Source organism: Thamnophis sirtalis, unplaced genomic scaffold, assembly GCF_051295495.1.
Source record: "Thamnophis sirtalis isolate CommonGarterSnake01/CBP01778 unplaced genomic scaffold, rThaSir2_p1.2 scaffold_2, whole genome shotgun sequence".
NCBI classification, from domain to species: Eukaryota; Metazoa; Chordata; class Lepidosauria; order Squamata; family Natricidae; genus Thamnophis; species Thamnophis sirtalis.
Window position 1 is genome coordinate 24,194,222 of NW_028261382.1, and position 69,236 is coordinate 24,263,457.

At 46.5% G+C, this 69,236-nt stretch overlaps 3 protein-coding genes across 9 annotated transcripts; 1 reads left to right on the top strand and 2 right to left on the bottom strand.

The window, feature by feature from the left end:
- Positions 1-615: 615 nt before the first annotated feature.
- UNC45A (unc-45 myosin chaperone A) lies at positions 616-18,363 on the top strand. 3 transcript variants are annotated; one of them, XM_087704463.1, is made up of 20 exons: positions 616-820; positions 915-951; positions 1,034-1,209; positions 1,356-1,445; positions 2,048-2,215; positions 2,859-3,027; positions 5,586-5,756; positions 5,832-6,003; positions 7,860-8,160; positions 8,556-8,650; positions 9,067-9,208; positions 10,318-10,458; positions 10,612-10,739; positions 11,572-11,638; positions 11,725-11,838; positions 11,950-12,065; positions 12,153-12,270; positions 12,346-12,501; positions 14,143-14,176; positions 18,049-18,363. In XM_087704463.1, the coding sequence occupies exons 1-20, from the start codon at positions 644-646 to the stop codon at positions 18,180-18,182; spliced, it is 2,706 nt and encodes a 901-aa protein (XP_087560589.1). In that variant the 5' UTR covers positions 616-643; the 3' UTR covers positions 18,183-18,363. The 3 variants fall into 3 exon arrangements, with proteins under 3 accessions (XP_087560589.1, XP_087560590.1, XP_087560588.1); XM_087704464.1 differs by lacking the exon at positions 18,049-18,363 and having other exon boundaries at positions 14,143-14,522; XM_087704462.1 differs by lacking the exons at positions 14,143-14,176; positions 18,049-18,363 and adding an exon at positions 12,741-13,305.
- On the bottom strand, positions 14,830-21,954 carry PRC1 (protein regulator of cytokinesis 1). 2 transcript variants are annotated; one of them, XM_087704466.1, is made up of 14 exons: positions 21,828-21,954; positions 21,619-21,751; positions 21,418-21,540; positions 21,113-21,349; positions 20,872-21,042; positions 20,638-20,787; positions 20,328-20,475; positions 20,105-20,241; positions 19,933-20,028; positions 19,710-19,856; positions 17,322-17,423; positions 16,292-16,393; positions 15,615-15,717; positions 14,830-15,107 (listed from the first exon to the last, which is right to left on the bottom strand). In XM_087704466.1, exons 1-14 carry the CDS (start codon positions 21,836-21,838, stop codon positions 15,079-15,081), a joined length of 1,689 nt encoding a protein of 562 aa, XP_087560592.1. In that variant the 5' UTR covers positions 21,839-21,954; the 3' UTR covers positions 14,830-15,078. The 2 variants fall into 2 exon arrangements, with proteins under 2 accessions (XP_087560592.1, XP_087560591.1); XM_087704465.1 differs by having other exon boundaries at positions 15,538-15,717; positions 21,828-21,952.
- Positions 21,955-23,120: 1,166 nt separating this feature from the next.
- VPS33B (VPS33B late endosome and lysosome associated) lies at positions 23,121-34,574 on the bottom strand. 4 transcript variants are annotated; one of them, XM_087704467.1, is made up of 25 exons: positions 34,422-34,574; positions 34,296-34,351; positions 34,134-34,225; positions 33,542-33,626; positions 32,093-32,154; positions 31,970-32,019; positions 31,825-31,892; positions 30,832-30,877; positions 30,547-30,641; positions 29,459-29,563; positions 29,015-29,111; positions 28,519-28,596; positions 28,281-28,354; positions 28,071-28,157; positions 27,897-27,987; positions 27,554-27,628; positions 26,346-26,410; positions 26,196-26,250; positions 26,065-26,111; positions 25,773-25,905; positions 25,595-25,668; positions 25,424-25,525; positions 25,254-25,326; positions 24,228-24,338; positions 23,121-23,748 (listed from the first exon to the last, which is right to left on the bottom strand). In XM_087704467.1, exons 1-25 carry the CDS (start codon positions 34,534-34,536, stop codon positions 23,669-23,671), a joined length of 2,016 nt encoding a protein of 671 aa, XP_087560593.1. In that variant the 5' UTR covers positions 34,537-34,574; the 3' UTR covers positions 23,121-23,668. The 4 variants fall into 4 exon arrangements, 3 of the variants coding, with proteins under 3 accessions (XP_087560593.1, XP_013929895.2, XP_013929896.2); XM_014074420.2 differs by lacking the exons at positions 34,134-34,225; positions 34,296-34,351; positions 34,422-34,574 and adding an exon at positions 33,694-33,901 and having other exon boundaries at positions 33,542-33,622; XR_015695453.1 differs by lacking the exons at positions 25,254-25,326; positions 34,134-34,225; positions 34,296-34,351; positions 34,422-34,574 and adding an exon at positions 33,694-33,904 and having other exon boundaries at positions 33,542-33,622.
- Between the last annotated feature and the right edge of the window lie 34,662 nt (positions 34,575-69,236).

Here is a 69,236-nt window from a genome sequence, read left to right on the forward strand (position 1 = left end):
CAGTCCGGGCTGTCTCCGCCTGGGAGCCGCGGGGAAGATGCTGCTCTGGCTCCTGCTGCTGCCGGCCTTCCTCCGGTCAGGCGCCGGCGACTTACAGGCACGGCTCGCTGCTTCTCGCCGGGGCTCGTCCGAGCTGAGCGCCGCCGCCTCGGGGCCTCTCCCGCTCGCGGCTGCCAACACGCATCTCTGCGAGGGGTACTGGGGCGCGGACGGGCGCCTCCACGCCGCCTTCTTCTGCCCGCGCCTTTCCGATGCGCCGGCCGACGCTTACTGCTGTCAGCCCGGCGGGAGCGGCGCCCTCAAGTCCTGCTGCCCGCGACCCGACGCCGACCGTCCCCGGGGCGCCAACGCCACCGCCGCGCTCCCGGCAGGACTCCGGTGAGGCTGGGAAGGCGGACCGAGGAGGGGGTCGCGGCGGGAGGCCTTGCCGCCGGGCTGACGCCGCTCCGTCCCGCTGCAGGAGTCCGTTGCTGCCATTGCTGGCCGTGGTGCTCTATAGCGGAGTCGTCCTGGCGTTGGCCGCGGCCGACCTCCTACACTTCCGCCGCCGCGCCGCCGGAAGGAGTGTCATCACGTGCCCCGTGCAGGGGCCGCCCCCGGAAGTGGTGGCCGTCGCTTCCGCGTGACGCCCACTCGACGTGCCATGGCGGCCTCGGCGATGGCAGAGCTGCGCCGGGAGGGGAACGAATATTTCCAGGCCGGCCGCTACGCGGAGGCGCTGGCCGCGTATGCGCGCGCGCTGGACCTGCCCGAGGCCGGGCCCGAGGCCTCACAGCGCGCCCTGCTGTACCGCAACCGCGCGGCCTGCCATCTGAAGCTGGTGAGCCAAGCCGCCGGGGACGAGGCGGTGGGGGGGTGAGCGGGGGGTGGGAACCGTCTTTTTCGGTTTCCCGTCTGCTGCCTTCCTTTCGCAGGAGGACTACGCGCAAGCCGAAGCGGACGCCTCCCGAGGTGAGCGCCCCCTCCCCCCGCTTCCCCGGCGATCTCGGCCTCGGCCTCGGCCCCAAAACGCCTCTCTTTTGCTCTCGCGCAGCTCTGGAGCTGGACGGGCATGACGTGAAGAGCCTCTTCCGCCGTAGCCAAGCCCTTCGGGGCCTGGGCCGCCTCGACCGGGCCGCCTCGGACCTGCAGCGGTGCGTGCACTTGGAGCCCAAGAACAAGGCCTTCCAGGAGGCACTGCGCGACCTTGGCAGCAGCGCCCAGGAGACGGTAGGCCCCGAGCCCCCTCCGCTCCCGTTGTACCGAGAGGCTTCGGGGATGGACCAATGCCGCGCGGAGCAGACGCTCTTGTCTTCCTCAAGATAAGGCTCTGAATTGGCCATAAGCAAGCCTCTGTCTCTTCCTCTTGATCCCAGATGAAAGCCATGACTTGCACTGACTCCAAAGTAGAAGCCATGTTTAAGTTGCTGCTGAGCAACGAGAAGGATCAAGACAAGAAGCAAAAGGTACTGGTCAGGGATTTAGGATGCCCCTCGTGATGGGCTGGGCAAAATGTGCTGCGTCTCATGAAGCCTGATGAACAAGTTATTCTGAAAGCAGAAGTTTGCTAGTGACAGGTGGGCTGGAAAGAGTGTAGAAGCAGTGCAGAACTTTAGATGTAGCATATTCTTGCTTTCAGTTTAGCAAATATTTTCTCACTCTAGCTGGTCTTTCACTTGTATATTGTATCAGAAATGGAAATAATAATGTGGGTATATAGAGTGTAGGGGCGGTCAGTGAGCATGCAGTCTCATGATAATGGGGCATAAGCTTTGAGGCTCATGCCCCATCTTCCTTTGCTCTCTCCCCAAAGAACCTATAGCAGCATCTCCTGATTTGAAGTAGTAGCAGACTTTAAATCTTGTTACTTAATGGTTTCTCTGGCTTGGATTTAGGGGGTGGGGTCTGTGTGAAGCCTAGGATAGGATTTAGGTTGGAAGGTCTGCTTCTGGTAGTGTATAGCAAGAGGTGGGCATATTATGGGTCAGTATTTCCCAATGCAATATAAATCAGTATGAACAGGGAAATCTTTTTCAGGTAGCTAAACACTGATTCTTTTTCTGACCAGGCAGCTCAGAACTTGATAGTTCTGGCTCGAGAGGAGCCTGGTGCCGAGAAAATTTTCCAAAATGATGGAGTGTGCTTACTGCTGCAGTTATTGGACACAGGCCGTTTGGATATGATGATAGCAGCCTTGCGGACCTTCACCGGCCTCTGCCGTGGCCACTGTTCTCGAGTAAGGGCTGCTGCAAGATGACATTTTTTCGGAGCTGGGGTGGTGGTCATTTGGTTTGCCTCCTGACTCTTTCAAGGATGATGCTTTGGTGCTAATAGCATTTTACTTTCTCTTGGAGTGGCTAACCAAATAATTAGCATACTGGGTGGGTGGGGGTGTCCTTCCTGAACCTACTGAAGCACCTATTGCACACAGCCAGGAACTAGTGAAAGCATCGCTGCTGATCAGACTCCTTTTTGCCTCTGATTTTGTGACCCAGCAAAGGGGCTTGGGAGAGAGCAAGCCAATCACATTGTTCTGTAGCTCAGTTCTGGAAATAGTTTTGGATTTGTGTTGCTCACAAAGTCATGATTCCTTGCCATATTGGAATAGACATCAGCGTGGTTGAACTCTGGTCTTTTTGTATAGTTCAGTGGGGACTAGATTTCACTGTGTTATTGAAAAATCAACCTCACCTCCTTCGGTTTACCGACTTGGATCCCAAAACATTCTGCTTCTCCAGGATTTTGAACAGCTGTGCTTGCTTCCTGAAGAGCAATTCTAGTTAGACTTGAATTTCAGAGTAGCTGGTTCTAAAGAAGATAGGTAAAATGGGTCTACTCTGGATCCTTCCTTTGTCTCAAAGCTGGGTATTTTCTTACAGACGGTGGTGATTCTGAGTGAACTGGGGCCCCAACGCCTCTTTACTGTCCTAGAGAGGGAGGATGAGCAGCTTTCACTGGCTGCCTATAACCTCTTGCAGGTCATGTTTGAGACTCTCAGGCAGGGGCTGCAGAAGGAAGTGGTGCATAAAGACAATGTTTTGGCATCAGGTGAGTCTCCAGCTGCCTTTCTGAAGTTGTGGGGATTACATCACTGTCTGTACTGCTTAGTGGAAGGATGGCCAGAGATACATTTTCTTAAGTCTGGATAGATTACAGGCTGTTCTAATTCAGGCTTGTCAGACTCAAGGCCTGATCCAACCAGATAGGGCCCGTCATGTAGCTAGATCTGGCCCAAGGGGCTGTCCTGGAGACAGCAGAGGCCTGGCGGCTCAGCTCAGGCTGGCCAGGCACTGGTCTATAACTTGATGGTGGCATCTGGGCCAGAACACGGTCAGCCTTTGATCTGCATGGCCATCTTAGAGCTGATATGGGGCTGCCCCCGCTCTACTCCGAGCACACACAGAGGAGGCGATGAGCGGGGCCTGGCGTCCCTGGGGACTGTTTTGCCCCACAGGCTGACTGCATTCTGAGCATTTCCCTTTCATTCAGGATGCCAACACTCGGTGTGTCTCTTTTGCACGCCCAGGGGGTAGAGGTGAGGCAGTGAGGCGGTTTCTTGCTGGCGCGAGGGAGGCTGTGTGGGTTGGCTCAAAGGCTGACTATGTTCTGGACCGGATGGCAGCACCAAATTGTAGAACAGCATCGTGCCCGCACCAATGTCTCTATATCCCATTCACAAGGCCTGGCCTCACAGCCCCCTTTCACTGGGACCAACCCGCCCTCATGTGGGAAAGCTACGGCCAGCAGCTGCAAGGCCTGCGACACTTCCCGAACCCGGAGAAAGGAAGGAGATGGAAATGAGACTTTAGAACCATTGTGCTTCTGCCTGCCAGTTATTTGCTGGGACAGAAGCAGAACTGCCCTTTTGGCATCAGTTTCAGGCATGGAGGAGCGGAAGGGATGGTAGACAAAAAGGGAAGCCGCTGCTCGGCAGCTTTTTTTTTTTTTAAAGCTGGCAGAGGCTTCCCATTTTGACCCCTTCCCCGTCGTTGCCTCTGTGCCTGACAGGCCTCTGTGTGGCTCTCAGCTCGCATCTCCAGACCCGCATACGTGCGTGCGTGTTTGTGTGAGTGTGTGTATGCAGTGGTCTTTCCCCTTGCAGCCCTGCATTGTGACATTGGGGAGGAAAAGAGTAGGAGAAGAGAAGCTAGGATGGGAGCTTCTTGCAGCCTTCTACCGAGCTGGGGGGTGGGGTGGGGGCAAAGCACGATGCGATTGGCAGCAGGTTGGAGGAGATCTGCAGTCCAAAGTACCTTGGGAACACAGCATTAAAATGGTAAAAGATGAGAAAGACAAGCGTTCCAAAAATGCAGCTTTCATTAGTTTGCAACTTTGCCATCGGAGAAGGTATCTGTTGAGGGCACAGGACTGCAAGACAAGACACATGCACAAATGTGCGCGTGATCTGAGCCATGCAACGATGGGGGAGTGGTCAGAATGGGAAGCCTATTGCCTCCTGAAGAAGCACCTTGGGGACTGGCCAAGGAGAGTGAGCACAGCAGCAGCAGCCTCAAGGAGGTAAGCGCAACCGGTTCCACCACAAAACCGCGGTAGACAAAAGCGCGCTCGACGAAAGCGCGTATGTGACGTCATCACAGCGCGACGAAAACATCGCGCTGTGAGCGGTAAATTTAAAATTAAAGCAAAAACCTTACCCTAACCCCCCCCAAACCTAACCCTAAACCTAACGCTAACCCTTAACCTAATGTTAAACCTAACCCTAACGCTTAACGTAACCCTAACCCTAAACCTAACCCTAAACCTAAACCTAACCCTTACCTTTATGTGAATCAGCTTGTTTTAATTTTATTTTAATTTATTTTTAAATTTTTTTCATCGCGCTGCTGATAACGTCAGATACATGCTTTTGTCGAGCGCGCTTTTGTCGACCACGGTTTTGACGGGTCACGAGCGCAACCGAGCGCCCTCTTGGAGAAGCAGGGCTGGGCTGGGCTGGGCTATGGGGTCCCGGTGCCCTGGGAGCTCAAGGGCCAGGCTGAGCACTTGTCTTCCAGGGCTCGGGGCAGCCTGCACAACCATCCAGTGGTCCTCTGTGGCCTGAGAGGGTGAGGTGAGGCTCCTCTGGTGGACAAGAGTTTGCCACTTGCCCTGGTCTCGCCTTCCTCTGCTGGAGTCAATGGATCCCCCAACCCTACCCAGGCCACCACAGGTGCCCCCCGCTGACACGAGTGATGTTGTGCTGCCCCCCAGCCCCCACCATAAGATTAACTACAACCCTGATGCAGCCCTCAGTGAAATCAAGTTTGACACCCCTGTTCTAGATCATGACTCCCATACCAGGAAGGGCCAGAAATGTAAGTTGCATATTTTCCAGTTTTGCAATAAAAAGGGAGCCTGGGCTGCCTTGTTTCAAATTGTGCTGCATGTTGGAGGGGGGGTATTCTGATAAATTACTGTGCTTTTAGACATCTCATATTCATGTTTTTATTTGCATTCACCTTGGATAAAGCATATTGGATGTTTGCAGGAGAACAGTTATACTAAGCGAAGTTATGCCTTTGTTCACTTGTGTGATGTAAGTGATGGTAACTCACAAATATCATTGGAGATGTTGCTTTCTCCTCTATCTGATGCCCTTGCTATAGATTCATCGAAAGAGCTGAGGTTGCTTCTTAGATGGCTATTAGAGGCTCTCACTCGAGTAGGCGTCTCTTCCTATGGTCGTGACAGTATCCTCAATCTGCTGATCAGCGTAATAGCTCCAAAGTCACTGCAAGCCTCCAACAACTCTTTGACTCTTTGGGTCATTGATCATGGTGAGCATGACTCTGTGCAGAAAGTTTTCTGTTCTTGGCCCCTTCTCTTCTTTAGTAAACAATGGTTCCTTGCAGGTCTCAAAGAGATCTTGGAGGTTGGGGGCACAGTGCCCCACAGTCCTGTAGGCCTGCGTGTGACAGAGAACACCCCCATGACTGTGGCCGTGCTGCTCAGTAAGCTTTATGAGGACTTGAAGTGTGATGGCGAGAGAGAGAATTTCCATCGACTTTGTGAGGATTATGTCAGGTAGGTCTGTGAGTGTGTAAATGCAACCCTTTGGAGAGAACTGCTGTTTGACAGAGGGAGCTGTCACTTCTTAGCAATGAAAGCTGGGCTGGTTGTCAGTTTTTTGGCTTTGCTGGCTTTTGTTGGTGAGCATTTCATTGCAGACTCTTCACGAATGAAAGAGGTATGAACTACCATGTTTCCCTGAAATAAGACTGGGTCATATTTGTTTGGGTTCCAAAATAAGCATTAAGGCTTATTTTTGGGAAATCACAGTATTAGGGTGATCAGCCTGGCTGGACGCAGGCACAAGGGGTGGAGAATATACAGGGGGCCAACAGTGTCTAGCAGCAGCTGCAGTCTGGTGGCCCTTTGGTCAGTGCACTCTGTGATTGCCCAGCCCATGCAGCGCAGGTGAGTTCATTACCTATCTGTTCTGACCCCCTTCTCTGTCCAGTAACTAATGCTGAGATAAGCTTAACTGGAATGTACTTTATTAGCAAGAAACCAAATCCTCGGTGGCTGAAAGCCAAGCATAACAACAGATAAGGACCTTGGCAGCAACTCAGACAAGCCTTGTCAGCAATCCAGCCTGCCAAGCTAGTTACAAAAGTTCTCCAACTTTTAGTCATTGCGTTGACTTCTGCAAGAGGGGCGTGTGCGCAAGCAGTCTTTTTATAGCCTGGAGAGAAGCCTAATGACCACCAGCTGAGTGCAATTACCTCCTGTACTTGCGCAACTGTTCCTGACGTCTATTATCTCTTCGGTGCCAGGCATCCAGGAACAACTCACTGCTGGATTCTGGATCACTCTCCCTTTTTTCCTCACCGCTAGTCCAAGGCTCAGGCGCTTCCTGGTGGCCAACCAGTCTCTCTGTGCCCTGCTCGGAGTCGGAACCCTGTCCAGGGTCCTCCACATCCTACCTCGCTGTCGGAGTCTGGTGGCAGCTCCAATGGCACCTGCTGGGCCACAACACCTATCCAAGCAACAGGCGGAGGCAGAGGCATGGTGGGACAAGGCAGATGACCCAGAAGCACTTTGGGAAAGCCGAGAGTCAAGTTGCAGTTGGCAGGTTGCCGCAGGAGGCTCATCTTCAAATGGCAGCACTGGCAGCAGATACAGGCAGAGGCACAGGGAGAGGGGAGGAAAATCAGGTGATCTGGGTCACAGGCAAGCCAAGAGATGAAGACAAGCCTCCCGTGGCCGGCTGCCCACTCCATCCCACTAACTTTGTTTTCCATGGCCAGTTCAGCACATCTGAATCAACTGTTTTCCTGTGCCCACCCCCCTCCATGACGACATTAACTGGGGCTTATTTTGGGGTAGGGCTTATATTAGGCTAAAATCAGGCTAGGGCTTATTTTCTGGTTAGGCCTTAATTTCAGGGAATCACAGTACTTTAGTAGTTGTGTCAGGCCTGGAAGTATCTTCTGCATTGGGCCTTCAGGCCTCCCACAATTAATGCTGTGGGAAAATAGGAGGGGGGATTATATGGAGTGTAGTCTAAGTAACATTCCTTTCTCAGAGACTCAAAAGACTTCCTGTCCTTCACCTGTAGGGGTGTGACTATGAGGCGTCTCCAGTTGGAAGGGGCCTGATTGGACCATGTGATGGACATGTGGGTGTAGGGCAGGGACTCAAATGTTCAATTGGGGAAAATCTGGAAGCTTTCAGATTCGGGTTTTCCCAGATGTGCCAATATGACATCTAATAAAATGGAACTTTGAGGAAACACAAACCTTGAACTCTTCTTCTGTTAGGGGTGTTACTTGGAACCCTGACATGTGGTTTCTTCCTATAACATATATTTAGTATTTACATAGTAGTTCTATATTTAGTCTCTTTGCTCATAGTGGTTCCTCTCTCTTCCTTTCCAGGGACTGGTTCCAGGATCATGGCATGCCTGGGAAACTCAGGGCCATCCAAACAGTGAGCTGTCTCCTGCAAGGCCCTTCAGAGGCTGGAAACCAGGTGCTGGAACTGAATGGCATCATGGAAAACATTCTGGCATTGTGTGCCTCATCTCAGGTGGCTCACCAGCTTGTGGCTGTGGAGGCCCTGATCCACGCAGCTGATAAGGCCAAACGTGCCTCCTTCATCACCGCAAATGGTGTGACACTGCTCAAGGAGATTTACAAGCACAGTGAGCGTGACAGCATTCGCATCCGGGCCCTGGTTGTGAGTAGAAGGAGCTTGTTTTGGATCAGGTTGGGTGACAGGGAGGGAGGGAGCTTATTCAGTGGCACTCCTTTCTCTCTGTCGCTTGTTTGCCTTTGGTAAATGACACCTGCCCGGTGCAGGCAGGTTGTATGAGCCAAGGTGGCGCAGTGGTTAAATGCAGCACTGCAGGCTACTGCTAGATCAGCAGGTCAGCGGTTCAAATCTCACCGGCTCAGGGTTGACTCAGCCTTCCATCCTTCCGAGGTGGGTAAAATGAGGACCCAGATTGTTGGGGGCAATATGCTGACTCTCTGTAAACCGCTTAGAGAGGCCTGAAAGGCCTATGAAGCGGTATATAAGTCTACTGCTATTGCTATTGCTATTGTATGATTGATTGTTGTCTGTGTTTTCAGGGCCTTTGTAAATTGGGCTCGGCAGGGGGCACAGATTTCAGCATGAAACAGTTTGCCGAAGGCTCCACCATGAAACTGGCCAAGCAGTGCTGCAAGTGAGTGTGGGCTTTCCTTGGCTGCAAGAGGTGCTCTGCCCTAAAGTAGTATAGCCTTTATTGTCGTACAAAATAAATACAACAAAAGCTTCCAACACCTTCAGTTCCACCTGTTCTTGCACCCTTTGGGGGAGAAGACATCAAGTATTGCTTGCTGCTTTCACATTTGTAAACGTGGTGAACATCCAAGGGTGAGTGTGATCTGGTTGCAGGTCGACATGTTTTATGCTGAATGGAAGCTAACAGCCTGAGCAGATCTGATGTAGTTGCAGTATGGACTGAATCTGATATTCTGTGATTGCTATCAACCTTGCATGTTTGAGCTCTTGTCCCTAATGGTTGAAGTGAAATTCTAATGCTCCCTACTGAATGGCTGGGGCCTTGGTAGATCTAATGTCCCCTTGTCCCACATCTAGATGGTTGTGCAATGAGACCCTTGATGCTGGCACCCGCCACTGGGCAGCAGAAGGTTTGGCATTCCTTACCTTGGACGCAGATGTCAAGGAAGAACTTGTGGATGACAAGGCAGCTCTCCAGGCTCTGTTCCAGCTGGCACAGGTAGAGCTTCTTTGGGAGTTGACATGATAGGGAGGAAACTATTCCATCATCCATATTCTAATAATGTCCAGTGGCAAAAATCAGCGTGCATCTTTTCTGATTAACAACTTTTAGAAGGGCTTTTATTAGTTCACTTCATCAGATGCAGAGTAGCTGCACAGATGTAGGAGTTAAATTGGGGTGAGATGGGGAAAAATGGCAGAGGAAGATGGTTGGTCTGATAGATTGAAGTGACATGTGAGACAGAGTACTTCATCAATTGTTTAGAACCCATTATATTTGTTGAAAGCAAGATTGTGAGAAGCCTTTTGATGTCTGCAGGTGCAGCTCCTCCTCAATTGGTGATCCTGTGAAAGTCCTTCTTTTCTAAAAGAGTCATTTTGAAGTCTGCTATGCAGGCTCCTGGGAGGTTGAAATGCTTAGACCTTGCTTGAGTTCTGATGTCAAACATGTCCCTTAATTCTTTTGCACAAAGTTGTTCTCTTGATTGTATGAAGAATCCAGAGGGGCATTGCTAGCAGATAATGGCATATCTCGCATTGGAGGAACAACGTGAAAGTGTCTCTAATCCTGTGTGCCTGTGATGGGCTCAGTGTAGATAGAGGCGTCTGGGTTTGAACAGTATCTATCTCCCATGTTGGCCTCTTTGTCCTGTTTTTTCTTGCTTCTTGTAAGAATATGCTTCAGGTTGGGTGGAGTCTGTGCTCAAGTCTGGGTCTGCCCCGTGCTTGAAAATGTCATGTCACCATCCAGTATGACTGCATTGCGTGTTTGTCTGTGATAAAATCAGTAACATTTTGAAAAAAAGATTCTTGTGCAGCCCACTGACTGGTAGCTCAGGGGAAGATAGACTATGCTTGAATGACGGAAGATATGTCCTAAGGATGATAAGACAAGTTGCCCCAAGAGGGATCCGCTGGCAGTGTCCAGTGGAAGAAGATAGCTGTCTCTGGAGATACTCAGTATTGATTTTTGGAACACTCTGGCTTAAGTGCTTGTTTATCCAATTCAGAATTCCAGGATATCTGCAAGTTATAGATGCTTATTGGTGAACTCAAAAGGGCTGCCAAATAAACTTCCCCTCTCCCTGCTCCTTGCTTCCATCCTAGTCAGAGAATCGGAACTGCTTATTTGCAGTGGCCTCTACACTGGTCAACTGTACCAACAGCTATGACTTTGAGGAACCTGACCCACAGATGGTGGAGCTTGCTAAATATGCCAAGCAGCATATCCCTGAGAAGCACCCCAAGGTGAGAGAGAAAAGTGCCCAGGGGGATGAGGAGTGGAGGCAAAAGCCCTGAGGGAGAGAAGGGATTGCGCATCTTAGGGAGGTGGCAGAGGTGCAATGGAGCTGCCTATAAATGGCAGTCCTTACTGGTGCCTTCACTCATCTCATCTTCTAGGATAAGCCAGAGTTCGTCCATAAGCGTGTGCAGAAGCTCTTGGCCGCAGGTGTGGTTTCGGCTCTTGTTTGCATGATCAAGAACGAGAGTCCTTCTTTAAGCCCTGCCTGCCGGGAGCTGATTTCCAGGTGAGGCTCTGTGACTTGACCTTGAATCCAGAGGTGAATAAACTGGGAATATTCAGGTGGGACTGGCAGTGGGGAGGGGTTCCTCAGTGTACAGCATGAGTTTCTGGGGGAGAGGTGGCCGCTCATCTTCCCTGCCAAAGATGACTTGCATCTCGAGACATTCAGACATTGGTTATTGCTCCATTGATTGAACATACCTGTGAGATACAGTTTCTCATTTTGCTGCTGACCTTGCTAGGCAGTGGTTCCTCTAAGACCTATACTTGGACAAGAGAAGGGAAAGGACTGCAGAAGACTCTTGAGAACCGGCAGTCCATGGGCTCCATGCATCTCCATAGTCCTTCCAAGAAAAGGGTTTGAAGCATCTTTTTCTCCCTGGGGCTTATTGGAGCAAACTAGCATTATGATTCCTGAGACAGGAGATCATTAGTTGAATGGTCTTGGTTTGGGGGGTGGGGGTGGGAGGTGTCAGGGCCCAGTAGAGACTCTAGGGATGAAAATTACAGCCCAGCCCTGCTTTCTGCAGCTGCTGTTTTTTGGCCCTTCCAGGGTCCTCAGTTAAAACCAGAGTCCCAAAAGTTGGAAAATGCCATTTGCCTGGTGCAGGAATCTAGCTGAAAGCATGCCAGTGGAGGCCATGTCACCTGCACCTGAAATTGCTCTCTGATGAGGCAGGGTTTCTGGTTCCTGTGTGTCTTAGCTCAGTGGTAGGGTGGAGATAAGGAGTCCTATTTGCTTGCCATCTCTACTCCCACATGGCTGGTGGGAAGGTATGTGCTTGAACCTGGCTCTGACACCCCCCCCCCCTTCTCCAAATCCTGCTGTGCTGCAGGGTTTTCCAGGCCATAGTGGATAACCCAGAGAACCGTGGAGCTGTGGTAGCTGCTGGAGGGGGGAAGGTCAGTATTGCCCCTTCCTCCTCTTTCTCTTCCCTGCAAGGCTCTCAGGGCTGAACAGTGTTTCCCCCTTCCCTGTCACCCAACAGGCGCTCATCCCTCTGGCTCTGGAGGGGACTGAAGTGGGGCAGAGCAAGGCCGCCCAGGCTCTGGCCAAGATTGCCATTACTACAGCTCCGGAGATGGCCTTTCCTGGAGAACGGGTCTGTGTGGGGCAGCACTGGTGGGAATGGGAGGCGGCTCTTCTTTGTTCCTCCTCTCCTGTGAGCAGGGCAGGGCTCCTCCCAGCTGAGCCTGGCACTTTTCTTCCACAGGTCTATGAGGTGGTCAGACCCCTGGTGAGTCTCCTGCATTTGACTCGTTCCGGTCTGCAGAATTTTGAGGGGTTGATGGCACTCACCAACCTGGCTGGGACCAGTGAGAGGCTAAGGTAAGGCCTGTTTTGGGTCTGGGAAGGCGAGGTCCTTTGGGGTCTCAGCATGGCTTCTGTGGCTACTTCTCCCCATGTCTCCTGCAGGCAGAAGATTGTGAAGGAAAAGGCCGTGCCCATAATCGAAGGCTACATGTTTGAGGAGCACGAGATGATTCGACTGGCAGCCACGGAGTGCATGTGCAACCTGGCCTTGAGCCCCCAGGTGGGCAGCTGAGAGCAGGCTGGGGAGGGCTGGGCACTACCCCACAGGCCTAACAGCTGTTTGTCTTTCATACAGGTGGCGGAGCTGTTTCTAGCCGAAGGCAGTGATCGGCTCAAATTGTTGGTTTTGTACAGTGGGGAAGAAGATGAGAGGCTTCGTCGGGCAGCTTCTGGGACGCTGGCGGTCTTGACCTCGCTGCTGCCACAGATCTGTGTCCGGATTTCCCAAGTGGTAAGTTTGTGTGAGCTAACACTCTCTCGCTCACAGAAACACACACTTCCTGAAGAGGGCACCTTGCTCTCTCTGTGAGCCTGGGAAGGCAAGAGGCACGATCTTCTGCCACAGACCTGCTTTTCCAGGGGCACTGCCAACTCTGGAAGCAGGGCTGTTGCTTGGTGGAGCATCCAGTGGGTTGCAAGGGCAGGGTCGGGCATGCCTGCCACCTGCCTCTTGTTGCTTCTCCTTCCAAGACAACAGACTGGCTGGAAATCCTGCAGTCTCTGCTGTTCAGCCCCTGCATAGAGCTTCAGCATCGTGGCGTGGTAGTGGTGAGAAACATGATGGCAGCCAACCGGGAGGTGGCCACGAAGCTGATGGAGAGCGAGATGCTGGAGATATTGTCCATGGCGACCAGAGCAGAGGACAAGCCCCAGGTGGCTCAGTTGGCCCAGGAGTGCCTGGCTCATGCAGTCTCCTATGGCTTGATTAAGCCCAATGCTGCTGCTAGGGAGTGAGGGCCCTCATTCCATCCCCCCCCCCCCGGGCTCAGAAGCACTTCTGCAGCACCTGGCCCACACACCAGGCTGGGCCTGGTGGGGCACTACTGGCTGCTGGGACTTGTCAAAGCGGAAATTCTTTGGGGTCCTGGGACAGACACGCAGACACACAAACTGAGAGACTGCCCTGGGGCAGGAGGGAAACATACACAACACTGGTTCTCTCTTGCACTTTTGGCATTTTGTACACTGGCAGACAACGCTGTAGGATTTAGGGAATAATGGGACACACTGTATAAATAAAAACAAAAAAACCCTTTTTGTGCATCTGGTATATTCAATGTTTGAAATTATAGCATTTGGAATAGTGAAAGGAGCTCTGTGTGGCCAAGGGAGAGGCAGGAGGAAAAAAAAATCAGAAATTGTCTCTAAGGGGGAATTGTGGTTTCCATTAGATTGACTCAGATCTCCAGCTGGGTGCCAGTGTTAAAGGCAATGCCCAGAAGGCCCCTTGGTTGAGTGCACAGGCCCCTCCCTGTCAGACCTGGAAGCCATCATTTACAAGCCTCAGAGTCTTTTTTTCGTTGGCGACATTACTTGGAACCCTGACAACCCAGCTTTATCCAGCAGCAACTGTCACCCGCCCCCTGGGCTGCTAGACTCTGCCTCGCAGGGTGATTGATGATCCAGGCCGCCTGGCTCTGCCAGGGCCAAGGCTGCACCATCCATGGCAGTTGCTTGCAGCAAAGCATCCTCCATGCAAGCCAATGGCGCTGGGGCCAGGCCAGGTGGGGAATAGCTGGTTCAGCTTCTGGTTTTTGCTGAAATGGTGGCACGGAGGGCAGGCCTGAGCCTCTGTCGGGGGGGGGGGGGGGCTGTGTGCTGCATGAGGCCAAGCCGGACCCTCTAAGACGCATGTGCTGTTGCGAGAGGCTGCACTGGAAGCCTGACCCACCACTATGGGGCTGGCTGCCCTCCTAGGCAGGCAGGCAGAGGTGTGGCCACGACCTCAACAACTCCAGATGACACACCCTTTCCCCCACAGGGCTGCAGCTGGTGGCCATTGGCTACATGGTCCCCCAGACCACCTTTCCCAGTGCTACCCGCTGTCCCCACTGCAGCCCTTGCTGCTTCACTCTGCTTGTTTCCTTTTCAGGTGCCAGCCATCTCTACACCTGGGGCTGCTGTAGGTAAGGCACTTGGGAGGCTTGACCAGGTTTTGTGGGGCCAACTGTTTTCCCAGGGAAATATGACCAGTTGGGGGAACCAGGATGTGGCCATGTCCAACAGGCATTTCTCTGGAGGTTGAGCAACTTCACAGAGTTCAATCTTGATCCCAGAACGTGAATGAGAATTTTGAGCGGGGATGGTGATGGTGGTCAGTGGTCACTGCAAATTTCCTCCGAAGTGAGCAGCACAGATGTTTCTTAAGGCAGCACAACAATGTTTACATATCAGAAGCACAACATTAAATGCAGAATAAAATTATCTTTTATGTAGAGCAAAGTCTGACATTAAAAAAAAGCTTTTTCAAAACAGTACAACTGATTTTTTGCTGCTCACCTACATCTTTGAACAAGCGAACAGCCACACAAATAAATAAGAGGCTGCTGTAGTGAGGAAGGTGCAAATCTAGCCATGATCATTAAATGTACAGTCGAAGTGCCAGGGGTGCCAGCCCAGCCAGGAGACGGGCCAGTCAGTGAAGAGGGAGGTGGTGCATCCTTGTAGAGGACTCCCTTCCTTTGCCCAAGGTGAGCAGGAGGCCACTGCTAAAGAGCAGGGCCTGGGTGGACAAGGTTGCCCAAGGAAAGGAGGAAGGCAAACCTCCACCTGCTGCTCCCCCCCTGCCCCCCGGCACCCCATGAACAAGGCAGCAGGCCACGGCCCAGAAGCTGCTGCATCTAAACCTTTATTCCCTGTAACATAAAACCTGGAAATCAATTCATTAAAAACAGTGGCAGCATAAACCGGGCCCCAGAAGGTCCAGTTCATGGTGGACCCTGGATGGTGAGTGGATCCAGGGCTGGTAACAGCCCCTCTTCAGGGGTCAGGATTGGAAGCCGTGGAGTTGAGGACATGGGATCGGTGCTCAGATTTGGAAGCCTCTGAAAGTGCGCGCTGGGGAGGGAAAAGAACAGTTGGTGTGAAGGTGGCAGAGGGAGCTGCGGGGAGGGGGGGGCAGGGGTTTGAAAGGCAATGGGGTAGGTATTTGGACAACATGGGGGGCTTTTGATAGGAGGGGAAGCAGCGGCAGGGAAGGAACTGGGTAAAGGGAGATAGAACTGTGGGCTGCCCTGCCCAAGCTTGCCTCCAGCCATGGAGCCCTCTTTCATGGAGGCCCCTCCCTCACCACTGCCATTTACAGGCAGGGGAAGCAGCAGCAAAAGGAGCCCCATCAGTAAGTAGGACCCACCCAGCCCTTGGTCTCCCTTTGGCCAGGGCTGACTGGCCAGAGGCCCAGAGGGGGAATGCAGCCAACTGGCGACTCTCGCTCCAGAGCCAGCCGGGACAGAAGGGCAGAGGGGAAGAAGAGGGAGAAGGGAATTACCGCAAATGCCGAATAGGTGCTGGCAACAGAGTAAATGCTGCCATTGTGCTGGGCAGGGGCTGTCAGGGTACACCCACCGCTCAGAGGTGTTCTGTTGAGCTGAGACACGTTCTCCTTGTTGCACTCCATCTGGCCTTTGGAAGGGGTCTTGGCAACCACACGGATGGGGGTCCGGACAAGCTGCAGGTAGAGAGGGGAGTGGCACTTTGGGCAAGGACAGCCAGAAGATTAAAGGAAGGAGCACAGGAAGGGCCATGTTTGACAAAGGCATTAAGCCATGGTGCAGCTCTTCTGGGAATTTAGGACTGCCACTCTCCATCCTCCTCAAACAATTGCTCTAAAGCCACTCAGTCCCTAGTGCCACAGGTATGTGCAATGTGGGCTCCATGAACTCTGGTGCTCTTGCCTGAGCACAGCTGACAGGGCAATGCAGGAACGGCCCAGCTGTCATGTGGCTTTTGCTTTCTGCGTAATTTTGTCTGCATTCCAAAACCTTGAGCTGCAGAAGGCCTGTGCCACAGCTAAAGGGCTAGATTTAGGCAGCAGCCCACCCAAGGAGGTTAAGCACCTCTATTGTGGCCAGGACTTCTTGCCAAGTGCCAGCTGCACCCGAAGCCAGTGCAGCACTTGGGCATTGCAATGGTGTTAGTTAGGCCAATTCCCACTGCTGAACTTCCTGTAGTTTCTGCAGCCTCTTGGCCTTTTGACAGAGCTGGAAATGGGATGGGAGGCTGCCTTCCTCCAGACTCTTTACCTTGCTTGCAGACAGGGGTGGGTGGCATCTGGGGGAGTTTAACACCGAACCTCTCAGGGCTGAGCGGATGGTGCTGTTGGGAGTTGTGGTGGTAACGTTGAGCTGCAAGAAAAGTCCAGGCGTTAGGGAAAAAAGGGGTCCCTGGTGCACAGCAAAAAACATCTGGTGGCCGTTTCCAGGGGAAAATACTGCTAATCAATTCTCACTTTCAGATCTACCACATGTCTTTACATCACAATACCTTCGGCTGCACAGAAAATGGATTAGAAACCTGATCAAGGACATAATTTTATTGTGTCTCACACTTCTTGCCCTGCCCTCAGATGCTGTGGGGAGTAGGATGATCCCCTCTTGGAACACTACTATCCTCTTACCCCTAGTCCTTTTCACTAGACTAAACATGCCCACTTCCTGCAACTGTTCTTCATGTTTTAACCTCCAGCCCTCTAATCGTCTCCGTTGCTCTTCTCAATTGTACATTGAAATGTGTCCCTGTGTAGGGATGATTGTATGCTTCTGGTGGAACCTGGTGCTGAGTTGCAAGAGGGTGGGGGCCTTTCCCATAAAGCTCAGGCAGATCAGCCTTAAATCACTGGTGTGCAGGGATCCTCCCCTAAATCTTTCCAAGGGGCTTTAGTCTGGTAAGATTTTCTTTATGGGTGAAAAGCAATAGTAACTACCCTGAGCAAACCAGGTTCTTGGTACCTTGCACCTGATAACACTGTTGGGAGGCATTTGTATCCTAGAGATGCCCTCCAACCTCTCCGGTTTTTTAAAACTACATTTGTTTAGAAAAAAGCTTCTAACTGGGATATGTAGCAAATAATAAAGCCACCACCCCACTTTCTGGGTTAGTCCTGGACCCGAGGTGTCTTCAGGCATTCAAAAGAGGCCAGGGGTGTCCAGAGCTCCAGCAAAAAAAGTCCACAAAGGGAAAAGATGACACTAAAGAGGAAAGGAAAAAAGCTGTCCTGCATTTATATATGCGAGGTAAAAAGGTAAACCCTGACTTCTGGGTGATCCCACTTACCTTCCGTGCTTTGCCAGGTGTAGTGATGCCCAAAGCCCGTCTCTTGGTGGGGGTGCTGCCATAGAGCATCTCCTCTTCCATCTGTCGGGACTTTTTGAGTTGCTGAAAGGCAGAACGGAATGGGAGTAGGCTAAACAGGAACTGGCGTATCTGAAATGGATCTCAAGCGAACTTTTTAGTTAAATCATCTCTTTGATTTAGTTCATCAAAGAGATGGACCAGCTGCTTAGCTATCACACTTGGAATCGGAGGGCAAGTCAGAAGTTGGGGGAGGAAGACTACGCAGGAGGGGCTGCAATTCGCCATCTCTGCCAAGTGCTTAGAGCACAACTGGAACCGGCTCTGCTTCCAAGTGGGGAAAGAAACCTTCTGACATCCAGTGGTGGACCCCTGCTCTGCATGTCCCAAAACCCACAAAAGACCCCCTAGGTCTTTGATGTGTTTAGAGCTCTGAGAGGCAAAGGAATAGCCATCTTAGAGCACAGAATCATAGGACTGGAAAGAACCTCGGTGGTCTGCACATGGCTGGCTCATACTTGGTCCACTAGGACATCTTGCGCTCTCTCACATTTGGTAGATGCCACCCACTCTGTACCTGGGCATTTGGTTATCCTTGCCTAAGTGTAGGACCTGACTTTTCTCACCCCTGAACTGCTTTTTGTCCCAGATGCTGTTGGCGCCTTTGAGACATCATTCCATTCACCTACTCCTTTTCTAATTGTTTTAGGAAATTACTTGTTAGCTGCTTTTCAGCTACCAAGAGCTTTGGGATTGAAAGACTTTGCAGCACCAGGTGTGTCTCCTTCAGCCTTAGTGAGAAATATAAATTTTAAGAACTTAACTTTATTTTTGGAGAATTAACAGCAAAAAGGTGAATAAAACATTGATTTTCAAATGGACAACAGGACAAGAAAAATTTGAAATAAAAATTTAGAATTATAAAGAATCTTTTCCATGAGAAAATGCTTTCATTCTGAATTCTTCCCAAAACAAATTATAAAAAATTGGATACCAGAAGGAATTAAAGATTAATTAAAGGAGAACATTCAAACTTGACTTACTAATATAGAATGAAGCAAAATATTTAAATATTAGATGTACTGAAGGGTATTTTTGAACAAAGGAAACAGAAATTAATATCTGCCTCTGTAGATAGACTGTGCTTCAAAGATGCCATGCAAGAGGAACAAACAGTTCTTGGCATGATTGAGACTGATCTGAAAGCGGCTTTAAAAATGAAAGGCTACAAGAATGACAAGGAAAAAGATGCTTCACAGGGCATACAAAAGAAATCGACTCATGCTTAATAATTCAAAGGATGACAAACCAAGAAAAGAACCTGGATAATTTTCCTATATTGGATTTAGAGAACAGGATTGTTAATGTTTTGAATAATTTTGTGAGAAGGGACAAAGAAATATGAAAAGAAATGTTGTAGGTATAGGCCACGCCCGGGTAGTGGGCCACAGGTTGAGGACCCCTGTTCCAAGATATTATTTGAAGGGATTAAAGGCCATGATTGTTAAAAGTGAAGGTTGAACTAGACCTGTTCTTCTCCCTTCAATGGATCTGGAGCCAAGGTGGCGCAGTGGTTAAATGCAGCACTGCAGGCTACTGCTAGATCAGCAGTTCAGCGGTTCAAATCTCACCGGCTCAGGGTTGACTCAGCCTTCCATCCTTCCGAGGTGGGTAAAATGAGGACCCAGATTGTTGGGGGCAATATGCTGACTCTCTGTAAACCGCTTAGAGAGGCCTGAAAGGCCTATGAAGCGGTATATAAGTCTACTGCTATTGCTATTGCTATCTTTGCTGGTTTCAGGACTGAAATAACAAGGCCTGATAGATTTGTTTATGTGTAACCAGTGGGATAAGGGGAGAAAATATTGTGTTTTTCCAACAGTTACTAAAGGGGAAAGTCATTTCTTTACATATTTATTCTTGTTTTGTATTTTTTATTCTTTTCCTTTTTTAGTTTATATTTGTTTTTAACTCTTTATGTTTTAGCTTACATCTAACTGTAAGATAGGCAGCCAATAAAATGTATATATAAAATATAATAAAATAAAAAGTTTTTATTGATATAAACTTTAATAAAATTACTATTAAAAACAAACAAACAAACAAACAAACAAACAAACATTGCTGGAGGGAGCCCAGAACTGCCTCCTTGGGAGAAGGGGGAAGCAACTGCTGGGTGGGCTTAGAGGCAAAATCGTTCCTCCTGGCTGCCCTCTGGCTAGAAGGGACTAAGCACAGCTACCAATCAACAGGCTTGCTACCCTTTTACCATTCTGGGAGTTGAAGTCCACAAGTCTTAAAGTTCCCAAGTTTGGACACCCCTGGGATAAACTAACAGCTATGTGTGGAAGGCTGAGGCTATCCACTCACCCGTTCCTGCTTTTCCTTCTCCTTCTCCAGATGATGGAGGCGCCATTGCTCAGCCACATGCTCCATAAAGGGCTGCCCGCTCACTAGGAAGTCCTGAGCATGCTCTTGCTGCCACAGCTCAACACGGACCCTCAGCTCCTCCTCCAACTGCACTAGAAAAAGTCAAGTTTAGGTGGGGCTGCCAGAGGTTCACAGGATAGGGAGAGTGGCTAGGACCACTTGCCTTGGGAAGGGTCTTCTGCAGCTTGGCACGCAGCTTCTCTTCTTTCAGGAGGTTGCCTCCTCGGTTGGTGAAGCGACTTAGATCGGTGGCCTTTTTCTACAGGGAGGAAAAGGTGAGAGTCTCATGCTGCCTGGAGAGGCAGCTGAGCCCACACAGCCCAGCTCACAACTACCTCAAGCTCCTGAAAGAGACACCAGCTCCTCTTCCATTTGTGGATTGCTTCAAAGAGCTCTTGATGTGTCTCGTAATAATGCTTTAGTCGCATGAGCTCATTGTCATGTTGCTGCAACAACTCTTCGCTGAAGGTGTCTATGATGGAGGAAAACATGTGGGATGGCAGAAAGGGGCCATTGAAGATGGCTTCACTCACCTTCCAACACTGGCCCCCAACCTACCTTCATAGTAGGGGCCAAAGGAGCACCTCTGCTCTTCCCCCAAAAAGCACTTGTCCCAGTAAGTGGCCAGCTCAGCCCGAATGGCCACCACCACCTTCTGCAGGTTCTGGCACTTCAGTTCCTCCAAGCGGTCAACTTCTAGGTGCAGCTAAAAGTGGCAGGGCAGAGAGGAGTCAAGGCAATGAAACACAAGGAAGAAGGGCTTATCTGACGCATAACCTTTCAATACGAATGTAGGGGCGAGTGCTGCTCCTGGACCTCCAGGAGCCGGCAGGGCCCTCGTACCCAGGAAGGGAGCCTAGCCTCTTACAGCGTCCATAATGCTGGCTCTGGAGCCCTCCATGTATGGAGCAAAGGCATTTCTCTCTTCAAGAGGCACTTGCAGCCAGTCCCAGAGCATCAGGATGCGGCAGCGCAGTTCTTCACATACAGCCTCTTTCTGAGCTCTTCTCTCCTCCAGCTGGGAGACAACAAAGGAACAGCCTTAGGTCCAAGGAGAACTAAAGGAAGATAGGTGGGTGCCTTCCCAGCCCATTCCCCCAACCTGCTGCAGCAGATCCTTCAAAGCAGCTAAGTTGTTCAGGGAGAAGCAGAAGGTGCCTGAGTCCTGGCACATGGCTTCTCGCTCAAAGGTGGTGCTGGGCTCCTGCTCCAACTCCTCCATACAGAGGATGACCTTCTGCTTCAGGTGGACAAACTCTGCCTGCCGATGCTCCTAAGGGGAAAGGAAATGGTCAGCATGAAGCCGCACCAAGCCACCCTTCCCCTCTTGGAGACGCCCAGACCTTCTCAGCTGCCAAGGATGCCAGGTGGCGCCGGAAGCAGTCCAGGTCCGCCAGGCTGGGCACAGCCTCGCTGCTGCCAATGTTGTAGGGCGCCTGGCCCAGCAGCCCCGCCAGCTCCTGGTCGCGCTCCTGCAGGGCGCGCAACTCCTGCCGCCGCTCGCGCTTCTGCTTGAGCATCACCTCTACTCGGGTGCGCAGATCTTTCTCCAGCTGCAGGATGGTGGCCTCCTCCTCCTCCTGCAAGACAGGCAGGTGGTAGGCGGGCTCCGGCGGTGGGGGCGCGGGGCACCGCTACGTGGACTCACCTGGAAGGGCGCCAGCTGCAGCTCCTGGCACAGCGCGGCCAGCTCCCTTCGGCACAGCGCGATGCTTTTCAGTAGCCGCTCCCGGAGGCTCTCCTCTTCCGCCACCATCTGCTCCAGCAGGTCCTGCACGGCGCCGGGGAGAAGAGCGCGCTTCAGTCACCGGCCGCCCCACTCCCCCGCCCCTGCCGCCCCGCCGCTCACCTTGACGTGCCTCTTGACCACTTCGGTGCGCTGCAGCCGCTGCTCCTCCGGGATGCCGATCTCCTCCCAGATGCCGCGCAGGTGGCTCAGCGCCTGGGTCAGGCAGGCTACCGACTCGCCGGCCAGGACCTCGCTGTGCAGGGAGGGAAGCCATCAGCTCTGTCGCCCCCGACTCGGACCACCCCCCGGACCCCCGGGCCCCCTCGCACCTGCGTCTCATCTTGGCCGGCCAGGGGGTTCCGCGCCTGCTGCACCTCAGTCCCGACCGTTTCTGCTTCGCGATTCAAATCCCCGCCGCGCTGCGATTGGCTCAGCCGAGGGCCCGCTCACGAGTGCTCTTTCGCGGCCAATCCGGGGCCGGCGGCCGCTGTGGGCGGGGCCAGAAAGGCTAGCGTTACGAAGGGCACCCGCGGGCCCCTCCGCGTCGCTGCAGGGAGGGGCGTTGCTGGCCTCGCACCGGATTGTCACCGCGCTGCCTCGGCCAGGCTGCCCGCCCCCTGAGTCGCCCCGCAGCTCGTGGCGCGAGCCTAGAAACCCGGAGAAGCCGCCTTCTAGTGCAGCCTTGGCCGACGCTGGGCCAGTCATCGCCCCTTGCAAGAAAGCGGCAGGCTCCGCCCCGAATCAGACCCAGATGGGAAGAAACGGTGGGTGGTCTTCCCTTGCTCCACTAGGCCTACTATCCTCCGCGAGCTGCACTGGCTACCCATTAGTCTCCGGACTCACTTCAAGGTGCTAGTCGTTACTTATAAAGCCCTGCATGGCATCGGACCTGGGTACCTGAGAGACCGCCTCCTGCCAATTACCTCCCATAGACGGATCAGATCTCACAGACTAGGCCTTCTCTGGATTCCATCTGCCAGTCAATGTCGGCTGGCGACTCCCCGGGGGAGAGCCTTCTCTGTTGCAGCTCCAGCCCTTTGGAAGGACCTCCCCGTGGAGATCCGGACCCTTACTACTCTCCTGGCCTTCCGCACAGCCACTAAGTCCTGGCTGCTCCAGCGAGGGGGGGGGGGCTCTTGAAGTACCCAGCCCCACGGTAACTATGAATGTTGTGTATTTTAAAGTGTTGTTTTGTCTATTTATCCCCCTTCCCTTGTTTATTGTAAGCCGCCCGGAGTTCTTCGGGAGTGGGCAGCATACAAGACCAATAAACTAAACTCAAATTCATTTCGCTGCAAGCCGTCTGGAGGCCATGGTAAAGGGGGGGGGGGCTTTTACCCAGGTAGGGAATTGCCGGAGATCTGAGGCCATTTAAGGCATCCGTGTGAAAAGCAGCGTCCTGTCGCTGGAGGAGTGGACCTCTGGCCCTTCTGCCAGGTGGCCGCCCCCAATTATGTTATGTCTCTGTTTTCTCCCCCCCCCCCTTTCCAATTTCCATCCAGTTTGGTTCATCTTCCACTAGAAGGGAAAGAATTGTGATTTGGGGGAGAGGATGAGAGCAAGCAGGCACAAAGGCATCAATTAAACAGGAAACCACATGATAGGCAATTGACCAGTAGCAGTTACATCAATTAATCTTTTATTTTGTCTTATTCCTGTGGTTTCTGGCAAGATGTTTATGTGCATTATACACGGACCCATTTATTGCAGGAGAAAAGTTTCCAGAAACAGAAGGTGGAAAATATGGATGGGAGGGGTCACGGGGGTCATGTAGGGTTTTTTCAATCTATGGAGGATTTTTCTTCATTTTTCTTGGATGAGGAAGAAAGATCTGTCTGAAATTCTGGGCTTTCTTCCTTTCACTAAAACATTCTAATTTTCTTTCACTGCTGCACACTTCTCTGTCTTGCTAGACCCTTCCTCTCCCAAGGAAAGCTCCCGTTTCCAAAGAAGCACCTTTGGACTAATTAAAAAAACTCCAACACAGAGATCCAGCAACTCCCACCCAATGGAAGACCAGAAGAGAAAAGGTGCTCTATGCTTTCCTTTATCATGGGAGGGTAAATGACGGCGATTCTCCAGCTGGTGGGAACACAGCCTCTCTCTGGCTGGGCAGAACAACCAAGGTATTTTCAAGCATCCCTTTGCCTCCAGTTTGCCTTGAATGCGGTCACATCCTCGTCTCCATGATAGATTCTAGCAGGCGAGCACTGTTGGTGATGGCCGTCGTCAGGATTATGAACCGGAGCCCTGGAGGAGAGGCAGGAACCAAAGGTGACCCAGCAGAGAAGAAAAGGCTTCCCTTCCCTGGATGGTGTGACCGCAGTGATGCTGAGACCCTGGCTTAAATTGCTCGTCAGCCTAACCTATCTATCCTATGGGACTGTGAGAAGAGCAGAGGGAGGGGGGGGGGCTACTGACACCTGCTTGACTTCCTGAAGGAAGAGCAAGACAAAAATCCAAAAGACTCTAAACTCAGTCCCAAAAGAAGCCTGATAGGAAGCTACCACCAACTGGTTTATCTGCATAACTGGAAACGGAGGGGAAACCAGTTACAAAAAGCTTACTTTTTCTCTTGATTTGCCCAAGCTTACTTTAAAAATGGCTAGAAGTAGGCCATTACTTCTACATAACTAACCTACATCACCACCCAGTTTATGTGCAGGGGCTCAGAATGCTACACCACGTGAGTCAACCAACTATTGCCCTAGTTTGGGTGTATCTCATACCTCTTTCTCTGCCAAGGAAGCGGAGAGCAGCAACTTCAGAGAAGGTGCAGCCTCCTAAGAAGACTGCCAGGATGACTTGCTGGGAGGCTGGAGGTCGAGGCTCTTCTGCAGCTGCAAGGAGAACGTAGCTAAATCCGTGACCCGTCAAAAGCGCGGACGGCAAAAGCGCGATCGACAAAATCGCGCCTTTGACGTCATCACAGCGCGACGAAAAAGATCGAAAAATTCAAATAAAAATTAATAAAAATTAAATTAAAGCAAGCCGATTCACATAAAGGTAAGGGTTAGGGTTAGGGTTAGGGTTAGGTTAAGGGTTAGGGTTAGCTTTAGAGCGTTAGCGTTAGCGTTAGGGTTAGGATAAGGGTTAGCGTTAGGTTTTTCGTTACTTTAACGGTTAGGTTTAGGGTTAGGTTTAGGGTTAGGTTAAGAGTTAGGTTTAGGGTTAAGTTTAGGGTTAGGTTTGGGGGGGTTAGGGGAAGGTTTTAGCTTTATTTTTACATTTTTTCGATCTTTTTCGTCGCGCTGTGATGACGTCACAGCGCGCTTTTGTCGAGCGCGATTTTGTCCTACGCGCTTTTGTGGTGGAACCGCTAAATCCATGCCTCCATATGAGTTGGCAGATGCGTATGGAGGCATCTGATTGATCAATACGTGGTCTCTCTTCCACCTCCTTCTCAGGTCTGCATCCGCTCAGTCCTAACAATGACTCCTTCATATAAGCACCTCCCAGAGGCAGAATGGGAATTGGGAGGATCACAAGGACCCTGGCAACTCTCCTAACTTCCCCAATTCTCTTGCTGATACAGCTTTTTAGACAGCTTAAGAAGATTGAGTCACCACCACAACTCTTGGGGGATACATGCCAATACGTTTGCTGATAATAAAATCCGCACCATGATCACTGAAGGAAACACACAGCATGCTCCTTTCTGTCCAGAAGGGTGAAGTTGCTGGATAGAGACCCGGCTGTGGGAACAGGACCCCAGCCTTAAGCTGGAGGAGCAGCAGACCCAGCCAGCTACTTACCTGTGACAAATTCATGGCCCCCGAGCAACCTCACCACCTCTTCTAGGCCCAACCAGCCCCTCCGCTCCAGCACCTGAGATAGAGTAGAGTCAATCCAGAGCTGCCAAGGGAGAAAAGGAGCCCTCCTCAAATAACCCCATTAGTCCCAGCAGTCCAAAGGCTCTTAGCACCTGTTCCATTATCTTGCAACTGAGGGGCACATAGGCGCCACTGAACACATAGGCCATGTCCCGGGGCGCTTTCAGGTCGTATTCTCCATTCCCACGTGGGATCTGCAAGGGAACAGGTGGTCACAACTGGAGGCCTCTTCCCTCCCAGCCTCAAGTGAATCACGAACTCACCAGGCCCAGCTTCTTGCTTATAGCTCGGAAATTGTTCTTCCTGGCCAGTGAACTGAAGGCATCCGAGAGCTTCTCTGGGGAAGGAGAGGAAGGGGAAAGAGTTCTTGAAGACTGAAGATACCCATCTCTTTGTCCCTTCCCAGGAGCCAGGGTGCAACAAAATCCCACGATCCCTTACCTGCCGCTTTATCCGTCACCAGTTTGCTGACTTTGTTCTCCATAGCCGTCAGAGTCTCACCGGACACTTGCTCCGTCAAGAGCCCCAAGTGCTTCAGGTTATGGAAGGTCAGCAGGTGCTCTGGTCCATAACTCTGCCAATGGGCAGGGATCGGCATCACAGCAAAACAAGAGATAGGTGCAAAACACAGTGAAAGTAAGAGAAAGTTTTGGGGAGGGGGCAGAGCTGCACCTCCAGAAAATTGACTTGGATCTCTCTGCCACCCAGGGGAGGGCCACATGTCCGGCCTCACCTGCAGGTACTGGGTTTTCAGGGATCGGTAGTCCTTGGGAGAAAGTCCTGGGGAAGCAGACAGAAGACATGGGGTCAAGGCACACAGCAGGGCCTGCCTGATCCAGCTCTCCCTTCCAAGCCAGAACCCACCGTTTTCCGTGATCGACAACAGGCACAATATCCTCAGACTCTCAATTGGGGTGACCTGTTTTCGGAACAGTACAGGAGAAACCAGTCAATGGACAGCCTTCCCCAGACCTTGGGCCACTTCCTCATTCCCATGATTCAGCCTCCTCTCACCTGCCGGTCAATGTGCTCTTCAATGAAGCTAATGCTCTCCCGGATATCAAACCCTTCCAGAAGGGCTGCCAAGCAAACAGAGTGATGAGAGCAAAGCTAGGCCCAGCCTCTCTCTCACCATTCTTGCTTGCCAAAGACCTCTGCCTGCATGGCCTCTGCCTCCTAGCACCTCCCCTCCAGCTATCAGAAAGGAAGCTGCCAACGCCCACAAGCAGCCCAACCCTCAAGCTGAGAATCTTCCGGAATCAGGCCAGTGCCCAGAGGGAGACTTTCCCCACTTCCATATGGAGACTCCAAAGTTCAGCACTCAATGCAGAGATTCCAACCTTGTTTTGGAGTAGGGTTATGTGAAGTGCGGCGAGCCAAGGAAATTTAAAGGCATTTTAAAAAATTCTTTAACTAAATCCTTGATAACAAAACTGTTCAATACTTCCATTCCTCTCCTTGCAACCATGCGTACCCCATTTCATTCCCTGCCTGTTCTCCCCTCTTCCTTCATGCATTTCTTTTGCACCTGGATCTGAATTCATCTCCTCTGCAAGATCAGACCCCGAAGGTATTCCAAGGCCTGGCTCTTCAGTCCTTGCCACCCACACACTCAAGTTCCTTTGATGTTTCTCCTCATACTCCCAGCAACAAGGAAGTTGGAATCAATGATCTTTTCTGCCCTTCCAGCTGCTTATTCCACACAAGGGACCACATCTGATCCACTTCCCTTAGGCAGCATTTGCAGGTCTTAAGGTTTCTGCATCCTTTCCAGGGGGAAAGGATGCAAACATTCCTCCAAAGTGCAAAGGTTCACCACTTCGAGCTGGTCTTTACCATATATGTGTCTTGCAACTACTGTCTATTTACCCTGTTAAATTGATCTCTAGTACATTTTCATTTCCATGCTTGTTACATCACTATAGATGAATCAATTTTTCAGTCAGCAACACAGAACTTACTGCATGCAAAAGGACATGAATGTTCATGTCCACAACCAGCAAATCTCTACTGTTGCCAAAAGACTTTCTTATACACCTATCCATAAATACCTGAAAAGACCAACTTGTTTGTTAAAAGACTCTTGTTCCCTGCCCACTTACTAACCTTCCCACTGGTTTGAAAGAGTCTCAGGAGATGATTTCTGTCATCTGATACCTTCCCACATTAAACTCCAACCCCATAATCATATTCAGCCAGTTCACTTGTACAACCCTTTTTACCATGTTCCGTCTTCAACAGTTCCTGGAAATCTTGTCTGGTTTTTTTCTTCATGATGGACTCACAGGCCCCAATATCTGCACATATGAGGAAGATGGTCAAACCAGGAGGGGGAAAATATTTTCTGGAACACACCTAAAGCTGCCAGTGAATCCTCCAGCACTGAGTCTTAACAACTAAAGAGAGCTTGAAGCCCTCCTGCTGCAGCCAGGCCAGAGACAGGTTTTACAGAATGGTTGCAAAGGCTCTGCAGCCGATATCTGGCTGGGACCATGCAAAAAGAGTCCAGGGAGATTTTGATACTAACATTCCTCTGGCTGGGACACCCCTGCTGAGAGGACTTACGGAGACTCAGCAAGCGATGTTCTTGTTTCAGGCCTTTCAGTTCTTGGGAGACAAAGTTTTTCATCTGCTTAATATCCATTCCTCGTCGTCGCTGGAAGAGACATTTCCTTCAGGCAGGGCCACCAACAAATCTACCCTTTGTGGCCATTATTGCCCCATTTCTAGCCTACGCACATCATACTGAGCCTGCAGATTCCGTGCCTTCTGACTTAGGAGACCGAACACATTGGAGAAGTGCTCATTGCGGATTTCGCTGAACACCTGTAGAGAGATGCAGGCCAGATTGTGGTAACCTGGAGAAGCCCATTGACGCTCTCCCAACCATCCAGCTTCTGCTCTCAGAAACTCCTAGACTGCTCCTGTCCCAGAGCAGATAAAGTTTACCTTGTCCTGGGAATTCAGCAGGACTTTAATGCTTCGGTCAGAGGAGGTAACATCTGGACCAAAATCCACACTTCCTGTAGAAAGTGGGTTGCTCAATCACTTGCCCCATGGCACTCAGTTTACCAGGGCCCAGCAATTATTCTGGATGATGTCAACCTCTGGACACCTCCAATCCAGCCCTCAGAAACTTGAAGGTGAGATGCCAATGCCAGAGGCTTAAAGCTGGGGAGAAACTCACCACATTTTATGCGAAAGGTATCATCCACCAGGCCTTCATAGACCACTTGAGAGCAAAGGGCTGTAATGTAATCCACATCTAAAGAGATAAACATGAGGCTCAGGCTCAGCTCAGAGGCCAAAAGCAGCATCTATGGGCAGGGTAGAAGAACAGAGATCTGAAGCTGGAGAACAGCTTCAACTTGGGTCAAGCAGACTGTTTTGCCACTTCTATTTACCAATTTCAAGCTCAACAATAAACTGTTTGCTCAAAATAAGGCACAACAGCTTCCTCCTTTTGGCAATTGCTTGGGTCTCCGGCAGTTTCCAGGACATGTGAAACCAAGAACTAAAGTATGTGAGAAGCATTTTGTCTCTTACTTCCAAAATCACCCCACCCCCCCCAAAAAAGCTGCCATACAGCACCCGCACCGAAAGAAGGCTTAGTAGGAGCTCCCACAGGAATCAAGGAAGGTTTCTAGGCAGATACCACCTCTCTTCCTTTTCCCCAGACCCACCTCTGTCTATAAGGAAGACGTGGCCAATCTCTGGCTTCCGATCAATGTTGTCAACTTCGCTCTTTTCTGCTATGTCACGCCAAAGCGCATGGACCATCTAGGAGAAATGAACCCATTGCACTTTACAGGACCTGCAGGTTACCACATCACAGGCAGGATTCTCTTGCAAGATACTTTCCTAATGACAGGTACCTGCTTTGTCCTGACAAGAAAGAGCCAACATCTTACCATCTAACTACAGCAAAGCTTTCAGGAAAGTTTTGGGTAGCTTGGAAGGAAAAGAGCCTTTTACATAAACAGGGCTGCTTTCCGTCAAAATGGGGCCACCCCTTCTCCTTACTTTCAGCCATGGCTCAGCCAACAACAGCCTCCATAGAGCCATTTCTTTTTCTGTGGCACATTCTCTCCAAGCAAGTCCACCCGCCTGAGTTGATCTGGCCGCACCTTGGCACACCGCCCAAGTCCATAAGTCTCAGTGAATGGGCCGAAGAGAGAGTTCATCAGCTGTAAAGCCTGGGCCACTGTGTTGATCCACCGCTGGTCTGCTTCCTGCATAAGTCAATGGAATGTTGGAACCTTGGAACGCGGAGGACATAGTTGACTCTTGGAAACCCAGAAATCTCTTCCTCACCAACATAAAGCAAACGGAATTTGCTCAATTCTCAGTCAAAACAGAAATCAAATTAATGGTTAAGCATCATGATCTGCAACTATGAGCCAACTACTGTATCACTAATATAGACAAATACTGTAATGCCAAGTTACTAATTGGCAGGTAATAATTAAATGTGGCTTTTATTACAAAGATTTCTTTATAGAAACATGTAATGCTTATAATTTTTATGTGAATATGTAATATTTTTCTTTAAGAGTATGTGCTGCTGCTCTGATAAATGTAAAACGTTATTTTTTTAAAAGATCCCCTTCAAGTCCTAAAGGTTTTATGTAAGTATTGCAGGCTACTTCTTCTGACTGCCGGCTGCTTGCAATTTGGCAGATCAGATCTGAGCAGGCTCAGGGTTGACTCAGCTATCCATCCTTCCAAGGTAGGTAAAATGAAGAGCCAGATTATTGGGAACAATATGCTGACTGTAAACTGCTTAGAGAGGGCTGTAAAAGCACTGTGAAGCGGTATATCAGTCTAAGTACAATTTGTGTGTATTTGTGTGTATATACGTGGATGAAGTACACGTGCCTTTGCAGTGTTGACTTCCTGCAACTCCTTGGACAAGTCTTTGTAATTTTCTTGTAGGGTTTTGAAAGTGATTTTCCCTTGCTTCCTTCTTCCTCTACTGAGAAAGCGACTGGCCCTGTGCCTACCCCCCCCCCTTTGCATGTAAGGTAAAATTAGAACTCAAGGGTGACAGTTTCTAGCCTGGGGCTTTAATCTCTACACCAAACTGACTCTCTCAAGGATTTACGAGATGGGACCAAGATGCAGTCTCCAAGATACTGTTGATTCTGGTGAGATAGCAAGAAACCACTCATGAATCACAGCCAGCATAAACGACCTTACCAAATATAATACTAACCAGAAAATAATCTTGGAAGAACTCAGGCAGCTCCATGCTGATGATGTCATTATCCAGAGGGAGAAGGGAAAAGGACCACTCATCCCAGGTCACATCTACAGGGTCAGAGATATTGTTTGGATGCCTATCTGCCTTTCACAATCTGAGCCAGAAGTTTGAGTCTAGAGGAAGAGGGACCAGCTGAATCATCACCTCCCATCTATTCCCAAGTCTCTTCTCCCCATACTTTTCGGCTTAACAGAGACATCCAGCTGTGATGCATTGGGCCCAGTTCTCAACACTTACCACCATAGATCCCTTCCTCCTCCAACACCAGCTCACATGTGTAGAACTGCAGGAGAAAACAGCCAACCATGAAAGTGCCATACTCAGAAGCCTCAAAGACCTTAAGGGCTTTTGTAATCTTTCCTGGCCAAGAGCCCTCTATGGCACAAATCTCCTTTATCAGTTGAGGCTCAATAATCCAGACAAAGGTAACTGCAAGGGTGGTGTATGGTGCTGCCTTCAAGACAGTCAGAGCATTTCTGACCAGTACCACACAAGGATTTAACCTAAAGATTGTTCCAGAATCTCATGTTCCTGGAATTCATTTCTGAATTTGGGGTTTTAATAATGCAGGTTTTAAGGTAGAGGTGGGGAACTCTCAGAATTCCTGAGCCAGCATGGGAGATGAAGTTCACAAGTCATAAAAGGGCCATAGTTCCCCACCCATTTTATGGAAACATAGAAAGGGAAAGCTACCTTTCCTGGGCATTACAATAGCCTCTGAAACTCTCTCACACACACATGCAACCCCAAGAAGCCACTCTACCAATCTCACTGGAATCCCAAGATGAACTGACAAACTGAACTGGAGGGGAGTGTTGGAGGGGTGGCATGATAAACCAGCACAGGTTGAAACATCTCTTTCCATCTCAACAAATAGAGGTGGAGAATAAAACTTTTTCCAAGTGGGTTAGTGCAATGCTTCTATGTTATTCCCCATCCCTTATAAGTTTCTCACAAGTTGATGTCCTAATTCAAAGTACCCACTTGATGTGCCAGAGGTTTTGTGGATAGGAAACTGAAACCCATTTCTGCCCCCACCCCTTAGGTAATCTGTCCTGGAATGGGAAAGAGGGATTCTGCTAGGAGGCAGCAGGAGTCTGGTGAGCTGACATGCTGACCAATACCTCTAAAAAGCTCAACCCCATGTGACCTTCCCTCCCCCCACTCCCAGGAAGCCAGGTTTACCCAACACTTGAGGCTATCTGCCCCACTACCAGCAGCAAGCCTCACCTTCTGTGGGCTGAAGATGATCTTGTACTTGCGCACCCGACCTGCCACTTTGTCGGCGTTGATCAATTCTACGAGAAGCACTGAGTCAGCCACGCCTCCATGGGACCCCCTCCACTTCTCCCAGGAGGCACTCCCTGCCACTCACCTGCCACCAGCCGGACACTCACGAGGCGTGGACGGAGTAGGAAGCATAACCTGGAGAGAAGGGTAGGCTGCGGTCAGGGGACATGGGTGGAGTGCCCCTCCCAGCTCCCCCCAGCCCACTCACTGGTCACTGGAGCTGCGCACTGGTTTCTTCTCCAGCTTGTAGAGCTTGTGCACGTCATGTTGCTGCATGGAGAGACGGATGCAGGAGGGAACAAAGGAAACACAAACACCCCCGGCACGGATCAGAATAGGATGTTTAGGCACAGACCTTTGGCCACATCTCCTTTGCCACCCACCCCAGCCCATTTACAGCCAGCTTTCCTCCTCGGTTGGCCCTCTCCTGGCCATTCTCCATGGCCAATGCATTCCTGGCCCTCCGCCCTCAATCTTCGTCCCTGCCCATTTGCCCAGACACCCTTTGACTCCAGCCTTTGGCTGCACAGGGCAAATAGCCCCCAGCCAATCGGGTGGCAGACAAAAGCAATGGTGCTATGTGGTCAGCATATGTTGGGGGATCGCAGGGACTGGCAGGGGGCAGCAGGTGTTTCAAGATTTTTTTTGTGCAAAAGTATTCCGATCTGTCACCAGGACCAGAGGGATCAGAAGTGGCAGCCATGAGAGCCACTGCAGGGTGGGGTGGGGGGGAAGGTGGAGTGGGGGAGAGTATGTTTGTGGGGAGGAAGATGCTTCTAGGGAGCTTCACAAAGATGGCTTAGCTCACAACTCAGTCAACTACTAAAAGAGGGAGGAAGAGCAAGACTGGTGCGGCTTCTGGTACTGCGTGGAAATCAGGCAAAACAGTGGTTTGCTTTTTATCATTTGCCAGGCTAGTGTAATGAGGAACATTTTATATTAAAAAGTGGTTTACAGTCATCGGTTGGAATACTTGTTCCTAACCAAATGCTTTCTTTTGTAAAAAGGAAGGAATCTTTGAGTTCACTGAACCTGAAATTACAAAAAGTGGGATAACAGCTTGGGGGGAGCTGCCATTGCCACTTTGGCATGACACCTAACAGGCAGTTCAGCGCCCCCTCACCATGCACCATTTCCATTCACCTGCTACTCCCCCTCCTCTAACATCAGGAGCTGCGCCAGCCTTGCTCCTCTTCCGTCCTTTAGTTGGAGCTGACTGATTGCAAGCCAAGCTGTCTTTGCAAAGCTCCCTAGAGGTGCCCCTCTCTCCCTTCCTGGTCCCTCCTAACACACTCTTACCTGTGTCCTCCCTGCAGTGGCTCTCGCAGCTGCTACTCTTGCTGCCACTCCCCCTCCCCTCCAGTCCTAGTGACAGATCTGGATGCTTTTGCACTTTAAAATTTTTTTGCATCACATACCCCCCCCCCCAGCCCCTGAAATCACCAATTGCATCTGCCTGCCACCCGATTGACTGGGGGCTATTTGTCCCATGCAGCCAAAGGTGTGTGTCAAAAGGTGTCTGGGCAAATGGGCAGGGACGAGGCCAGGCAACCTTGGCCATGAAGGAGGAAATCTAGCTGTAAATGGGCTAAAGGGGGTGGCTGGAGGAGAACCCGAGGGTGGGAACCTAAAGGTCCCAGACCCCTCGCGGACCCACCTTCAGGATAGAGACGTTGGCGATACGGTCCAGTGGGCTCATGAGATCAGCCTCCAGGAAGAGGTCCTTCTTGCCGGGAAGCTGCGGAACCGAGAATCGGGTCAGGGCCGCCCCTCGCGATTGGACCCCGCCCCGCCCTCGTCTCCGCCCACCTGCTCCAGGAGGTAGACCAGCTGGTCCCGCGCCAGGCGCTTCAGCAAGCCGAAATCCGGCGGGTCGGGCGGGTGGCGTGAGGCCATTGTGGCAGTGCCCGAGCTCCACCCGGAAGTAGGCGGATTCGCGGCTCCGCACTTCCGCCGCGACGCTTCCGGGTTAGCGCGAGACGCCCCTGGCTGCCAGCAAGCGCCACAGCGGCTCCTCCAACTCCGGGCAGCTCCCACGGAGAGCGTCGGCCACGCGCGCGGCCCAGGCGAAGTACTCGCGCACGCGCTGCTTGGACCAGCCCTCGGGCGCGCGCCGGTCCAGATCGCGCAGGTTGTGCAGCTTGTCGGCTAGCGCCACCAGCCGCGCACCCGCGCTCAGCCCCGCCGCGCGCTCCACCTGCAGGCGCTTCCGCTCGGCCCGGGGCAGCGCCTTGTCGTCGGTCAGTTCCTCCACCAGGCGCCGCACCTCCAGCCCGAAGCGCTGCTCTATCTCCGCGAAGGTGGCGTCCGTGTCCTCCACCGTGTCGTGCAGCAACGCGGCCTGCGGGGCGAGAGAGGCTCAGCGCCCTCCGGGAGTGGCCCTCCGCCGCCGCCGCCGCCCCCCGGCTCACCTGCAGTACCGCTACGTCAGCCACGCCGGCCTCCTGCGCCAGGATCTGCGCCACGCCTGCGGGGGAGAGCGGAGGGCAGGGTTACCCACGCCCGCTTTGCGCTCCCGCCTTGCGCCACAGCCTCACCGATGGGGTGGTTGATGTAGGGCGTCCCCTCCGGATCCTTGCGCCGCTGCGCCGAGTGCTTGCGGGCCGCGAAGTCGACGGCGTCCAACAGCCGCGCTGCCTCGCTGCCGCTCATGGCTGGGCTCGGTCCCGGCGGAGGGAACCGAAAATCATCGGGGGCCCCAACCGCCTCCGCCCGCCGCGGGGACGCCGGGCTCCGTCGTCAAGGACTGCCTAGGGAGCCTTCGGGGTCGCGCCCCGCCCCGCCCCGCGGCGCCTCCCCGAGGCCCGCGGAAGACCCGGGTGGTTGGGCAGAGCCGTAGGCGAAGCGGCGCCTGCGTCACTCCGTGCCGTTTCTGCTCGGGGCCGCGGAGGAAGGAAGGCCCCCCTCGGAAGAGAGAAGGGGCGCAGGATCACCTTCTTTATTTCGGTTGCATCGCTCTATTGGCCAGGTCTCTCAGCCCACCCATTTCACAGGGTGGTTGTAGGGAAAATAGGAGGATTAGGTAAATTAGCCACGCTGAGGTTTATAGAAGACGCGGGGTAATAATTTTTGTGCCTTTCTTCACCGAAGCAGCTCTTGTGTCTGGAATTCAAAGTCTGCTGGTTTCTAAGCCAGCACCATAACCACTACACCAAACTGCCCCAGGCGGTCAAAGAGTGAAACAGCCCTGGCTTGGGAAGAGAAAACGATGCCGTTTTGTCTTCTCCATGGGTTGCTGTTACAATCCCTGTTGAGACACAAATTCATACAGGTAGCCCTCAATTTATGACCATAACAGCCCAAAGCAATACAGTTAAGTGAGTTTTGCCTCAATTCATGACGATTCTTGCCATGGTTGTTTTTAATTTTCTTTATTTTAAAAAAAAATTACATCCATATTGTATGTGAACAGAGTTGGTTCTGGGTACCATTCATATTAATCCAATTCACAGTAACAATATTAGTAATCTCTATCAAACCTATCAAATTTAAGTAATCCTCATATTTTATTATATTATTATACATCATCTCTCTCTCTTACATCTCTCTTTTCTCTCTCTCTCTCTCTCTCTCTCTCTCACTCACACCTGTTGTCAGCGTTCCAAATATCATCCAAAATTAAATCGGAGTTCAAGGCAGAGCTTTCCTCAAAGTTCCAATTTATTAAGAGAGACATGTTGGCACATCTGTAGAAACCTGAATTTGAAAGCTTCCTGGGGTTTCCACCCAGTTGAAAGTTCATAATCTTGCCCCCACACCCAGAAGTCCATCATATGGTCCAATCTTCCACTGCCACGCTGGCGGTTCCACCCATCCAGTTTCGGTCATGTGCAGAAGTGCGGAGATAAAAGATGACCTTGGGCTTCTAGAAAGGATTTTTTTTATTTTGACAACAACACATTCTACTCCTTACTATTCCCGCTCCCAATTCCCCACGAATAAAACAGCATAGTAAAATAAGAGAGAGGGTATCAGGCCAAAGATCCTAAAAGGAACTAGCTGACAAGCGGCCTCTCCTCAGAAGAAAAATGTTTCCTGTAAAAAAGAATAACATAAAAGTTAACATAACAATAATAGCAATAGCAGTAGACTTATATACCGCTTCATAGGGCTTTCAGCCCTCTCTAAGCGGTTTACAGAGAGTCAGCATATTGCCCCCAACAATCTGGGCCTCATTTTACCCACCTCGGAAGGATGGAAGGCTGAGTCAACTCTGAGCCGGTGAGATTTGAACCGCTGAACTGCTGATCTAACAGTAGCCTGCAGTGCTGCATTTAACCACTGCGCCACCTTGGCTCTTAGCAAAATTAACCACCACCCCCAAGGGGACACTTTGGCTTATTGGGAAGCCTCTCATGGAATTGTTTTACTAACTTACCCGCTTTTAGGTCCCATCTTTTCACCCAAGTAGCTTCGGACAAAGGGTACCCCTTCCAATGCACTAAATACTGTAATCGACCCCTATACAGCCTGGAGTCTAAGATTTTTTTTACCTCATAATGGGTTTCACCTATCACTACAAGAGGAGGGGGAGCTTGGGTGAACAGTCTTATGCTGGACCCAATTACTGGCTTCAACAAGCTACAATGAAATACTGGGTAAATTTTCCCTAGAATTCTGGGTAGACTGAGTTGAACTGTAACTGGGTTAATTGTCTTCACTATTGGGAATGGACCTACAGATTTTGGGCCCAATTTCTTACTAGGCATTTTTAATCTTATGTATTTGGTAGATTCCAAAACTTTGTCCCCCACATGAAAGGGGGGGTTGGAGTGAGCGGTGTTTATCAGCTTGCTTCTTGTAGGCTTCTGCAGCATCTGCTAGAACTTTCTTCATATTTTCCCATTCATTCTTTAGCATGTCCATCCATTCATTCAGAGACATGGAGTAGGGAGGTTCTCTAGGCAGCTCAGGCATGGGAACAAATTCCATGCCACTGGTAATCTGGAAAGGAGTTAATCTAGTGCTGCTGTGGACTGCATTGTTGTAAGCCACTTTGGCGAAGGGTAGCAAGTTCGACAGTTGTCTTGCTGATAGTCCACATAACACCAGATGTATTATTCCACCATCACATTGGCCCTCTCTGCTGCACGGTTCATATTGTGTTGACCCAATGGCTTTCAGGAACTCTCTCCAGAACTTGGCTGTGAACTGGACTCCACGGTCTGAAATGATCCTCTTGGGCACCCCGTGCAGGCGATAAATGTGTTTCACAAACATTTTCGCTAATTTCTTTGCGGATGGCAACCCTGAGCAAGCGATGAAATGCTCTTGCTTGAAAAACAAATCAATAACTATCCAGATTACTCTATTCCCGCTGCTGTCTGGGAGTTCAACGATGAAGTCCATTGCGATCTCTTCCCATGGTTGGTTAGGGCTGGCCACTCATTGTAGTAGTCCAGGGGGCTTTTCCGGCAGTGTTTTCATCGTTGGGCAAGTAGCACAGCTTTTTACGTAATTTTCCACCTCCGATTTCAGCTTTTCAATAAAATAGAGGGACGCAGTCGCTCAGTGTCTAAGATGCTGAGCTTGTCAAGCCGAAAAGTCAGCAGTTCAGTGGTTCGAATCCCTAGCACTGCATAATGGAGTGAGCTCCCATGACTTGTCCCAGCTTCTGCCAATCTAGCAGTTCGAAAGCACGTTCGAAAGCAGGTAAAAAATGCAAGTAGAAAAAATAGGAACCACCTTTGGTGGGAAGGTAACAGCATACCGTGTACCTTCAGCATCTAATCATGCCAGCCACATGACCATGCAGATGTCTTCAGACAGCACTGGCTTTTCAGCTTTGAAACAGATATGAGCACCGCCCCCTAGAGTCAGGAACAATTAGCACTTGGAAGCCAGGGGAACCTTTACCTTCAATAAAATAAAGAACATTGCTGGGGAGAGGGGACATTTTTTAAATTAAAAAATGGGATTGAAATTTGGGGTGGCACAGAACTCTACTGCTTGTAGTCATTTGGAGTTTAGTAATTCTTCGATATTTGCCTTTGGAAGTCTGCCAACATTTCCCTGCATTTTGAACCTTGGTTTTACTCCCTGTAATTCTCCAACCCTCTTTTTTTTTTTTTTTTTTTGCTTCCTTCTATGCTTCTACTTGAAAAATATTGAAAGATGCAGAATTTCTCACACAAAACTCCTCGAAAAACATTTGGATTTATCCTGGCCAAGTTCCGTGCAAAAATTAAACAAATTGCGATCGTGATGTAATTGCTTTGCTTTTCCTTTTAATTTTTCCCTCCCTCTGTGCAAAATTTAGCAAATTGCAATCCTGTTCTCGTAGTGGCGTAACTACTTTGTGAGTTCTTACAAATAATAAAATTCAATTCAATTCAATTCAGTTCTTATTTTTATATTTTTTTCTTTGTCTGGCCGAATTTTTGGGCTGTTTGTCTTTCAATTTGCGAGGCAGCTAGATTGATTGTTAGATGCAAAAGAGCATTGTAAACCTGGTGGGAATATAAGCAACTCTTAGCATAGAGATTATCAAGGGATTCCTTCGATCTGCCTTTCATCTGATTTCTTCCACTCCAGCAAAAATTTATTTATACGTATTTGATGTTGTAGGTGACAAGAATTAAATACTTTTCTGATGATTTCCGGGGCCTGCGGTCGCCGGTAGCTCAACGGAGCTGCCCTCAGAGTTCTGGTTCGTATATCTATTCAAGATCTTAGATATCTCTTTTTTCAGGCAAGAAAGAAGCAGGGAGGGACTCAGTCGTTAGAATCCTCTTTGTAGTTCACAGCTCTTTTTTTTTTTGGCTGTGAACGGAGAAGAAGGTTCAACAAAAGCTGAGTCATTCACTCCGGCCAGATCTTCCCAGCTGTCTTTTTTCAGCTCAAGGCAAGTTACCCCCCCCTCAGGACAAATTTTTGAAACTAAGTTATTTAAAATCAATCCGAGCAGTGACCATTCCTGAGAACCCTTTTTTATTATTATTATTCAAAATACCAGCTTCAATTTTATAAAAAACTCCTTTGTTTAATTGTTTTTTAAAATGGCGATTTTATAGCTTCCGCATTTGTTATACGATATATTTCCACCTTCCTGGCACAGAATCAAGGGAATAACTTCTCACAAATTAATTAGCCCTGTTTCCTTGAAGACTTCTTTTTATCAATTGCCAAAAGTTTATTGAAAGTATCTTATCTTAAACCAACGTGAGCAGAGACTCTGTTTGTTTCCTTTTTATAATGGCTCCAAAATCAAAGCAGCCCAGACGTTTTTTTAACAACACATCCCAAGTAATTGCTACAAAGCCACAGCGCTTGCCTTCTACGCCCTCTACTGGAGATTTGTTAACGAAAGAATTTCTTTTTGAAACTCTTAAAGAATTTAGAGAGGAAATGAAGCAACTTATTTCGGACTTATGTGACAAGCTTGATGCCAAGATTGCTCAAACAAAGGAGGATATGATTGGAGTCATAACTGTAATGACAGATTATATGGCTGGAATGGAAGATAAGCTAGAACTCTTGGAGGAAGCTAATTCTAACCTGACATCTAAAATTGAGGTGTTGCAACAGGAAGTTGAAAATGCAGAAAAACAACTTGTTATGACAAATTATAAAAAGACGGCGCTTGCAATAAGAGTTAGGGGATTGCGTGAAAATGAACAGGAGAATTTGAAACAGACTTTTTCTGAGGCTTTCAGTCGTGTGGTGGGAAGTCCAGGACTCAACTTTGATTGGCAGATCCAAAAAATTTACCACCATAATTCGTGGACAGCTTCCGAGAGATATATATTTTGCTACAAGAGAATCCAGAAATGCGATATTACAAGAGTTTTATAATAACAGGCTGCGAATTGATGGACAGGACTTGATCGTTTTCAAAGAAATACCACCTCAAATGTTAAGAGCCAGGAGAGACTATGCTTTTCTAACTAAAGAACTCAGAAATTGTCAGATACAGTACAGATGGGATGTGCCATTTGGTATTATAGTTACATTTGATGACCAAAAATATCGTCTCAACTCTGTTTGGGAAGCCCGAGACTTTTATTATAAGATCCTAAAGGCGGGACATCCTGAATCACCTGGACTTGGAGAAAGACAAGGAGAAGTAGAAGAGAAACAACAAAACACACAACTACAAGGCAGGAGGTATTGCTTTCCCCCTCCGGAAGGGCAGAAGAGCAGAGAACAAGGACTTAGTCGTGCTTCCAAAATATTTGTTTAATTCTTAACTTGAACAATAATCTGTGACTTCTGTCTTGCATAAAATGGTATACTTGTATATCGATGAAGAGACATTAAGGCTGAAAGAACTAATGCTGACTTCCTCGGAAAATATATTGTATGGGACTTAAAAAAGACTTGATGGATAACTCTGAACTTTTATATAAATTGCTCATGATTTATTTTCTAGGGTGAGGAGGGCGGAGATCGTGGTGTTCCTGGATCGTGGTTCAGGTTGAATGGAGTTGGGAAGTGTGGTGTAGATGGGAGGGTAGTGAAGGTTGAATTGGAGCTTATTTTGAGCCAGGAAGTAAGTTGATTTTTGTATAAACTGTTACTTGAATATAATGTTTGGAAGGATATACCCAGGGAGTTTGCAGGAAGGCGGAGCAAATATGAGAGGAGTACGGATGAAAATAAAATATATATATGGACACAGGTAGAGGCAGGACGAGAAGAGTTGGAAAAGGAAACCGAGAGAAGAATTTGAGATGTGTTTAAATTGCTTCATAGAGAAGGAGGTATAAAAGGGACAAATTAAAGGTTTGAAAATAGACAGATGTTTAGATAAAGAGATAAGGCCCCTAGCTAGAGTAGAATTTTATTTGATTAACTTATTTGGTCTCAATATAGTTTGAAATCCTGCAAGCAATTAATTAATTGAGATCAGGAATGATGTACATTATTTAAGTTCTAATAATGATGGGAAGCTGAGCTCAAGGTAGAGAGTTTATTGATTTTTCCCTTTTTTTAAAAATTATTCCTTTCTTTTTTCCTTTCTCTTTTATCTTTTAATTTTTAACCTATTTGGTTCTAATATACTCTAGACTGTGTTTGATAAAAAGCTATGCCGGGTATGGGATCTGGGAAGTCGGAAGGGGGATAGGGAGGGGGGTTTACAGGGGGGAGGGGGGAGGGGGGAAACATAGTTTCAATTTCCAAAACAATAAGAACGCACTTGTATACTGTTGCTCCCTTTTCTTTTTTTTCTTTTTCTTTTTTTTCTTTTCTTTTAATTTTAGTATAAAATATAAATTGAATAGATTAATGAATAGTAGAAATACACCGAAGTGAGGAGTAGAGGGAAAGAAGAGGGAGGAGTAGAGAGAGAGTGAGAGGGGAATGTAAGGAGGGTGAGATGGAGGGAAGGGGAGAAAGGAATGTTTGAGGGGGAGGGGAAGTAGAAGAGGGGAATGTTGGAGGGGAGAAATGAAAGTTGGAGGGGGAGAAGAAAGGGTGTATGGAGGGTTGAAGTGTTATGTTGGTTTTCTATGGTGGATTATAAGATGAGTTGTGTTAATTGTTTTCTTAATTGCACAGTATATAAGTGATTGTATAAAATGAAAATGAAATAAAATACTGAATTATTAAAGAATTAAATACTTTTCTGATCTATTTATATAATGTCTGGATTTATTCTACACAGGTCAGGCCCAGAAAGAGTCCATAGATTTTTTTCTATTTTATCAAAACTCGCTTTTGAATCTAAAGCTTTTGAATTGTAGGCGTTTACATTTTGGCTCAATCTTCTCGCTTTATTTATGTCTGCTGGAACCCCAAACTCAGCAGCTCACAATATTGTGATGTCCTTGAAAGAAAACTAAGCCCAAATTATTCTTTAAACTGAAGGTGTGAAAGAGAGAAATGGGGAGATCAACCTGTTAATATAGGTCTTTTCCCCTTCTTGCCTTCGGCAAAAAAGTCCCTCCATATTCCTGGCTCCTCTTATTTTTTTCAGAGAATTATAGATGGAAAAGACCCTTCAGCTTAAAAGTTTATTTTTAGCCATAAGATCTTGCCACTTTAATTACGCCCCCTCTCCCCTTCGTGTTCTTTAGCCTTCAGTGTGATGCAGAAATTCTCTTTCCATGTCACATTCAAAATATGGCAGGCAGATTTAATTTTAATTAGCCTTCATCTGATCAGAATCTGATTCAAAGCGCTTGGCTTTAATTGGTCCTGTGGCTTTTAATGAGCATTTTTCGCCAGAAATGTCAGACTGAAAATTGTGGATTATCGTAAAAATTTTTTACGGAGCAACAAAAATTTTCATACAACGCAAAATAGTATTGTAATATTTTTTTAATTTCAACATAACTACAATTTACAAATATAAATTGTAACTGTTGGCAAACATCAAAATTTTGATCACGTGACCATGAGAATGCTGCAAAGGTCGCTAAGTGTAAAAATGATCGCTAAGTGTGAAAAATGGTCAGTCACTTTTTTCAATGCCATTGTAACTTTGGTCACTAAGGCCATTATACCACCTTTCTTGCCACAGTTCTTAAGTGTATAACTGCAGCTGATAAGTTAGTAACATAAGTGAATCTGGTTTCCCCATTTGACTTTGTCAAAAGGTCACAAAAAGCAATTACATGACCCCAGGACACTGAAACCATCATAAATACGAATCTGTTGCCAAACATCAAAATTTTGATCGCGTGACCATGAGGATGGTGCAACAATCGCTAAGTGTGAAAATGGTCGCTAAGTGTGAAAAATGGTCATCAGTCACTTTTTTCAATGCCATTGTAACTTTGGTCACTAAACAGCCATGTTCCTGACTTAACAACCACCATGATTCACTTAACGTGGCAATAAAAGGTCACAAAATGAGGCAAAATCATTTAACAAACATCTCCCTTAGCAACAGAAATTGGGGGATCAATCCTGGTCGTAAGTTGAGGATTACCGGTAGCCAATTGCAAAAGGCAACTTTACTTGGAACAGGTGAGATTGTGCCCGGATCCCTTTCATGCCAACATCCCATCTTGTCCATGGGGAGAACTCCACAGGCGGACAAAAGCCCCCAATCCCCTCTCAACCTCCAGCTGACTCTGCCATCCGCCATAACCACACATGCCCCTCAAAGGCAAAACTCAGGGGGCTGAATTCTACAGGGGGAGGAGTAAAGGGGGAGATTTGAGGGGCAGCCCAAAGCACCATCTGTCTAAATTTGCATCAGCCAGGCAGTAACATTTTCATAGACCATGATCAGAGGAGCAGCTGATCCTATAGAGAGACGACTCCTGCATTCAGTCCCAGGCCTACAAGTGTAAGTACCCCTTCCTTCCTTCCTCCTTTCACCTTCCTTCCTTCCTTCCTTCCTTCCTTCCCTCCCTCCCTCCCTCCCTCTTTCTTCCTTCTAGCCTTCCTTCCTTTCCATTCTTTCTCCTTCCTTCCTTCCTCTTGCCTATCTGCCTTCTGTCTTTCTGCTTTTTAGATCTCTCTTCCTCCTTCCTTCCTCCTTCCATCCTTTCACCAAAAATCAGGATGTTTTATTAGCATCAGCATCATTCTGCTGAAAATGCCAGATTCTGTGGTACTTCTGGATGAGATTTAGAAAATTACAGAGACATGAGGAACCATTATATAATTCCACTTGGCAAAACTCTGATTAAAATAATAGCAACAAAATGTAAGGTTTTTTAATTTTAAAACTCTAGCAAAACATAGATTTATTTCCAGTTCAGTTAATTAATGTCATTATAAAAAGGAATGCAATTGATTAAATAAAAATGACTTTTTCTTTTATTAAGAATACTTATTCTACATTAAACTAGAAAATATTTCATAGGCCTTTCAACAAGTTTGTTACAAATTTTCAGGATTGCATGCATTCTTGAAACTGATACCATGTAATGTTAAAAAGCAGATGGTTAACTAAGTACACTAAAAACCATGTTTAATTATTTGCTACTTGAGGCCAATAGCAATGATGAAGTGACAATATTTTTAGAGCCAAAAAATAAAACTCTGTATATTGGATCTGTTGAATAGAGAAAGGCCTGCTCCCCCATTTCAAGGAGCTGGCGCTTCTTCCACCGCCTCCCCCCCATCTCTTAAAAGTCCAGCCAGCTGCCTGCCAAGGTCTCTGCGGAGACTCACCCAGAGTTTTCACCGCGATTTGCCTGGTGAGGGGAGGCGGCAGGTTGATGCAGATCAAATCCACAGTATAATAAATACAAGTATAATAAATACCTTCCTCCAGGAGGTATGGAGGGCATAGCCTGGTCATCTCAAGCGAAGCTCCCCCCGTCTAGCTGCGTTGCGCACACGCGCGGGGATTCAAGGTATCCAGCCAGATTCCTTGAATTCCCGCGCGTGTGGGCAACGCAGCTAGGCGGACTCCACTTGGGATGACCAGGCTATGGAGGGCATAGCCTGGTCATCTCAAGCGAAGCTCTCCCCCCCCCACCTAGCTGCATTGCAGACGTGCGAGGATTCAAGGTATCCGGCCGTGAGCGGATGGTGGTGGGATTGCCGCCCCGGAGCCACCAGAAGCGGGAGGGCATAGCCTGGTCATCTCAAGAGAATCTCCCCCCCCTGCCTAGCTGCGTTGCCCACACGTGCGGGGATTCAAGGTATCCGGCCGAATCCCCACACGTGTGGGCAACGCAGCTAGGCGGGGGGGAGCTTCGCTTGAGATGACCAGGCTATGGAGGGTATAGCCTGGTCATCTCAAGCGAAGCTCTCCCCCCCCCCTAGTTGCATTGCGCACATGCACGGGGATTCAAGGTATCCAGCCGGATTCCTTGAATCCCCGCACGTGTGGGCAACGCAGCTAGGCGGGCTCCGCTTGGGATGACCAGGCTATGGAGGGCATAGCCTGGTCATCTCAAGCGAAGCTCCCCCGCACCTACCTGCATGGCACACTCGCACGGGCATTCAAGGAATCCGGCCGGATACCTTGAATGCCCGCGCGAGTGTGCCACGCAGCCTCTGGGTCCTGCACGTTTGGGATGACCCAGCCAGGGAGGGGCAGTGGCAGCGAGCCGGGCGGGCAACCGGCTTGCTGTTGAAGACACGCTGGATGCGGCAGGGCAGGGGCCCGTGGCCGGGAGCGGCTTCTGGTGGCTCCTGGGCGGCGATCCCACCACCATCCGCTCACGGCTCTTCCCGCCTGGATGCCCAAAGCCTCCCAGCCCGCCTGGGACGAGTCAGCTCCAGTGCAGCGGGTGGTGGGCAGGAACGCTTCTGGCGGCTTCCGGGCGGCGATCCCACTGCCATCTGCCCGCTCACTCGCTATGCTACCTCGCCCATGCGAGCACAGCGGATGGGCAGGGGAGTGAGCCATCGAAGAAGGCGCCAAAATTAAGCAAGATCTTTTGGGAACGGCTGGGGACGTGGGAAAAATTATGAGAAAGCGTGCATGTCCCGCCAAATGCGGGACGTCTGGTCACCCTAACTATTGATAAGATTTATAGACAATTTTTTTTCCAGGCGTGCATAGCCAGCCGGAGTGCAAAAGAAGAGCCGGTTGGTGCAAAAGATGGACGCAAAGAAAATTAATTGCTAGAGAGTTCAACTTGCTGAACTCTCCTTGGTCGCATTGAAACCGCCTTGGTCGCATTGATGGATGATCTTTGGAGAGCCAGAGATGAAGGACATCCCTCCATCCTGGTCCTCCTTGACCTCTCAGCGGCTTTCGATACCATCGACCATGGTATCCTTCTGCGAAGACTGCGGGAGGTGGGAGTGGGAGGCACCGTGTTACGGTGGTTCTCCTCCTACCTCTCGGACAGGTCGCAGTCGGTGTTAGTGGGAGGGCAGAGATCGTCCCCAAGGCCCCTGAAATATGGGGTGCCGCAGGGTTCGGTCTTATCCCCCCTACTATTTAACATTTACATGAAACCGCTGGGAGAGATCATCCGTAGGCACGGGATCAGATACCATCAATATGCGGACGATACTCAATTGTATCTGTCCGCCCCGTGCCAAATCAATGAAGCGGTTGACGTAATGGACCGGGGGCTTGAAGCCGTCATGGACTGGATGAGGATTAACAAGCTTGTGCTCAACCCAGAAAAGACCGAGTGGCTGTTGTGTTTCCCTCCCAAAAATTTGGCCACTAATCCAACACTCAGGCTGGGGGGTCAAATTTTACACCCCTCAGAGAGGGTTCGCAACTTGGGAGTCCTCCTGGATCCACAGCTGTCATTCGACCATCATATAGCGGCTGTGACCAGGGGGGCATTCGCCCAGGTACGCCTGGTGCGCCAGTTGCGACCCTACCTGAACCGGGAGGCCCTCACAACAGTCACTCGGGCCCTCGTGATTTCTAGGCTGGAATACTGCAACGTGCTCTACATGGGGCTGCCCTTGAAGAGCATCCGGCGACTTCAGCTAGTGCAGAACGCAGCCGCGCGAGTGATCGCGGGTGCACCCCGATTCACCCGCATTACACCTATCCTCCGCGAGCTGCGCTGGCTACCTGTCGATCTCCGGATGCGCTTCAAGGTGCTATTGATCACCCATAAAGCCCTACATGGCAGTGGATCTGGATACTTAGAGACCGCCTTCTGCCAATTACCTCCCTACGACCTATAAGATCTCATAGGTTAGGCCTCCTCCGCATTCCATCGGCCAGCCAGTGTCGGCTGGCAACTACAAGGAGGAGGGCCTTCTCAGCAGCGGCCCCGACCCTTTGGAACGAGCTCCCCGGAGAGATTCGTACCCTCTCCACCGTCCAGGCCTTCCGCACAGCCTTGAAGAACTGGCTCGCCCGTCAGGCCTGGGGATAAGGACCATTACCCCGCCCGAATGTTGTATGCATGTTGCGCACTATTTTATTATGTGTTGTCGTCTTAGTGTTGTATTCCCCCTTCCCTGGTTTTCTGTGAGCCGCCCTGAGTCCCCTCAGGGAAAAGGGCGGCCTACAAATAAAATCAATTCTAATTCTAATTCTAACTTTGCATGCTCCAATGCTGGTGTGTGGTGTTTTAACAGGTGTTGTCGCACGATATATGAGTATTTAGCGAACGCTGATGCTTCATATTGCCGTTGATCATTCAGTCAGCTAGATAGAACACAATAGAATAGAATAACAGAGTTGGAAGGGACCTTGGAGGTCTTCTAGTCCAACCCCCTGCTTAAGCAGGAAACCCTACAACACTTCAGACAAATGAACTGTCCAATCACTTTTTAAAAACTTCCAGCGTTGGAGCATTCACAACTTCGGGAGGCAAGTCCTTTCACTAATTAATTGTTCTCACTGTCAGGAAATTTCTCCTTAGTTCTAAGTTGTTTCTCTCCTTGATGAGAGAAAGAATTTGTGTTTTTTCTTGGAAACTGACCTCCGGGTCAAAAATGACGATTTCTGGCTCATTCCAGTTTTTTTCCAATTCTTATAGATTTTGGTCTAACTCCTCAGTGAAATTTCGGATCACAGAACGGAGTGGTATTTTGGGTTCTCCAAGTGCAGACAACGAATTTGTGTTTTTCATGGATACTGACCTTATGGTCAAAAATGACGATTTCTGGCTCATTCCAGTTTTTTGCCAATTCTCATACATGTTAGTCTAACTCCTCAGTGAAATCTCGGATCACCGAATGGATTGGTATTTTGGGTTTTCCAAGAGTAGAGAAAGAATTTGTGTTTTTTATTGGAAACTGACCTCCGGGTCAAAAATGACAATTTCTGGCTCATTCCAGTTTTTTGCCAATTCTCATACATTTTGGTCTAACTCCTCAGTGAAATCTCGGATCACCGAACGGAGTGGTATTTTGGGTTCTCCAAGAGTAGACAACGAATTTGTGTTTTTTCATGGATACTGACCTTCTGGTCAAAAATGACGAGTTCTGGCTCATTCCAGTTTTTTGCCAATTCTCATACATTTTGGTCTAACTCCTCAGTGAAAACTCGGATCACCGAATGGATTGGTTTTTTGGGTTTTACAAGAGTACACCAACAATTTGTGTTTTTTCTTGGAAACTGACCTCCAGGTCAAAAATGACGATTTCTGGCTCACTCCAGTTTTTTGCCAATTCTCATAGATTTTAGTCTAACTCCTCAGTGAAATCTTGGATCACCGAGTGGATTGGTATTTTGGGTTTTCCAAGAGTAGAGAGAGAATTTGTGTTTTTTCTTGGAAACTGACCTCCGGGTGAAAAATGACGATTTCTGGCTCATTCCAGTTTTTTGCCAATTCTCATACATTTTGGTCTAACACCTCAGTGAAATTTTGGATCACCGAACGGAGTGGTATTTTGGGTTCTCCAAGAGTAGACAACGAATTTGTGTTTTTTTATGGATACTGACCTTCTGGTCAAAAATGACTATTTCTGGCTCATTCCAGTTTTTTGCCAATTCTCATACATTTTGGTCTAACTCCTCAGTGAAATCTCAGATCACCAAATGGAGTGGTATTTTGGGTTATCCAAAAGAAGACAACGAATTTGTGTTTTTTCTTGGATACTGACCTTCTGGTCAAAAATGACGAGTTCTGGCTCATTCCAGTGTTTTGCCCATACTTATAGATTTTAGTCTAACTCCTCAGTGAAAACTCAGATCACCGAATGGATTGGTTTTTTTGGGTTTTACAAGAGTACACCAACAATTTGTGTTTTTTCTTGGAAACTGACCTCCAGGTCAAAAATGAGGATTTCTGGCTCACTCCAGTTTTTTGCCAATTCTCATAGATTTTGGTCTACCTCCTCAGTGAAATCTCGGATCACCGAACGGATTGGTATTTTGGGTTCTCCAAGAGTAGAAAACGAATTTGTGTTTTTTCATGGATACTGACCTTCTGGTCAAAAATGACGAGTTCTGGCTCATTCCAGTTTTTTGCCAATTCTCATACATTTTGGTCTACCTCCTCAGTGAAATCTCGGATCACCGAACGGAGTGGTATTTTGCGTTCTCCAAGAGTAGACAACGAATTTGTGTTTTTTCTTGGATACTGACCTTCTGGTCAAAAATGACGAGTTCTGGCTCATTCCAGTTTTTTGCCAATTCTCATACATTTTGGTCTACCTCCTCAGTGAAATCTCGGATCACCGAACGGAGTGGTATTTTGCGTTCTCCAAGAGTAGACAACGAATTTGTGTTTTTTCTTGGATACTGACCTTCTGGTCAAAAATGACGAGTTCTGGCTCATTCCAGTTTTTTGCCAATACTTATAGATTTTGGTCTAACTCCTCAGAGAAATTTCGGATCACCGAACGGAGTGGTATTTTTGGGTTTTACAAGAGTACACCAACAATTTGTGTTTTTTCTTGGAAACTGACCTCCAGGTCAAAAATGACGATTTCTGGCTAACTCCAGTTTTTTTGCCAATTCTCATACATTTTGGTCTAACTCCTCAGTAAAAACTCGGATCACCGATTGGATTGGTATTTTTGGGTTTTACAAGAGTACACCAACAATTTGTGTTTTTTCTTGGAAACTGACCTCCAGGTCAAAAATGAGGATTTCTGGGTCACTCCAGTGTTTTGCCAATTCTCATAGATTTTGGTCTACCTCCTCAGTGAAAACTTGGATCACCGAACGGAGTGGTATTTTGGGTTCTCCAAGAGTAGACAACGAATTTGTGTTTTTTCATGGATACTGACCTTCTGGTCAAAAATGACGAGTTCTGGCTCATTCCAGTTTTTTGCCAATTCTCATACATTTTGGTCTAACTCCTCAGCGAAAACTCGGATCACCGAATGGATTGGTTTTTTGGGTTTTACAAGAGTACACCAACAATTTGTGTTTTTTCTTGGAAACTGACCTCCAGGTCAAAAATGACGATTTCTGGCTCACTCCGGTTTTTTGCCAATTCTCATAGATTTTGGTCTACCTCCTCAGTGAAATCTCGGATCACCGAGTGGATTGGTATTTTGGGTTTTCCAAGAGTAGAGAGAGAATTTGTGTTTTTTCTTGGAAACTGACCTCCGGATGAAAAATGACGATTTCTGGCTCATTCCAGTTTTTTTCCAATTCTCATACATTTTGGTCTAACTCTTCAGTGAAATATCGGATCACCGAACGGAGTGGTATTTTGGGTTCTCCAAGAGTAGACAACGAATTTGTGTTTTTTCTTGGATACTGACCTTCTGGTCAAAAATGACGAGTTCTGGCTCATTCCAGTTTTTTTCCAATTCTCATACATTTTGGTCTAACTCTTCAGTGAAATATCGGATCACCGAACGGAGTGGTATTTTGGGTTCTCCAAGAGTAGACAACGAATTTGTGTTTTTTCTTGGATAATGACCTCTGGGTGAAAAATGACGATTTCTGGCTCATTCCAGTTTTTTTCCAATTCTCATACATTTTGGTCTACCTCCTTAGTGAAATCTCGGATCACCGAACGGAGTGGTATTTTGCGTTCTCCAAGAGTAGACAACGAATTTGTGTTTTTTCTTGGATACTGACCTTCTGGTCAAAAATGACGAGTTCTGGCTCATTCCAGTTTTTTGCCAATACTTATAGATTTTGGTCTAACTCCTCAGAGAAATTTCGGATCACCGAACGGAGTGGTATTTTTGGGTTTTACAAGAGTACACCAACAATTTGTGTTTTTTCTTGGAAACTGACCTCCAGGTCAAAAATGAGGATTTCTGGCTCACTCCAGTGTTTTGCCAATTCTCATACATTTTGGTCTAACTCTTCACTGAAAACTCGGATCACCGAATGGATTGGTTTTTTGGGTTTTACAAGAGTACACCAACAATTTGTGTTTTTTCTTGGAAACTGACCTCCAGGTCAAAAATGACGATTTCTGGCTCACTCCAGTTTTTTTGCCAATTCTCATACATTTTGGTCTAACTCCTCAGTAAAAACTCGGATCACCGATTGGATTGGTATTTTTGGGTTTTACAAGAGTACACCAACAATTTGTGTTTTTTCTTGGAAACTGACCTCCAGGTCAAAAATGACGATTTCTGGCTCATTCCAGTTTTTTTCCAATTCTTGTAGATTTTGGTCTAACTCCTCAGTGAAATTTCAGATCACAGAACGGAGTGGTATTTTGGGTTCTTTTTTGCCAATTCTCATACATTTTGGTCTAACTCCTCAGCAAAATTTCGGATCACCGAACGGAGTGGTATTTTGGGTTCTCCAAGAGTAGACAACGAATTTGTGTTTTTTCATGGATACTGACCTCCAGGTCAAAAATGACGATTTCTGGCTCACTCCAGTTTTTTGCCAATTCTCATAGATTTTGGTCTCCCTCCTCAGTGAAATCTCGGATCACCGAGTGGATTGGTATTTTGGGTTTTCCAAGAGTAGAGAGAGAATTTGTGTTTTTTCTTGGAAACTGACCTCCGGATTAAAAATGACGATTTCTGGCTCATTCCAGTTTTTTTCCAATACTTATAGATTTTGGTCTAACTCCTCAGAGAAATTTCGGATCACCGAACGGAGTGGTATTTTTGGGTTTTACAAGAGTACACCAACAATTTGTGTTTTTTCTTGGAAACTGACCTCCAGGTCAAAAATGAGGATTTCTGGCTCACTCCAGTGTTTTGCCAATTATCATAGATTTTGGTCTACCTCCTCAGTGAAATTTCAGATCTCACAACGGAGTGGTATTTTGGGTTCTTTTTTGCCAATTCTAATACATTTTGGTCTAACTCCTCAGCGAAATTTCGGATCACCGAACGGAGTGGTATTTTGGGTTCTCCAAGAGTAGACAACGAATTTGTGTTTTTTCATGGATACTGACCTTCTGGCCAAAAATGACGAGTTCTGGCTCATTCCAGTTTTTTGCCAATTCTCATACATTTTGGTCTAACTCCTCACTGAAAACTCGGATCACCGAATGGATTGGTTTTTTGGGTTTTACAAGAGTACACCAACAATTTGTGTTTTTTTATGGATTCTGACCTTCTGGTCAAAAATGACGAGTTCTGGCTCATTCCAGTTTTTTGCCAATTCTCATACATTTTGGTCTAACTCCTCAGTGAAATCTCGGATTTCCGAATGGGGTGGTATTTTGGGTTTTCCAAGAGTAGAGAAAGAATTTGAGTTTTTTATTGGTAACTGACCTCCGGGTCAAAAATGACGATTTCTGGCTCACTCCAGTTTTTTTGCCAATTCTCATACATTTTGGTCTAACTCTTCAGTGAAATATCGGATCACCGAACGGAGTGGTATTTTGGGTTCTCCAAGAGTAGACAACGAATTTGTGTTTTTTCTTGGATACTGACCTTCTGGTCAAAAATGACGAGTTCTGGCTCATTCCAGTTTTTTGCCAATACTTATAGATTTTGGTCTAACTCCTCAGAGAAATTTCGGATCACCGAACGGAGTGGTATTTTGGGTTCTCCAAGAGTAGACAACGAATTTGTGTTTTTTCTTGGATACTGACCTTCTGGTCAAAAATGACGAGTTCTGGCTCATTCCAGTTTTTTGCCAATTCTCATACATTTTGGTCTACCTCCTCAGTGAAATCTCGGATCACCGAACGGAGTGGTATTTTGCCTTCTCCAAGAGTAGACAACTTATTTGTGTTTTTTCTTGGATACTGACCTTCTGGTCAAAAATGACGAGTTCTGGCTCATTCCAGTTTTTTGCCAATACTTATAGATTTTGGTCCAACTCCTCAGAGAAATTTCGGATCACCGAACGGAGTGGTATTTTTGGGTTTTACAAGAGTACACCAACAATTTGTGTTTTTTCTTGGAAACTGACCTCCAGGTCAAAAATGACGATTTCTGGCTGACTCCAGTTTTTTTGCCAATTCTCATACATTTTGGTCTAACTCCTCAGTAAAAACTCGGATCACCGATTGGATTGGTATTTTTGGGTTTTACAAGAGTACACCAACAATTTGTGTTTTTTCTTGGAAACTGACCTCCAGGTCAAAAATGAGGATTTCTGGGTCACTCCAGTGTTTTGCCAATTCTCATAGATTTTGGTCTACCTCCTCAGTGAAAACTTGGATCACCGAACGGAGTGGTATTTTGGGTTCTCCAAGAGTAGACAACGAATTTGTGTTTTTTCATGGATACTGACTTTCTGGTCAAAAATGACGAGTTCTGGCTCATTCCAGTTTTTTGCCAATTCTCATACATTTTGGTCTAACTCCTCAGTGAAAACTCGGATCACCGAAGGGATTGGTTTTTTGGGTTTTACAAGAGTACACCAACAATTTGTGTTTTTTCTTGGAAACTGACCTCCAGGTCAAAAATGACGATTTCTGGCTCACTCCAGTTTTTTGCCAATTCTCATACATTTTGGTCTACCTCCTCAGTGAAATCTCGGATCACCGAGTGGATTGGTATTTTGGGTTTTCCAAGAGTAGAGAGAGAATTTGTGTTTTTTCTTGGAAACTGACCTCCGGATGAAAAATGACGATTTCTGGCTCATTCCAGTTTTTTTGCCAATTCTCATACATTTTGGTCTAACACCTCAGTGAAATTTCGGATCACCGAACGGAGTGGTATTTTGGTTTCTCCAAGAGTAGACAACGAATTTGTGTTTTTTTTATGGATACTGACCTTCTGGTCAAAAATGACTATTTCTGGCTCATTGCAGTTTTTTGCCAATTCTCATACATTTTGGTCTACCTCCTCAGTGAAATCTCGGATCACCGAACGGAGTGGTATTTTGCGTTCTCCAAGAGTAGACAACGAATTTGTGTTTTTTCTTGGATACTGACCTTCTGGTCAAAAATGACGAGTTCTGGCTCATTCCAGTTTTTTGCCAATACTTATAGATTTTGGTCTAACTCCTCAGAGAAATTTCGGATCAACGAACGGAGTGGTATTTTTGGGTTTTACAAGAGTACACCAACAATTTGTGTTTTTTTTTGGAAACTGACCTCCGGGTCAAAAATGACGATTTCTGGCTCATTCCAGTTTTTTTCCAATTCTTGTAGATTTTGGTCTAACTCCTCAGTGAAATTTCGGATCACAGAACGGAGTGGTATTTTGGGTTCTTTTTTGCCAATTCTAATACATTTTGGTCTAACTCCTCAGCGAAATTTCGGATCACCGAACGGAGTGGTATTTTGGGTTTTCCAAGAGTAGAGAGAGAATTTGTGTTTTTTCATGGATACTGACCTTCTGGTCAAAAATGACGAGTTCTGGCTCATTCCAGTGTTTTGCCAATACTTATAGATTTTGGTCTAACTCTTCAGTGAAATCTCGGATTACCGAATGGGGTGGTATTTTGGGTTTTCCAAGAGTAGACAAAGAATTTGAGTTTTTTATTGGAAACTGACCTCCGGGTCAAAAATGACGATTTCTGGCTCACACCAGTTTTTTTGCCAATTCTCATACATTTTGGTCTAACTCCTCAGTAAAAACTCGGATCACCGAATGGATTGGTTTTTTGGGTTTTACAAGAGTACACCAACAATTTGTGTTTTTTCTTGGAAACTGACCTCCAGGTCAAAAATGAGGATTTCTGGCTCACTCCAGTGTTTTGCCAATTCTCATAGATTTTGGTCTACCTCCTCAGTGAAAACTTGGATCACCGAACGGAGTGGTATTTTGGGTTCTCCAAGAGTAGACAACGAATTTGTGTTTTTTCATGGATACTGACCTTCTGGTCAAAAATGACGAGTTCTGGCTCATTCCAGTTTTTTGCCAATTCTCATACATTTTGGTCTACCTCCTCAGTGAAATCTCGGATCACCGAACGGAGTGGTATTTTGCGTTCTCCAAGAGTAGACAACGAATTTGTGTTTTTTCTTGGATACTGACCTTCTGGTCAAAAATGACGAGTTCTGGCTCATTCCAGTTTTTTGCCAATTCTCATACATTTTGGTCTACCTCCTCAGTGAAATCTCGGATCACCGAACGGAGTGGTATTTTGCGTTCTCCAAGAGTAGACAACGAATTTGTGTTTTTTCTTGGATACTGACCTTCTGGTCAAAAATGACTAGTTCTGGCTCATTCCAGTTTTTTGCCAATAGTTATAGATTTTGGTCTAACTCCTCAGAGAAATTTCTGATCACCGAACGGAGTGGTATTTTTGGGTTTTACAAGAGTACACCAACAATTTGTGTTTTTTCTTGGAAACTGACCTCCAGGTCAAAAATGAGGATTTCTGGCTCACTCTAGTGTTTTGCCAATTCTCATAGATTTTGGTCTACCTCCTCAGTGAAAACTTGGATCACCGAACGGAGTGGTATTTTGGGTTCTCCAAGAGTAGACAACGAATTTGGGTTTTTTCATGGATACTGACCTTCTGGTCAAAAATGACGAGTTCTGGCTCATTCCAGTTTTTTGCCAATTCTCATACATTTTGGTCTAACTCCTCAGTGAAATCTCGGATCACCGAACGGAGTGGTATTTTGCGTTCTCCAAGAGTAGACAACGAATTTGTGTTTTTTCTTGGATACTGACCTTCTTGTCAAAAATGACGAGTTCTGGCTCATTCCAGTTTTTTGCCAATTCTCATACATTTTGGTCTACCTCCTCAGTGAAATCTCGGATCACCGAACGGAGTGGTATTTTGCGTTCTCCAAGAGTAGACAACGAATTTGTGTTTTTTCTTGGATACTGACCTTCTGGTCAAAAATGACGAGTTCTGGCTCTTTCCAGTTTTTTGCCAATACTTATAGATTTTGGTCTAACTCCTCAGAGAAATTTCGGATCACCGAACGGAGTGGTATTTTTGGGTTTTACAAGAGTACACCAACAATTTGTGTTTTTTCTTGGAAACTGACCTCCAGGTCAAAAATGACGATTTCTGGCTAACTCCAGTTTTTTTGCCAATTCTCATACATTTTTGTCTAACTCCTCAGTAAAAACTCGGATCACCGATTGGATTGGTATTTTTGGGTTTTACAAGAGTACACCAACAATTTGTGTTTTTTCTTGGAAACTGACTTCCAGGTCAAAAATGAGGATTTCTGGGTCACTCCAGTGTTTTGCCAATTCTCATAGATTTTGGTCTACCTCCTCAGTGAAAACTTGGATCACCGAACGGAGTGGTATTTTGGGTTCTCCAAGAGTAGACAACGAATTTGTGTCTTTTCATGGATACTGACCTTCTGGTCTAAAATGACGAGTTCTGGCTCATTCCAGTTATTGCCAATTCTCATACATTTTGGTCTAACTCCTCAGTGAAATCTCGGATCACCGAATGGATTGGTTTTTTGGGTTTTACAAGAGTACACCAACAATTTGTGTTTTTTCTTGGAAACTGACCTCCAGGTCAAAAATGACGATTTCTGGCTCACTCCAGTTTTTTGCCAATTCTCATAGATTTTGGTCTACCTCCTCAGTGAAATCTCGGATCACCGAGTGGATTGGTATTTTGGGTTTTCCAAGAGTAGAGAGAGAATTTGTGTTTTTTCTTGGAAACTGACCTCCGGATGAAAAATGACGATTTCTGGCTCATTCCAGTTTTTTGCCAATTCTCATACATTTTGGTCTACCTCCTCAGTGAAATCTCGGATCACCGAACGGAGTGGTATTTTGCGTTCTCTAAGAGTAGACAACGAATTTGTGTTTTTTCTTGGATACTGACCTTCTGGTCAAAAATGACGAGTTCTGGCTCATTCCAATTTTTTGCCAATTCTCATACATTTTGGTCTACCTCCTCAGTGAAATCTCGGATCACCGAACGGAGTGGTATTTTGCGTTCTCCAAGAGTAGACAACGAATTTTTGTTTTTTCTTGGATACTGACCTTCTGGTCAAAAATGACGAGTTCTGGCTCATTCCAGTTTTTTGCCAATAGTTATAGATTTTGGTCTAACTCCTCAGAGAAATTTCGGATCACCGAACGGAGTGGTATTTTTGGGTTTTACAAGAGTACACCAACAATTTGTGTTTTTTCTTGGAAACTGACCTCCAGGTCAAAAATGAGGATTTCTGGCTCACTCCAGTGTTTTGCTAATTCTCATACATTTTGGTCTACCTCCTCAGTGAAAACTTGGATCACCGAACGGAGTGGTATTTTGGATTTTACAAGAGTACACCAACAATTTGTGTTTTTTCTTGGAAACTGACCTCCAGGTCAAAAATGACGATTTCTGGCTCACTCCAGTTTTTTTCCAATTCTCATAGATTTTGGTCTACTTCCTCAGTGAAATCTCGGATCACCGAGTGGATTGGTATTTTGGGTTTTCCAAGAGTAGAGAGAGAATTTGTGTTTTTCTTGGAAACTGACCTCCGGATGAAAAATGACGATTTCTGGCTCATTCCAGTTTTTTGCCAATTCTCATACATTTTGGTCTAACACCTCAGTGAAATTTCGGATCACCGAACGGAGTGGTATTTTGGGTTCTCCAAGAGTAGACAACGAATTTGTGTTTTTTTTATGGATACTGACCTTCTGGTCAAAAATGACTATTTCTGGCTCATTCCAGTTTTTTGCCAATTCTCATACATTTTGGTCTACCTCCTCAGTGAAAACTTGGATCACCGAACGGAGTGGTATTTTGGGTTCTCCAAGAGTAGACAACGAATTTGTGTTTTTTCATGGATACTGACCTTCTGGTCAAAAATGACGAGTTCTGGCTCATTCCAGTTTTTTGCCAATTCTCATACATTTTGGTCTACCTCCTCAGTGAAATCTCGGATCACCGAACGGAGTGGTATTTTGCGTTCTCCAAGAGTAGACAACGAATTTGTGTTTTTTCTTGGATACTGACCTTCTGGTCAAAAATGACGAGTTCTGGCTCATTCCAGTTTTTTGCCAATTCTCATACATTTTGGTCTACCTCCTCAGTGAAATCTCGGATCACCGAACGGAGTGGTATTTTGCGTTCTCCAAGAGTAGACAACGAATTTGTGTTTTTTCTTGGATACTGACCTTCTGGTCAAAAATGACTAGTTCTGGCTCATTCCAGTTTTTTGCCAATACTTATAGATTTTGGTCTAACTCCTCAGAGAAATTTCTGATCACCGAACGGAGTGGTATTTTTGGGTTTTACAAGAGTACACCAACAATTTGTGTTTTTTCTTGGAAACTGACCTCCAGGTCAAAAATGAGGATTTCTGGCTCACTCTAGTGTTTTGCCAATTCTCATAGATTTTGGTCTACCTCCTCAGTGAAAACTTGGATCACCGAACGGAGTGGTATTTTGGGTTCTCCAAGAGTAGACAACGAATTTGGGTTTTTTCATGGATACTGACCTTCTGGTCAAAAATGACGAGTTCTGGCTCATTCCAGTTTTTTGCCAATTCTCATACATTTTGGTCTAACTCCTCAGTGAAATCTCGGATCACCGAACGGAGTGGTATTTTGCGTTCTCCAAGAGTAGACAACGAATTTGTGTTTTTTCTTGGATACTGACCTTCTTGTCAAAAATGACGAGTTCTGGCTCATTCCAGTTTTTTGCCAATTCTCATACATTTTGGTCTACCTCCTCAGTGAAATCTCGGATCACCGAACGGAGTGGTATTTTGCGTTCTCCAAGAGTAGACAACGAATTTGTGTTTTTTCTTGGATACTGACCTTCTGGTCAAAAATGACGAGTTCTGGCTCATTCCAGTTTTTTGCCAATACTTATAGATTTTGGTCTAACTCCTCAGAGAAATTTCGGATCACCGAACGGAGTGGTATTTTGGGTTCTCCAAGAGTAGACAACGAATTTGTGTTTTTTCATGGATACTGACCTTCTGGTCAAAAATGACGAGTTCTGGCTCATTCCAGTTTTTTGCCAATTCTCATACATTTTGGTCTACCTCCTCAGTGAAATTTCGGATCACCGAACGGAGTGGTATTTTTGGGTTTTACAAGAGTACACCAACAATTTGTGTTTTTTCTTGGAAACTGACCTCCAGGTCAAAAATGAGGATTTCTGGCTCACTCCAGTGTTTTGCTAATTCTCATACATTTTGGTCTACCTCCTCAGTGAAAACTTGGATCACCGAACGGAGTGGTATTTTGGATTTTACAAGAGTACACCAACAATTTGTGTTTTTTCTTGGAAACTGACCTCCAGGTCAAAAATGACGATTTCTGGCTCACTCCAGTTTTTTTCCAATTCTCATAGATTTTGGTCTACTTCCTCAGTGAAATCTCGGATCACCGAGTGGATTGGTATTTTGGGTTTTCCAAGAGTAGAGAGAGAATTTGTGTTTTTCTTGGAAACTGACCTCCGGATGAAAAATGACGATTTCTGGCTCATTCCAGTTTTTTGCCAATTCTCATACATTTTGGTCTAACACCTCAGTGAAATTTCGGATCACCGAACGGAGTGGTATTTTGGGTTCTCCAAGAGTAGACAACGAATTTGTGTTTTTTTTATGGATACTGACCTTCTGGTCAAAAATGACTATTTCTGGCTCATTCCAGTTTTTTGCCAATTCTCATACATTTTGGTCTACCTCCTCAGTGAAAACTTGGATCACCGAACGGAGTGGTATTTTGGGTTCTCCAAGAGTAGACAACGAATTTGTGTTTTTTCATGGATACTGACCTTCTGGTCAAAAATGACGAGTTCTGGCTCATTCCAGTTTTTTGCCAATTCTCATACATTTTGGTCTACCTCCTCAGTGAAATCTCGGATCACCGAACGGAGTGGTATTTTGCGTTCTCCAAGAGTAGACAACGAATTTGTGTTTTTTCTTGGATACTGACCTTCTGGTCAAAAATGACGAGTTCTGGCTCATTCCAGTTTTTTGCCAATTCTCATACATTTTGGTCTACCTCCTCAGTGAAATCTCGGATCACCGAACGGAGTGGTATTTTGCGTTCTCCAAGAGTAGACAACGAATTTGTGTTTTTTCTTGGATACTGACCTTCTGGTCAAAAATGACTAGTTCTGGCTCATTCCAGTTTTTTGCCAATACTTATAGATTTTGGTCTAACTCCTCAGAGAAATTTCTGATCACCGAACGGAGTGGTATTTTTGGGTTTTACAAGAGTACACCAACAATTTGTGTTTTTTCTTGGAAACTGACCTCCAGGTCAAAAATGAGGATTTCTGGCTCACTCTAGTGTTTTGCCAATTCTCATAGATTTTGGTCTACCTCCTCAGTGAAAACTTGGATCACCGAACGGAGTGGTATTTTGGGTTCTCCAAGAGTAGACAACGAATTTGGGATTTTTCATGGATACTGACCTTCTGGTCAAAAATGACGAGTTCTGGCTCATTCCAGTTTTTTGCCAATTCTCATACATTTTGGTCTAACTCCTCAGTGAAATCTCGGATCACCGAACGGAGTGGTATTTTGCGTTCTCCAAGAGTAGACAACGAATTTGTGTTTTTTCTTGGATACTGACCTTCTTGTCAAAAATGACGAGTTCTGGCTCATTCCAGTTTTTTGCCAATTCTCATACATTTTGGTCTACCTCCTCAGTGAAATCTCGGATCACCGAACGGAGTGGTATTTTGCGTTCTCCAAGAGTAGACAACGAATTTGTGTTTTTTCTTGGATACTGACCTTCTGGTCAAAAATGACGAGTTCTGGCTCATTCCAGTTTTTTGCCAATACTTATAGATTTTGGTCTAACTCCTCAGAGAAATTTCGGATCACCGAACGGAGTGGTATTTTGGGTTCTCCAAGAGTAGACAACGAATTTGTGTTTTTTCATGGATACTGACCTTCTGGTCAAAAATGACGAGTTCTGGCTCATTCCAGTTTTTTGCCAATTCTCATACATTTTGGTCTACCTCCTCAGTGAAATCTCGGATCACCGAACGGAGTGGTATTTTGCGTTCTCCAAGAGTAGACAACGAATTTGTGTTTTTTCTTGGATACTGACCTTCTGGTCAAAAATGACGAGTTCTGGCTCATTCCAGTTTTTTGCCAATACTTATAGATTTTGGTCTAACTCCTCAGAGAAATTTCGGATCACCGAACGGAGTGGTATTTTGGGTTCTCCAAGAGTAGACAACGAATTTGTGTTTTTTCATGGATACTGACCTTCTGGTCAAAAATGACGAGTTCTGGCTCATTCCAGTTTTTTGCCAATTCTCATACATTTTGGTCTACCTCCTCAGTGAAATCTCGGATCACCGAACGGAGTGGTATTTTGCGTTCTCCAAGAGTAGACAACGAATTTGTGTTTTTTCTTGGATACTGACCTTCTGGTCAAAAATGACGAGTTCTGGCTCATTCCAGTTTTTTGCCAATTCTCATACATTTTGGTGTACCTCCTCAGTGAAATCTCGGATCACCGAACGGAGTGGTATTTTGCGTTCTCCAAGAGTAGACAACGAATTTGTGTTTTTTCTTGGATACTGACCTTCTGGTCAAAAATGACTAGTTCTGGCTCATTCCAGTTTTTTGCCAATACTTATAGATTTTGGTCTAACTCCTCAGAGAAATTTCTGATCACCGAACGGAGTGGTATTTTTGGGTTTTACAAGAGTACACCAACAATTTGTGTTTTTTCTTGGAAACTGACCTCCAGGTCAAAAATGAGGATTTCTGGCTCACTCTAGTGTTTTGCCAATTCTCATAGATTTTGGTCTACCTCCTCAGTGAAATCTCGGATCACCGAGTGGATTGGTATTTTGGGTTTTCCAAGAGTAGAGAGAGAATTTGTGTTTTTTCTTGGAAACTGACCTCCGGATGAAAAATGACGATTTCTGGCTCATTCCAGTTTTTTGCCAATTCTCATACATTTTGGTCTACCTCCTCAGTGAAATCTCGGATCACCGAACGGAGTGGTATTTTGCGTTCTCTAAGAGTAGACAACGAATTTGTGTTTTTTCTTGGATACTGACCTTCTGGTCAAAAATGACGAGTTCTGGCTCATTCCAATTTTTTGCCAATTCTCATACATTTTGGTCTACCTCCTCAGTGAAATCTCGGATCACCGAACGGAGTGGTATTTTGCGTTCTCCAAGAGTAGACAACGAATTTTTGTTTTTTCTTGGATACTGACCTTCTGGTCAAAAATGACGAGTTCTGGCTCATTCCAGTTTTTTGCCAATAGTTATAGATTTTGGTCTAACTCCTCAGAGAAATTTCGGATCACCGAACGGAGTGGTATTTTTGGGTTTTACAAGAGTACACCAACAATTTGTGTTTTTTCTTGGAAACTGACCTCCAGGTCAAAAATGAGGATTTCTGGCTCACTCCAGTGTTTTGCTAATTCTCATACATTTTGGTCTACCACCTCAGTGAAAACTTGGATCACCGAACGGAGTGGTATTTTGGGTTTTACAAGAGTACACCAACAATTTGTGTTTTTTCTTGGAAACTGACCTCCAGGTCAAAAATGACGATTTCTGGCTCACTCCAGTTTTTTTCCAAGTCTCATAGATTTTGGTCTACTTCCTCAGTGAAATCTCGGATCACCGAGTGGATTGGTATTTTGGGTTTTCCAAGAGTAGAGAGAGAATTTGTGTTTTTCTTGGAAACTGACCTCCGGATGAAAAATGACGATTTCTGGCTCATTCCAGTTTTTTGCCAATTCTCATACATTTTGGTCTAACACCTCAGTGAAATTTCGGATCACCGAACGGAGTGGTATTTTGGGTTCTCCAAGAGTAGACAACGAATTTGTGTTTTTTTTATGGATACTGACCTTCTGGTCAAAAATGACTATTTCTGGCTCATTCCAGTTTTTTGCCAATTCTCATACATTTTGGTCTACCTCCTCAGTGAAATCTCGGATCACCGAACGGAGTGGTATTTTGCGTTCTCCAAGAGTAGACAACGAATTTGTGTTTTTTCTTGGATACTGACCTTCTGGTCAAAAATGACAAGTTCTGGCTCATTCCAGTTTTTTGCCAATACTTATAGATTTTGGTCTAACTCCTCAGAGAAATTTCGGATCACCGAACGGAGTGGTATTTTTGGGTTTTACAAGAGTACACCAACAATTTGTGTTTTTTCTTGGAAACTGACCTCCGGGTCAAAAATGACGATTTCTGGCTCATTCCAGTTTTTTTCCAATTCTTGTAGATTTTGGTCTAACTCCTCAGTGAAATTTCGGATCACAGAACGGAGTGGTATTTTGGGTTCTTTTTTGCCAATTCTAATACATTTTGGTCTAACTCCTCAGCGAAATTTCGGATCACTGAACGGAGTGGTATTTTGGGTTTTCCAAGAGTAGAGAGAGAATTTGTGTTTTTTCTTGGATAATGACCTCCGGGTGAAAAATGACGATTTCTGGCTCATTCCAGTTTTTTTCCAATTCTTATAGATTTTGGTCTAACTCCTCAGAGACATTTCGGATCACCGAACGGAGTGGTATTTTGGGTTCTCCAAGAGTAGAAAACGAATTTGTGTTTTTTATTGGAAACTGACCTCCGGGTCAAAAATGACGATTTCTGGCTCATTCCAGTTTTTTGCCAATTCTCATACATTTTGGTCTACCTCCTCAGTGAAATCTCGGATCACCGAACGGAGTGGTATTTTGCGTTCTCCAAGAGTAGACAACGAATTTGTGTTTTTTCTTGGATACTGACCTTCTGGTCAAAAATGACGAGTTCTGGCTCATTCCAGTTTTTTGTCAATTCTCATACATTTTGGTCTACCTCCTCAGTGAAATCTTGGATCACCGAACGGAGTGGTATTTTGCATTCTCCAAGAGTAGACAACGAATTTGTGTTTTTTCTTGGATACTGACCTTCTGGTCAAAAATGACTATTTCTGGCTCATTCCAGTTTTTTGCCAATTCTCATACATTTTGGTCTACCTCCTCAGTGAAATCTCGGATCACCGAACGGAGTGGTATTTTGCGTTCTCCAAGAGTAGACAACGAATTTGTGTTTTTTCTTGGATACTGACCTTCTGGTCAAAAATGACGAGTTCTGGCTCATTCCAGTTTTTTGCCAATACTTATAGATTTTGGTCTAACTCCTCAGAGAAATTTCGGATCACCGAACGGAGTGGTATTTTTGGGTTTTACAAGAGTACACCAACAATTTGTGTTTTTTCTTGGAAACTGACCTCCGGGTCAAAAATGACGATTTCTGGCTCATTCCAGTTTTTTTCCAATTCTTGTAGATTTTGGTCTAACTCCTCAGTGAAATTTCGGATCACAGAACGGAGTGGTATTTTGGGTTCTTTTTTGCCAATTCTAATACATTTTGGTCTAACTCCTCAGCGAAATTTCGGATCACCGAACGGAGTGGTATTTTGGGTTTTCCAAGAGTAGAGAGAGAATTTGTGTTTTTTCTTGGATAATGACCTCGGGGTGAAAAATGACGATTTCTGGCTCATTCCAGTTTTTTTCCAATTCTTATAGATTTTGGTCTAACTCCTCAGAGACATTTCGGATCACCGAACGGAGTGGTATTTTGGGTTCTCCAAGAGTAGAAAACGAATTTGTGTTTTTTCTTGGAAACTGACCTCCGGGTCAAAAATGACGAGTTCTGGCTCATTCCAGTTTTTTGCCAATACTTATAGATTTTGGTCTAACTCCTCAGAGAAATTTCGGATCACCGAACGGAGTGGTATTTTTGGGTTTTACAAGAGTACACCAACAATTTGTGTTTTTTCTTGGAAACTGACCTCCAGGTCAAAAATGACGATTTCTGGCTAACTCCAGTTTTTTTGCCAATTCTCATACATTTTTGTCTAACTCCTCAGTAAAAACTCGGATCACCGATTGGATTGGTATTTTTGGGTTTTACAAGAGTACACCAACAATTTGTGTTTTTTCTTGGAAACTGACCTCCAGGTCAAAAATGACGATTTCTGGCTCATTCCAGTTTTTTTCCAATTCTTGTAGATTTTGGTCTAACTCCTCAGTGAAATTTCAGATCACAGAACGGAGTGGTATTTTGGGTTCTTTTTTGCCAATTCTCATACATTTTGGTCTAACTCCTCAGCAAAATTTCGGATCACCGAACGGAGTGGTATTTTGGGTTCTCCAAGAGTAGACAACGAATTTGTGTTTTTTCATGGATACTGACCTCCAGGTCAAAAATGACGATTTCTGGCTCACTCCAGTTTTTTGCCAATTCTCATAGATTTTGGTCTCCCTCCTCAGTGAAATCTCGGATCACCGAGTGGATTGGTATTTTGGGTTTTCCAAGAGTAGAGAGAGAATTTGTGTTTTTTCTTGGAAACTGACCTCCGGATTAAAAATGACGATTTCTGGCTCATTCCAGTTTTTTTCCAATACTTATAGATTTTGGTCTAACTCCTCAGAGAAATTTCGGATCACCGAACGGAGTGGTATTTTTGGGTTTTACAAGAGTACACCAACAATTTGTGTTTTTTCTTGGAAACTGACCTCCAGGTCAAAAATGAGGATTTCTGGCTCACTCCAGTGTTTTGCCAATTATCATAGATTTTGGTCTACCTCCTCAGTGAAATTTCAGATCTCACAACGGAGTGGTATTTTGGGTTCTTTTTTGCCAATTCTAATACATTTTGGTCTAACTCCTCAGCGAAATTTCGGATCACCGAACGGAGTGGTATTTTGGGTTCTCCAAGAGTAGACAACGAATTTGTGTTTTTTCATGGATACTGACCTTCTGGCCAAAAATGACGAGTTCTGGCTCATTCCAGTTTTTTGCCAATTCTCATACATTTTGGTCTAACTCCTCACTGAAAACTCGGATCACCGAATGGATTGGTTTTTTGGGTTTTACAAGAGTACACCAACAATTTGTGTTTTTTTATGGATTCTGACCTTCTGGTCAAAAATGACGAGTTCTGGCTCATTCCAGTTTTTTGCCAATTCTCATACATTTTGGTCTAACTCCTCAGTGAAATCTCGGATTTCCGAATGGGGTGGTATTTTGGGTTTTCCAAGAGTAGAGGAAGAATTTGAGTTTTTTATTGGTAACTGACCTCCGGGTCAAAAATGACGATTTCTGGCTCACTCCAGTTTTTTTGCCAATTCTCATACATTTTGGTCTAACTCTTCAGTGAAATATCGGATCACCGAACGGAGTGGTATTTTGGGTTCTCCAAGAGTAGACAACGAATTTGTGTTTTTTCTTGGATACTGACCTTCTGGTCAAAAATGACGAGTTCTGGCTCATTCCAGTTTTTTGCCAATACTTATAGATTTTGGTCTAACTCCTCAGAGAAATTTCGGATCACCGAACGGAGTGGTATTTTGGGTTCTCCAAGAGTAGACAACGAATTTGTGTTTTTTCTTGGATACTGACCTTCTGGTCAAAAATGACGAGTTCTGGCTCATTCCAGTTTTTTGCCAATTCTCATACATTTTGGTCTACCTCCTCAGTGAAATCTCGGATCACCGAACGGAGTGGTATTTTGCCTTCTCCAAGAGTAGACAACTTATTTGTGTTTTTTCTTGGATACTGACCTTCTGGTCAAAAATGACGAGGTCTGGCTCATTCCAGTTTTTTGCCAATACTTATAGATTTTGGTCCAACTCCTCAGAGAAATTTCGGATCACCGAACGGAGTGGTATTTTTGGGTTTTACAAGAGTACACCAACAATTTGTGTTTTTTCTTGGAAACTGACCTCCAGGTCAAAAATGACGATTTCTGGCTGACTCCAGTTTTTTTGCCAATTCTCATACATTTTGGTCTAACTCCTCAGTAAAAACTCGGATCACCGATTGGATTGGTATTTTTGGGTTTTACAAGAGTACACCAACAATTTGTGTTTTTTCTTGGAAACTGACCTCCAGGTCAAAAATGAGGATTTCTGGGTCACTCCAGTGTTTTGCCAATTCTCATAGATTTTGGTCTACCTCCTCAGTGAAAACTTGGATCACCGAACGGAGTGGTATTTTGGGTTCTCCAAGAGTAGACAACGAATTTGTGTTTTTTCATGGATACTGACCTTCTGGTCAAAAATGACGAGTTCTGGTTCATTCCAGTTTTTTGCCAATTCTCATACATTTTGGTCTAACTCCTCAGTGAAAACTCGGATCACCGAAGGGATTGGTTTTTTGGGTTTTACAAGAGTACACCAACAATTTGTGTTTTTTCTTGGAAACTGACCTCCAGGTCAAAAATGACGATTTCTGGCTCACTCCAGTTTTTTGCCAATTCTCATACATTTTGGTCTACCTCCTCAGTGAAATCTCGGATCACCGAGTGGATTGGTATTTTGGGTTTTCCAAGAGTAGAGAGAGAATTTGTGTTTTTTCTTGGAAACTGACCTCCGGATGAAAAATGACGATTTCTGGCTCATTCCAGTTTTTTTGCCAATTCTCATACATTTTGGTCTAACACCTCAGTGAAATTTCGGATCACCGAACGGAGTGGTATTTTGGTTTCTCCAAGAGTAGACAACGAATTTGTGTTTTTTTTATGGATACTGACCTTCTGGTCAAAAATGACTATTTCTGGCTCATTGCAGTTTTTTGCCAATTCTCATACATTTTGGTCTACCTCCTCAGTGAAATCTCGGATCACCGAACGGAGTGGTATTTTGCGTTCTCCAAGAGTAGACAACGAATTTGTGTTTTTTCTTGGATACTGACCTTCTGGTCAAAAATGACGAGTTCTGGCTCATTCCAGTTTTTTGCCAATACTTATAGATTTTGGTCTAACTCCTCAGAGAAATTTCGGATCAACGAACGGAGTGGTATTTTTGGGTTTTACAAGAGTACACCAACAATTTGTGTTTTTTCTTGGAAACTGACCTCCGGGTCAAAAATGACGATTTCTGGCTCATTCCAGTTTTTTTCCAATTCTTGTAGATTTTGGTCTAACTCCTCAGTGAAATTTCGGATCACAGAACGGAGTGGTATTTTGGGTTCTTTTTTGCCAATTCTAATACATTTTGGTCTAACTCCTCAGCGAAATTTCGGATCACCGAACGGAGTGGTATTTTGGGTTTTCCAAGAGTAGAGAGAGAATTTTTTGTTTTTTCAAGGATACTGACCTTCTGGTCAAAAATGACGAGTTCTGGCTCATTCCAGTGTTTTGCCAATACTTATAGATTTTGGTCTAACTCTTCAGTGAAATCTCGGATTACCGAATGGGGTGGTATTTTGGGTTTTCCAAGAGTAGACAAAGAATTTGAGTTTTTTATTGGAAACTGACCTCCGGGTCAAAAATGACGATTTCTGGCTCACACCAGTTTTTTTGCCAATTCTCATACATTTTGGTCTAACTCCTCAGTAAAAACTCGGATCACCGAATGGATTGGTTTTTTGGGTTTTACAAGAGTACACCAACAATTTGTGTTTTTTCTTGGAAACTGACCTCCAGGTCAAAAATGAGGATTTCTGGCTCACTCCAGTGTTTTGCCAATTCTCATAGATTTTGGTCTACCTCCTCAGTGAAAACTTGGATCACCGAACGGAGTGGTATTTTGGGTTCTCCAAGAGTAGACAACGAATTTGTGTTTTTTCATGGATACTGACCTTCTGGTCAAAAATGACGAGTTCTGGCTCATTCCAGTTTTTTGCCAATTCTCATACATTTTGGTCTACCTCCTCAGTGAAATCTCGGATCACCGAACGGAGTGGTATTTTGCGTTCTCCAAGAGTAGACAACGAATTTGTGTTTTTTCTTGGATACTGACCTTCTGGTCAAAAATGACGAGTTCTGGCTCATTCCAGTTTTTTGCCAATTCTCATACATTTTGGTCTACCTCCTCAGTGAAATCTCGGATCACCGAACGGAGTGGTATTTTGCGTTCTCCAAGAGTAGACAACGAATTTGTGTTTTTTCTTGGATACTGACCTTCTGGTCAAAAATGACTAGTTCTGGCTCATTCCAGTTTTTTGCCAATACTTATAGATTTTGGTCTAACTCCTCAGAGAAATTTCTGATCACCGAACGGAGTGGTATTTTTGGGTTTTACAAGAGTACACCAACAATTTGTGTTTTTTCTTGGAAACTGACCTCCAGGTCAAAAATGAGGATTTCTGGCTCACTCTAGTGTTTTGCCAATTCTCATAGATTTTGGTCTACCTCCTCAGTGAAAACTTGGATCACCGAACGGAGTGGTATTTTGGGTTCTCCAAGAGTAGACAACGAATTTGGGTTTTTTCATGGATACTGACCTTCTGGTCAAAAATGACGAGTTCTGGCTCATTCCAGTTTTTTGCCAATTCTCATACATTTTGGTCTAACTCCTCAGTGAAATCTCGGATCACCGAACGGAGTGGTATTTTGCGTTCTCCAAGAGTAGACAACGAATTTGTGTTTTTTCTTGGATACTGACCTTCTTGTCAAAAATGACGAGTTCTGGCTCATTCCAGTTTTTTGCCAATTCTCATACATTTTGGTCTACCTCCTCAGTGAAATCTCGGATCACCGAACGGAGTGGTATTTTGCGTTCTCCAAGAGTAGACAACGAATTTGTGTTTTTTCTTGGATACTGACCTTCTGGTCAAAAATGACGAGTTCTGGCTCTTTCCAGTTTTTTGCCAATACTTATAGATTTTGGTCTAACTCCTCAGAGAAATTTCGGATCACCGAACGGAGTGGTATTTTTGGGTTTTACAAGAGTACACCAACAATTTGTGTTTTTTCTTGGAAACTGACCTCCAGGTCAAAAATGACGATTTCTGGCTAACTCCAGTTTTTTTGCCAATTCTCATACATTTTTGTCTAACTCCTCAGTAAAAACTCGGATCACCGATTGGATTGGTATTTTTGGGTTTTACAAGAGTACACCAACAATTTGTGTTTTTTCTTGGAAAC

Bases quoted from the DNA above. Each gene is read 5' to 3' on its own strand.
- UNC45A (XM_087704462.1), top strand. From the start codon at position 644: ATGGCGGCCTCGGCGATGGCAGAGCTGCGCCGGGAGGGGAACGAATAT. The intron at 3,028-5,585 runs GTGAGTCTCCAG...CCCTTGCTATAG, and splicing joins AGACAATGTTTTGGCATCAG to ATTCATCGAAAGAGCTGAGG. The intron at 12,502-12,740 runs GTAAGTTTGTGT...TCTCCTTCCAAG, and splicing joins GTGTCCGGATTTCCCAAGTG to ACAACAGACTGGCTGGAAAT.
- PRC1 (XM_087704465.1), bottom strand. The intron at 21,043-21,112 runs GTCTGGGCGTCT...CTTTCCCCTTAG, and splicing joins CATCCTTGGCAGCTGAGAAG to GAGCATCGGCAGGCAGAGTT. The intron at 16,394-17,321 runs GTAAGTGGGATC...CTTTTCTTGCAG, and splicing joins CACCTGGCAAAGCACGGAAG to CTCAACGTTACCACCACAAC.
- VPS33B (XM_087704467.1), bottom strand. From the start codon at position 34,536: ATGAGCGGCAGCGAGGCAGCGCGGCTGTTGGACGCCGTCGACTTCGCG. The intron at 33,627-34,133 runs GGAACTGACCGA...ATTCTCGGTTCC, and splicing joins GAGGTGCGGCGCCTGGTGGA to GCAGCTTCCCGGCAAGAAGG. The intron at 23,749-24,227 runs GTATGAGATACA...CCTCTCCTCCAG, and splicing joins CTTCCTTGGCAGAGAAAGAG to GGCTCCGGTTCATAATCCTG.